General features: G+C 36.8%; 1 long non-coding RNA gene across 1 annotated transcript; it reads left to right on the forward strand.

Annotated features, from left to right (window-relative positions):
• Positions 1-18787: 18787 nt before the first annotated feature.
• LOC131737467 (uncharacterized) lies at positions 18788-28000 on the forward strand. The gene is made up of 3 exons (XR_009329087.1): positions 18788-22289; positions 25363-25450; positions 27173-28000. It is a non-coding gene; the product is annotated as an uncharacterized LOC131737467 (long non-coding RNA).
• Positions 28001-72089: the final 44089 nt, after the last annotated feature.

Raw genomic sequence — 72089 nt, forward strand, 5'->3', positions numbered from 1 at the left:
TGCCGTTCTGTTATTACTTAATAATGGAACGGCAAATAAAGCACAGCTGAGAATGATGACACTAATTAAAAACACCTGTTGTGTGCTTTCAAAAGGTGAGGCTTGACAGGTTTGTTATAGCATGCCACAGCAATGCTATTACCCCTTAAATAGCCATCAGGAACGGTAGGTTTTGGGCTTACTATTCTAGTTATACACAATTTCAGAGAAATCCAAAAAACAAAAGGGTGCAGTTTCTGAGTGGTCTATTTGTGGAAGCCGTTTTGGAAGTTGTTCCACATTAGTAGTGAATGGTTACTACTTCTGAAAAAGGCTTAGAGCTAGGGTTATATTGTGCAAAAAGATTTACACATTACATACATCGTAACTATGCATATTATTATTATTATTATTATTATTATTATTATTATTATTATTATTATTATTATTATTATTAATTATTTATTTATTTATTTATTTCTTAGCAGACGACCTCATCCAGGACTTACAATTGTTACAAGATATCACATTATTTTTACATACAATTACCCATTTATACAGTTGGGTTTTTACTGGAGCAATCTAGGTAATGTACCTTGCTCAAGGGTAAAACAGCAGTGTCTCCCACCTGGGACTGAACCCACGACCCTCCAGTCAAGAGTCTAGAGCCCTAACCACTACTCCACACTGCTAGCCAATTATTGTATATTGTATTTATGTGGATGTAAACATGTCTTTACTAAGTAACTGTAAATACACAGTGATAAGAGACACTTAATGTAAAGTGTTGCTTTCCACTCTTGGTCCTAATGACAAAACTTCTGATTGCATGATATTGAGTATTTCTGGATATTGATATGTGTAAGATAGGTAGGACGTTTCCAGTCGTATATTCATAGAACCCAGATAAAGGGTATAATATCTATCTCAAGTCATTAATATCCTAATATAATGAGCTTGAAGAGTGTGTAACTCCCTGCTCTTTGTGTTAATGCCAACACTTCTAATGAAGGGGCTTGTAATCCAGATGAATTAACTATATGCATCACAAATGAATACGGCATTATAGTGCATTAATGTTTAAAGAAGGAATCTAAGAAGACGCATTACAGTGAATGCATAGCATAACAGCACCGAGGAGTTCTCTCATCAGAAAAATCACTCAATGGTTTATTACCTTCTGATTATATGCACAGTTGAAAGTTAACCTTTTGTAATGCATTAAAGCTAATACATCTTTATATATTCAGTTTAATGGCCATTTGTGGAGCTTTCGTCTTTTGATTTCATCAAATTTAATTAGGGAAATGGAGCACCTGGCTTTCAAAAACCTGAAGTTAACTTTTCAGAACATATCTCTCATTTGGGAATGGTCTGCGATATTACTGACCATGTTGCTCATATGGAAGTTAAGGTTAGTATCCTTGAATTTGTATTGTTTTCTAGCCCTGTTTTTCTACCCAGTTTGAATTGTCCAATGCAAACGTCACCTCTGCAGCATACTTACCAATCAGAGGGCTGATTATGAACATGTGACTTCCATTTACACTTTCATGCCAATTACACTATTCACCCGTTGACCTATGTGAATCTACCCTGGTGCCTGACCAGTAGGGGTTGCTAGAGAGTGACCAAGTGAACTGCAGGAGTCTGCTTTGAGCTCACCCCTCTCCTGGCTATTGGATCTGCTGCAGGGCAGTTGGGAGTGGCAGAGCCAATGTGAGTATGTATTATGCAAGAGACCAAATATTGCATTATGTTATCAATTCTGTTCCATTGTCCACTGTATTTTTTGTTCATTACAATTTTAAAACTTGTTTCTATACTATAATATCAGTGCATGAACTACATGCTTGTACTAGGTGTAAGTGCAAGGCAAGACAGCAACGGTGGAGCTCAGATGACAGATTACAATGCAGCTGACCTTGATAATTAATATTTATTTATACTATAAATTGAACAGTGTTGCTACATTTTTTTTTTTTTTTTAACCATTGTAAAGTAACACAATGCTTTACAGTCATTTGCAAAGCTTGCTAACTTTTCTAATGGAAACCCATTAACCCAAAGAGGAATGGATTTTTCTACTCTGTCAACTTGTCATGTAATCAATTGATCACCGATGAACTAATTAACACATTCAATTCTTCTATAGGATTATTCAAGCAGAACATGCAAGTCAGGTTACCAATCCATAACATTTTACAAGTTCCCTGTCCAATTCCCATACACGATGACAGGCACCATTACAGAAACACATTGATAATTAGCAATTCAGGTATACCCAATATATTGAACGAGCAATGGCTTACAAAGATCATTCTGCCTTTATTTATATTAATGTAATATATTGATTATTGACATGAATTAGATAATATATAGTTTGAATAACATTATAATCTAGTTACAAAGTTACTTATTTAAGCCTTTAAGGTACAAGGGACATACATGTTCCACAAATAAAATATCCCACACACTAAATTTCTTATTTTTGCAATGGGGTGCACAAAACAGGGTTTAAAATGTATTGGCAAGCTGGAGCTGGTCCTCCAAATTGGCAGTTTCCTCCTCATGATACTACTTGAATCACTCTTAAAACGCATTTTAATTAGAAACTGTTTGAACAACCGCTCAATTCCTTGTGTACCTTAAGGGGTTAAAAAATGTAATATCAAATCATGTTAAAACAAGAAAAAAAAAAAAAAAATATATATATATATATATATATATATATATATATATATATATATATGTAATTCTAATTAATAGCATTGTAATTAGTGCAATTAATAATGAACATTACATGTTATCTGTAATCATTTCTTCTCTGAGTTAATAGAATTAATGTCTTTTTTATGTGAAGTTTGGTGCGGAAACGTCACACGACTAAATTTATTTTTTAATTAAAATCAGTGACCTTAAAAAGGAAAACACTCATTATAAAATAGCTGTAGGCTGTCTCAGATTGTATCCACTCAGAAAGCTGTTATGTCCTTGCAAGCTCAATGTGCCCTGTATCACTCAATGCAACAAGTGGCATCTCTGCATTGACTTTCATTGGAAAATCAGACCCTGCTATCCTGAAATAAAACAATACAGCGGGGTTTAATAATCAAACACAACAAAGCCTGTTGCAGAATGACTGATTTGGTTGAAGTCAGAGCGGAAGCAGCACATAACTGATTTATTTCTATTAATATCCTTGATCTTAACAAAAAAGTAGAACCTCTTTGGGGATGGGGGTTGTTCGTAAGTCTGAAATGTCCGCAACTCTGAAAATGACTTTTCATTGGTTTTAGTAAATGTGGACACCTGCTATCTACACCCTCAATCTGGTGAATACAAGGATACAGCACAGTAATGCAATACTCATACTGTTATGGTTCTTTGAAATGGTACTGTAAATGGAAATAGGTGAAACAAAATGCATTCATACAGCTTGCTCAGTCACTCAGCCTCCTTTGGCTTGAAAAAAAAAACCTGTGAGTTGTTTAAAACTAAAATGTTCCTGGTAAAATTGTCCGTAGCCTACTTGCTTTGAAATCTTCCCCACCTTTGTCTGGATACATTTGTTGGTACAGTAATCTTGCTTTTTTCATGACCAGCACCCCGTTGATAGGATTCACTATCTGCTGCACAGTATGCATGATTGAATGAGTTGCATACTTCTGACTAAAAGTGGGGTGCTGGGTAGACCTGCCAGTTTGTAAATTTGGCAGTCGTGACTGAGTGTTCTACTGTAAGACCAAAAAACGTGTATGATAGCTACAAATACTAACTAACCGCTAGTAAATCTCCCTCGCTTGTAGACTCATGCACTCGATGTGGCCTGTAGTTGTTAATTTATAATAATATTAATAATAATGCAGAATGATACCTGTGAGGCATAGTTTTGGTGGACAGACAGCCTCAATGCTACATCGCTTTTTATGAAGTTGTAGTTTTTCTTCAGCAAGGAGTTGCTGGTCCTGAGATCAAGCAGGGGGTTTCAACTTGGGGTACACGTACCCCTGGGGTTACTTCTAAGTAAAGCCTTGCTACCCGACCCGAGCCCGACGGGACAAGACAATAAGTGTCAGGGTTGGATTTGTATATATTATATATTTCGGGCTTGGGTCAGGTCAGTGTGTTATCAGTGAGTAGATTATGGCATTTTTTTATTTTAAGTGAGGATTTTTTTTCTTCCTCTGTGCACAAGTGCTTCCTAAAACTGACTTCCTGCTTCCTTTTTTGCCTGTCTAAAAATATCTTTCCTGAGTGAAGTGCTGCCGTGAGTGGCGAGCACGACAGTTAACCAAACATTTGTATGAAGGAGAGATTCTCTACATTAAAAATATTGAGACTGATGGAGTAAAAAAAAAAAAAACTATCAGCAGGAGAATGTGTAGCAGTGGAATGTTCCGTTGCTGGAAAGGGTGCGTCTAAATCCACTGTTTGGAAAAATTACAACATTGCTGTATTCAGCGATGATAAAAGTCCATGTGGCTTTGTACAATGCAAATCTTGCAAAATATTACTGATATGACAGCGAAAAGACAATAAATTCATCTCTGCAGTGGCACACTGAAAAGGGATGTATTCATCCTGTAGCTGACTTCTTTTGTCCAAAATGATTATGCCAATTTGAAAGAGCATCTTAATGTGTGGCTATTTATGGTAACACAGTTTTTAAGAAGCCTGTTGTCGTCTTCTTTTAAAGCGTATGTTTGGAATTATGATGTTTGTGGAGAGGTCGGGTATTCAAATATTTCAAATGGCTCGGGTCGGGTTCGGAACTGGTTTTAAATTTAGGCCCGAGCAGACCTCTTCTTATAAGGATCGTAGGGGGTACGCAGGACAACTCATAACAAATAAAAATGAAAGTGCAAGAAAATAATGATCTTGATTTGATTTTTTTTTTTAAAAACTGTATTATATATTATCTCTAAACCACTGTGAATAAATATTGCGTTTTTGTTTTGCAGCTCAAAAGTTAGTATAGTTTCACAATAATCATCCACCTGTACACATGTATGATTTCGATTGAGAGGATTTCCACACTGATATGAGAGTGGGTCAAGCAGGCCTCTGGCGATTCTGCCCATGGAGAGTGTTTTGTACTGCTCATGAACTTTGCAGTTTTCAAATCGTTTTTGTGTTGGCTTTAATAAAAAAAAAATATCAGTGTTAGTTATTGTAGTGTTTATCTTGAGGTTAATGTTTTTGATGTTGTAAACATTTTAAATGGCACACATAATTATGCTAAGATGGGATGTAAATGGTAACGTGATAAACATTTACAGTGCAGACTATTTGAGATTATTTATAATAACTGTGCTAAATAGAAAAATATGTGTGTTTCCGAAGAGATTCCCATATACTGTCTTTTGATTCTGTGTACCCAAAGACTTGTAATTCAAAGTTTTAAAAATGACTGTTTGGTATTGTGTTCTAAACCAGCAGACACTATACTGTAAATTGAATCAAAGAATCCCTGCTCCAGGCTCAGCTAGCTTTTTGGAAACCGAAGAGTGATTAGCTGGAGTAAATGTTGTAAAATTAAAAATGGAAACATTGGATATTTGCTTCAAAACATCGGCTACGTCTTTGAAGAGTAAGTGGAGCCTCTGGCAGACTGAATCTCTTTGAAGTAAATTCATTGCAGAAGGTTTATTGGATCCATCTACATTATTAACATTATTTTAAACTACCTGAGTAGAAAAGTGGAATTTGGCCTCAGAAACTGGTTGTCGACGTGATTGTGACTGTCCTGGTTTGGCTTGGGCTGTGGTGGTTTGACTCATCACTGTTTGATGTATGCTAACATGGATCTTTTACCATTGCAGTTTAGAAGACAGTCTCATTTTGCCTCTTTGGTTTTCAAATGTAGACATGTTGATGGTCGAAGATACTTACAACCCATGTCAGCAAGTGAAGTTAATGAGCGTTGTATTTGAAGGAACACTGAATGCAACCAATATTTGTCTTATGAGAACAAAGATAGGCCAGACGTCTTGTATGTACAGAACTCCTGGATTTTGGAATCAGTTGACTTTCAAAATGCATCTTCATTGGGTAAATGTAAACATTGTATTCATAATTAATTTCATTTCTTACTTAAAGTATATGCAATCACTGATCAAAGTTTTGCATCACCTAGAATTTTAGGATTGAGACATAACATATACATATACATATATATATATTGTAATATGGCACGGGGTAGGATAATTGATGGACGTTATGTTGCTTCACCTTTCTTATCATTTGTATCCAACTTTAACGAGCTTAACAAGGAACAGGTGCCCGAATCAGCGCACTGGTATAAAATACGCTCTGACCATCAATCTGCATCTGTGTGTAGTGGAGGAGAAAAGACATGGAGGACGGCGGGTGTAGAGCGAGGGAGAGAGAAAGAAAAAGATAAACAAAACAAACAAAGGATTACTTGGCAACGACTTTGGAACGGAATTGGACGCTGATTAGTGGACTGGATTATTGGACTGAATGAGAACCCGAACCCGGTAAAGACGACCCTTTTTGTACCTGAACCACCATACTGCCAGCGATTGTTTGTTTTGTTACGTTTACGTATTGAAGAGTTATTACGTTCTGTTTTGATTAAGAAGTGTGAACTGTTGCTTTATTGGAAGATTAAACATACAGACACCGTGCTGTTTGAACTCATACGATCTCTCTGAGTTTGGTGTTTTGCATCTTACCATCTGTCTATTGCAATCATAAGTTTCCCTACCCCGCACCATATTACTCTATCTATCTATCTATCTATCTATACACACATTACTTAGATCTTTTATTTAACATCATGTAATCAAAGTAACTACAAAATTATATTGCAGACGTCTACTGTAAGCCATGATAGTATTTCATGTTAGATTTAGAATTGTCACTTTTTTCCATTTTTGTCAGCAGTATGTAATTTAATATGTTAATGTAATATTATTCAGCAGGTTTTATTTGCCTTTATGAAGCAAAATGAGTTCATTCTATAGGGTGATGCAAAACTTTTGGCTGTAGTTTAGAGTTAGGGTTGGGTGAGGGTTACATTGTGCAAAAAGATTTACACATTAAGTACATTACAAATATAATAACACTAATTATGTGTATGTAACACCTCCTCAGGAGCCGAGGCAGAAAAAAGTACCCACAGTAAATGGCACAGGATAAACATCAGTAGCCCGACTACGCCAGTGAGGGAATTGCGTCCTCAGAATTTGAGTAATTTTGGTTAACAAAGGTCACAGTTCCAGTTCACAGATACATCCATCTCACAGATAAGGCATTGGTACATAACTGGGGTGTAATCAAAGGAGAATAAAATGATAAAATGCCACATTAAATGTAAACTGGCTTAGTTTTGAACAGTACATTTCACTAGTCGCTTTAGGGATATATTCTCAACAGCCAGCTATGGCTGTATCTAACCAATTACTAAAGATATATCCAAATTAGTTTACTCATGCGCTCTCATAATTCCAAGAATACCTTGCCCACTACTCATAGATCTCACAAAGGTGGGGCTACAATCTTTCACTCGCAAAAATATAACAGCCGTAGGATTCTTTTGTGAAGAACGCTAGTGCCGGCGACACATACACACAATGCAGGTGCCGCCGCCCCAACACCCTCTCGTTCCTCTCACTGCATGGGAACCCAGCCTTTAAAAAGATTGAGGTGTGGCGAAACAACATACTTGATTGGAGGGTGGAAAAGGGAGGAAAATCAGGGCTGGGGGGCGTTCTAAAAAACATCAATTACAAAAAAATAAACAACCGTGGTGGCAACCCGTCACAAGTACACCTGTATTTACTATGTGACTACTATGTAAATACACAGCAATTTGATACACTTAATGTAAAGTGTTGCCATGTTTTGTAAATAGCCCCAAACATTTTCTTATTGTGTCCAATGAACTTCACCATGCACATCCCTAGTACCTACACCTTTAATTAGTGTTTCTTTCTCCTGCTTCCCTTGTCATGATTAGATTTAATTCAGTGTTTATTGTGTTATCAACTCAGCATACTACAGGCTTCAACTTAACCAAACTTGAATGCTCCTGACATTTAACCTAATGACTAAATCAGCAAAAATGTTTGCAGATAGCTGCTGGAAAAATATAGGCAGCTGTTGCCAAGCAACTGGATATTATTTTCTAGGCACTGTGTCCCCAAAACACAGACAAATTATTGGATGAATAAAGTAGAAATAAAAAGTGGTGTACTTTTTACTGTTGGGCAACAAGGCAATGAATAACAATAGCTAAAACGAACTGCTGTCGTCTAGACAGTTTGAACACATCGCTGGTTGTATAATGTATTCAAATGTTTATCAAGTACAAAGAGATCCACATTGAAATGCATTGTTCAAGGAAGTGCCCACAACTAGAGTCTGGACTTTCAATGCTTGATATTCATTGTGTTAAAGCTAAGTGGCTTAGAAATTCTTTCCTGAGAAAGGTAGCACTTACATATAATTACAATGTTTTTATACATAGTTACAATGTGCTTATTGCATAAGATTTACACATTAAGTATTTTGTAACTATGCATAATAACATTCTAATTGTGTGAGTACACATGTATTTACTAAGTAACTACCATGTAAATACATAGTAATTAGAGTGACCATGTAAAGTGTTACTCTCAGAAGCTAGGCCTGGTCAAGTTATTGGATCAATGAACAGAAGTGCTAGTGTATGAAGAGGTGGTGGTAGTTTGAGAGCCAAAGCTCATTAGTGCCCCTCCAAGGTGTTACAATGAGGGGCACTGTGCATACAGGACCCATGGCAGCCTCATCCTGCAGTAGCTACCCTTGAGCTTGCATTCCCCAGTACAGAACAATTGCTTTACCTTTGTAATGGTAATGTTTGAATTGCCACTGAAGCTCATTTTGTAAGGTTTACAAACATTCTAAAGCAGTCTTGGCCATGAAGTGGGCACAACCATGGCCTTTTTTTTCTTTTGCTTCAGCCTTTTTGGTTTACAATGGCTCTTGGAAAACATATTTACACATATTAACTCAGCAGTCTGTGAGAGTGCCTGGGCTGATGCCTGTATTAATGAGAGGACTAATCAGACCAATTAACATTTTTTCTTTCTGTTGCACTAGGGGATCTTGAGCTAGCTGCTTTGGCGAACAGAACAAGCGGCACATCTCAATTTGCATCTCAATGATTTACTGCTTTTCATCATTCAAGGCAAAAACAGCCTCTATCTCCTATGACCTCAAGATGAGTATGGCATTTTTATTTTATCCTTTGAGGAGAAGTGTTCAGCTTACGCACATTCCTCTTAATGGAACTGCTATTAACGTTGAAGGAATTGGAAATAGACTAGAATGTTTGTCATTGAATGTATTACATGTATTTTCAGGTATTTTGGCATGACTTGTGACAGGGAAATACTTTGGAGCAACACTAATATTTCTTCTGCTAGAGAATTTCTGACAGGACATATATTTCTGCCTCTAGGTGCTTTGTCACAATGCTGTCCACACACATCCTCCAATTTTAAGCCCAGCGTTTAAACACCATAAACGTATCAACTTCATTTATCTGAGATTGAATTTACAGTGTACATTTTGATTGCTTGTGTGGTAACACATGAGGCTGTGTGGTCCAGTGGTTAAAGAACCGGGCTTGTAACCAGAAGGTCCCCGGTTCAAATCCCACCTAAACCACTGACTCACTGTGTGACCCTGAGCAAGTTTCTGTAAGTCGCCTTGGATAAAGGCGTCTGCTAAATAAACAAATAATAATAAAATAATAATAACACTACGGGCCCTAAGGGCTGAAGAACAGCAACCAGACTGAGTGAGCTACTGAAGGCTACATCTTGGAAACCACTAGTCATGGCTTGATGAAACTGTGTTCTCAATGCATCTAAAACTGAACTAAGGGTCTTGAAATGGTGGCAAACTCTCTGTTAATGATATGGTACCATGGTACTTCAGTGGATTACCAGTCTATGCCATTATGATACCATTAGTATGTATAAAATATGGGTAACACTTTACAGTGTTTCTAATTACTGTATATTTACTTAGTAGTTACTTAGTAAATACATTATTGTTGTTTATTTTCTTAGCAGATGCCCTTATCCAGGGTGACTTACAGTTGTTACAAAGTATCACATTACAAAATATCAAAATACAGATAATAACAGTTATAGAATATAATACAATCGGTACTAAGTAAGAGCAAGTTTAAATGAGAGAATACAAATTACAGTAAATAATTACAATTGAGAGTGATTGCGACTAAGAGCAGCTACACTTAAATATTTGATTATAAGAGTAAATTCCATTAAGAGCAAGTAATAAGTACAATAATTGGATATGAACGATTTCAAATAAGAGCAATTACAAAAAACCTGAATACGGTTACCTTTCAAGAGTACTTGCACATAATTGCAATGTTATTATGCATAGTTACAATGTATAATAACCTTAGCTCTAAACCTAACCCTATCACTAACCCTTTTCTGATACAATTGTGTACTTACATATATCGTGCAAAAAAGATTTGCACATTAAGTACATTGTAATTAAGTGTAAGTGCACATGTATTTACTAAGTAACTACCATGTAAATACACAGTAATTAGAGTCAATGTAAAGTGTTGCTAAAATATGAAATTATTACCACCGACTATTCACCCACATTGTAGCTACCATGGTCCATTTGCCATTGTGTAAAATTGTGTTTCATATGATATAACATTGATTGCAATTCTGATAGTGAAAAGGGATACGTCACTATGAAAACCTGGTAACAGTTTCATAGAAGAGGTTTCATTTTGGTGTGTACATTTCATCCTACTTGATCAGCACAGCTGTTTCCCTGTGTTTAATAAAAAAAAAAACACTGTTTCTCAGTAAACAGATGTTCATAATTCACAATTCTTGGACAAGTCTAGCACTTTAAATATATTTGTTTTACCTCCTATTTAAGAAAAACTCCAAACCCCATAAATCTGTTGCCTTTTTTATTTTTTACCATATACTGTGCATAAATAATGCTGGTCTAAAGTATGTGCTTAGCTTAACCCTATCTCTCCATAATCCAAATATAAAATTATTGTTGCCTGGTTATTCAGACTCAACAAGTTGTTCATGTGATTATGATACATGTCTCAAATGTTTCTCTAAAACCTCTATTGGGAGGTGGGGAACTACTTTTTTTTCCAAACAAGATTTTTCTTATAAGAGTTTACCACGGTAAATGTACAGTGTTCCCATTCAGTTTCAATGGTTATATTACACTATGTAACACCATTTTTGTTCCTGGGTAGTAAGTGTTATTTCCTAATTGCTTATGCCTCAAAAGTATAGAAAATGGCTATTATTCCCCACAAACTTTGCTTTTGTGACCAGGACAGTGATATTTTGAAATTTGCCTATTTCCAATGAGAAAACGGGCGAATTTGTGTCTTTTCGTTCACATAAAGTCAGAAAAAAACAACATATGAATCCAAATTAACATGTATTTATACTAAAGTAATACAAAAATGACTACAAAAGATTTAGAAGTGAGTAGTTTTTCGAGATTTACGATTATACTGTAAATCACTTTCATGAATCAGCCCCCAAATGTAGTCTCCCATCATGTTCTCGTTATACTGTCCTTGGTAGCGGCGTTCAAAGTCCAGTATATCCTGGTGGAAGCGCTTGCCTTGCTCCTCCGAGTAGGCTTCCATGTTCTCCTTGAATTTAACAAGATGAGCATCAAGGATATGGACTTTGAGGGACATCCTACAGCCCATTGTGCCGTAGTTCTTCACCAGAGTCTCAACCAGCTCCACATAGTTTTCGGCCTTGTGATTGCCCAGGAAGCCCTGAACCACTGCGACAAAGCTGTTCCAAGCTGCTTTCTCCTTACTAGTGAGCTTCTTGGGGAATTCATTGCACTCCAGGATCTTCTTTATCTGTGGTCCGACGAAGACACCGGCTTTGACCTTTGCCTCAGACAGCTTAGGGAGGAGTCTTGAAGGTACTTGAAGGCTGCCGACTCCTTATCTAGAACTCTGACAAATTGTTTCATAAGGCCCAATTTGATGTGCAGTGGTGGCATCAGCACCTTCCAGGGGTCCACCAGTGGCTCCCACTTGACGTTGTTCCTCCCCACAGAGAACTCGGTCCGCTGTGGCCAGTCCCGCCTGTGGTAGTGCGCCTTGGTGTCCCTGCTGTCCCAAAGGCAAAGATAGCAGGGAAACTTGGTAAAACTGCCTTGGAGACCCATCAAGAATGCCACCATTTTGAAGTCTCCTATGACCTTGATGCCATCTCAGAAAAATGCAGATATGTATCCACTTAGGCAGCTGGAACTAAACTGAACTGGTGGGCTTAAGGCCCCTGTATTTATCCTACTATTTATATTACTGGAAAGTTCTAGAAAGTTCTAGAAGTTACTCCAAGTTTACTCAGCACTGAATCTATCTGGAATGTTCTGGAAAATAGGTAAATTTCAAAATATCACTGTCCTGGTCACAAAAGCAAAGTTTGTGGGGAATAATAGCCATTTTCTATACTTTTGAGGCATAAGCAATTAGGAAATAACACTTACTACCCAGGAACAAAAATTGTGTTACATAGTATTATTATTATTATTATTATTATTATTATTATTATTATTATTATTATTATTATACTTTACCATACCTCTCTGGGCTTTACAATGCTTCACCTGTGTTTTATTACACTTTACCATGCTTTTACTATAGAAAACTATAACAAAAAATAAATTGGAGAAGAAACAAACAAGACAACAAAGAGAAACATAAAATTGAGTTTTTAAGGAGTTCTATAATTTCTCCATATAGCAAAAGATGCATTTTACCTTTATTTCAGAAAAATAGCTTTTTTCTTCTGCCGTGCTTTCAAATATGCCTTATGGAAGTTTAAATAATTAACAAGAGAATAACTCTGTTTTTAAACATTTTTTGAAAGAGGCACAGGGACCAAGTAATGAGTTTAGACTATTTGAAATCAAGAATACAAAAATAGACTTTAGGGATGACTGATTAAAGATTTAAAGTATGCCTGTCAGACACTCTGAAACCCATTCTCTCTCCCTGGGAGACCCAGTGTATCCTGCCAGAGTTCAGGCTGACCAGCTGTAGGATGTGGATGGGCAGCAGTGTGGAGTAGTGGTTAGGGCTCTGGACTCTTGAACGGAGGGTCGTGGGTTCAGTCCCAGGTGGGGGACACTGCTGCTGTACCCTTGAGCAAGGTACTTTAGCTAGATTGCTCCAGTAAAAACCCAACTGTATAAATGGGTAATTGTATGTAAAAATAATGTGATATCTTGTAACAATTGTAAGTCGCCCTGGATAAGGGCGTCTGCTAAGAAATAAATAATAATAATGTGAAGAGAAACTCATTCCAGCTCTACTCTACCAAGAACTACTAAGAGTTTTGCTGCTGTGCTCCTCATTTGTGGAAACAACTATAATTCCTTTGTTTTTTTGAGTATTATTTGTAATTAAAACCTAAATCCTGATCAGCATACAAAAAGGGATCATAGTGACTTTTCTGCTTCATTTAGATTTAGAAAGTCAGAAAATCAACATTTTGTTTTACGCTTTGCTTGTTCACATGTGTGACCAGGATGACTGGTGGTGACATCAGACTTGGAAGAGAATGGACACAGACAGTCAGTACTGCAGGGTATGAAAAGCGGTGCCTGTGCATTTAATAATAAATAAAACAAAACAGAACACTTACTCAAAATAAACAGCACATTGGCCAAAACAAACAAACAAAGACACAGAACAAACAAGTATCGTGCTGGTTTAAACTAGCACGCGTAGCAATTGTTATTTTAAGATTTGACTCTCTAGTCTCACGACTCACGTCTCTCGTTCCGCCCTGAACACACCCCGACTCTGCGAAAGCTGCAGGTTCTTATAGTGGTGGCTGAAGGATTTAACTAGCTACATTTTGCATGGGTTTAATAATTCTTCGTGACTGTAAGCTAATTCAATAATTATTAGCCGACAGTCACGCAGTCTCAGGAGAGGTACTAAAACAATAACAAATAATGCCGGATGAGTTTTCTCCCATCCTGTAAAACATAATACATAATAAATCATAATAAGACACTGTGGCAGGCTGGCTTGCAGTGGTGAAGTGTGGTGACGTCACGGACCAGGAAGTAACTGAATCAAAACAATGGATGGGCGGGTGAAGCTGAACGCAACGGCGTTCAGGTGATTTTATTAATAAACAAAACAAAAATAAAAGATTTAAACAAACAACAAAACAGAAACCAAAAGGCACGAGGGTCAACCGAATAAACAGACAAACAAGTAAGTGTCGTGCTGGCTAATCCAGCATGTTTTAGCAATTGTTATATTCTGTTTCCGCTCTATCTCCCCGTACCTCCTCTCTGTACACTCCACCCTGCAGCACGGATAGCTGCAGGTTCTTATACTCTGGCCGAGGGGTTAACTAGCTGTTAATTATCTTATTACCCCTCGGCCACAGTCTGCACGCATTTGGTAAGGATGCATGACTGTCAGCTAGTTAAATAATCAGTAGCTGATCAGTCATGCATCCTCACGGGGCTTTTAAATTATAAATATAAAAAACAATAACAAAAGACGCGGCGCTTTTATCCGTGCCGCAAACAAAAATACAAATAATAATAAATTGGGGCGGGACACTCCGCACAGACACACATGTATATATATATATATAGGGGCGGGACACCCAGCCACAACATCCAATACACTGTTTGTGACGCAGATTATCAATGTGCCCATCTAAACACAACCTGAATGCAACACACACTGCTGAACCACTGAAGCAGGAGTAAGAGGAGGTGGTTCAAGTGCAGGGTTGCACACTTTTATTAAATAAAATCAAAAACCAATGCAAAGGGGCAGAAATGACTGTGTTAAAAATGCACACCCCTTTTAGAAGAGGCTATTTATTTTATTTTGGTTTTTTTTGCATACTTTTTGTTTTTGTTTTTGCGCTTCATAGCCGCCACAAGTAGACAAACGTTTCGGCAAGTGCCTTCTTCAGCGTACTTGATCAGAAAAAAAAAAAATTAGGTCTTTGATGTCTAATTTGAAACACTGCTATGATTGGTTTGCTACAGATAACAAGCAGCTTGGCAGGCCACCACACTAGAGCCCTGAATCTGTGAGGTAGAGCCAGTGATGCAATCAACAACATCTTGAAACTCTTCCTATGACAGTGGTCCTAGGGAAAGATCCTAATCTGCAACCTGTTCTATTGATCTGCAAGTGCAAAACGAGTGCAGTGCCTCTTTATGGAACTAAATGAATATTTCTGAATTTGCCAGCATAAATTGCACTTCTTCCAGCTAGGAAGTGTCAATTAGCCTGTCAGAGGATGCTATGTGAATAATTTAAGTGCTGTTAAATATATAGCTTTAAAATGTTGTTTTGCTTATTACTTTGCCCCCTGAAAATGATAATAACGCAAGAAGAAGAAGAAGAAGAAGAAGAAGACACATGAAATGAGTTCAGATGTTTTTATTTATTTATTTATTTTTTATGAATAGACAAAAGGAATACTTGTATTACCAGAAAAATACAAACACAGAATTATTTTGTGGCCTTAGTTCTCTTTCCCTGGGAGACGTGGCCTATCCTCTTCAGTGCTGAGTTATCAGCTGAGGTACACCTTTACTGGCTAGAGGAGGAGATGGCAGAAAAGTTCTGGCCTTCCCTCCCTGTGGAAGATAATTAGCTGCATAGTGTGTGCGATGATGGTCCCATGACAATGAAAAGACTAGCACGGGTGAGCACAGAATTCATGGTACATATTGAGGGGCAGAGATCAGTAGGCAGTTCTTTGAGACTCAGCTAAGCTTTTGTAAGAAGAGTAAACTTGTGTTTACCTACCCTTAGAATTGGTAATTCATGGCAATTGACCACACTTTAAAACAAGCTTCTGTTTGTGATGGATTAATTGATTAACGGGGGGAATTTAATACAGAAGTACATCACCTATGTTATAATTCCTCTGCTCTATGGCGGCATTTAATAACGCATTCTAGGAGCACAGTCTCTATGTGCTTTAAATTCAGAACTTAATAAACGGTAATAAACCGAAGTACAGTAATGAATCACTGTTTTAGAGGAACATATTTTCTCTGAGACGACTCTGGTCTTCTGCCTTAAACACTGTGTCCAAAGATAAACAATGCTAAGAGCATGCTCATACAATATGTTACAATTTTCTAATAAGGACCTGTAGCAACTGGCTTACAGAATAGCAAACTAGTCCAATAAGTGTGTGATTTACTGTTAAATCCCCAAGGGGCTTATTAGAGAACTGAAAAATCTCGTACTTCAAAAATAAATATAAAGAATCTGAAAATGATTTTCCTAGCTCCAACTTGAAAGTGGCACTTTTATTAACTGCAAGATAACATTGGCCCAAATCACATAACTTTCAATGACACCCTTTTTTTCCTCTCGAAACAACATTGAGTGTCTATTCTTCAGTTTTTTGCCAGTGTTTAATTAATTACACTTACCAAATCATTACTTAATAATTGGTATGAAAAAGGTGCCTAGTAACTGAAAGTCTTAATTTTGTACCCATTTCTTTTATTTTGAAAAGTCTTTGAGACCATGTTAATATTCACCTATTAGAGATCCCCCATACTTGCAGATACAGAGATCTCCTCTACAGTAAGAACTCCATATGCAGTGTCATCGTGCTTTCCAGAAACTGGGACTAGTGCCAGTGAATGTGTCATGAATAAATGCATTCTGTATATGAATCCAAAGGGAAATGGTCTGTAAGTTCATACATTTTTTTACATCAGAATTACTGTCAACCACATGAAAAATAATGGGATTTCAAATGTACTATACAAGGTGCATCTTAGCAAATGAGAAAATCTTCCAGATGACATTTTTATTAACATACGCATTTAAACTGCCCTCGGCTTCAATTCACTTTACAATAGAATGTGCAGAACAGCATCTTGTTTCTGTATTTTGATCTTCCAGTACATGTTACTGAATGGTCTTCAATGGCAAAGCAGTGGCACAATAATGGTTCTGTACTAAAAGCATAATAAAATAAGGAGGCATGGTAAGTCACATAGAGGTATGGTAAAGCATTTTTTTTTTTAAAAAAGCCTTGATAAATTGTGATAAATGGGAAGACTGCTCAAATATTTGTATAGGTGGTAGCACAAGGGCATCTATGGTGGTAGAATGGTAGCCTAGCATAGAGGAAATATTTTCATAATGTACATACTGCTGATAATACATTCACATGGTACTATACTGTAGATCAGTGAAATGACTCTTATTGCTTATTATATTAATATGGATAATAACATATTAACAACCATGATTGAGTATGAAAAGAAATGTTCTGCACATAGTGCACTGTGAGTCTACAACAGTGAGTAATGACAATAAAATAAAAGTCAAATTCTTAACATGTTTGTTTTTTATGGGAAGGTAATTTATTCTGTTTCTGTAATAGAATCACATGGTGTGTTAAACATCACATGATCCTATTAGACCCAGGAAGCACTCATAAGGAATCAGAACAACACGGAATGAATGTAGACATTAGAAAAAGAAAGATAAGTGGAGAGAGGCTGACCGTAGGGAGGTCTCTCCCCCCGTAAGATGAAACCAAAAAGCAGATGGAGGCTGGGGAGGAGGATCATTAGACGTATTGTTTTTTTCGAAAGACAAATAAGAAAATAGCTATTCCACTGACAATTTGTTCTGGTTTTGAAAGCATCTAAAATATGCACGATTTGATCTAAGGTTAAAATGAGTTACCTGCCAGAAAAACACATATGTACAATACCTCGCAACACTGGAAACACTATTAACTATATACTGTGTTTATTATATTAGGTCATTTATTTTAATTAATGCCTAAGCTTGAGGGTGAAAATATTGCCCAAAAACAGATTCAAAAACACAAGACAACAATACCTACTTTCCTTGTTTGTTCCCTCATCTGCTTATGCCTTGGCTCTGCCTCACTTGAGATGAGATTGGGCATTCTTTATAAGCTAGAGACTTGTTAAAGCTAGAGTAAGATCTGCTTTCTAAATGTTAGAGATGTAACAGTTATTGATCGCCATGGGTTCTGCTTTTTAGCAATGACGTTTCTTCGATGCATGCACTGTATTACTAGAATAATAATATTCACATGTAGTTTTTCAGATTCATTTCAAGGCATGTGTGTTAGTATTCTCAATGCATTTATTCTTGCTGATTATTACATGTTCGATAATCAATTTGTTAATTGGTTGCCGATTGCTTCCTTATGAAAGTAAATTTGCACATTTAATTTTGCAGTTCTCCTGTGCTTTTCCCATGGCTTATCATAGTAAGCCGTGTTTTGAATATGCTTTGCCATGCCTCACTGGTATGGTTACCATATGACTCCATGTACACTAGGACAGTGTGAGAAAGTTCAGGCTTTTCAACCTGTACCCCAATGCATTCTGGTAAGTGTAGTCCTGCTGTGAAAGCTACCAGAGACAGGTAAAACCTACCAGAATGCATTGTGGTGTGAGTTGAAAAGCCTGTACTGTCCCAAACTGTCCTAGTGTACATGGAGTCATATAGTAACCCTACACTGGGCATCACAACGCTTACCTATGCTTTTACGATGGGATAAGGGCACCTCTTCCAAATGTTATAGTATGTATTAATGATGTATGCATTTGTCTCTAATGTAAATTCATTTAATCTAATTTACAGCAGCTGTTAGAAGCACAGAGACGCTTGTAAAACACGCCAAAAAAAAATTGGCTTCCACCTCACACACCCTGATTCATTCCAAGCATGTGACTTGAGGCAAAATCCAAAAAAATGCAAGCATCAAGAAGAGCAAGAGAATTCATCACAGGCTGTTTATATACAACGGCATCCAGAATTTTTGCATGATTAAGATAGCACTCCATTTCTCATCAAATCACTGACATTTTAGGGTTATGATAATGTTATTTGGAGCAGATGGTGCTTTCTGATGGCTTGTCTGATTTTGGCAGTGATCAAATGCCATTGCCATTGATTTTAGTTCTACCTGACGCACGTATTGAGGTTGCTGCAGCCCTCAAACTAATTGGCACCTGTGTTGATATCAGACCAAGGGCATTGCTATTGACAGAATTTTACAGTAGGATACTGTTTCATTTGTATTGTCCTTTTTTTTAACTTGCTAAATACTATTGGGATACAGTGAAGAAATCCAAGCAGTACAATCAGTACCAGGCAATGGAGTTAATAGCAATGGCTGCAAAATGGACAAGGAACACACAGATAGTGATCATGATATCAAATATTCTGATACTGATATGGTGCAGAAATACTGTCATTTGTGAAACTGGTTGATACCATTGTGGACTTACTGGTATTTCAAAAAATAAAAATGTTCCCATTCTACCAATGGTAGCTTCATGCCCTTGTAGCTGTCCTTATGCTACCATAGTCCCTTAGGACAGAACTAGAATGAGTGTGAAAGTTTTTTGCATGATATATGCAAGTACACAATTGTATCAGAAATGGGTTAGGGTTCGGGTTATATCATGCAAACAGATGTACACATTAATGGGCCGGTGTAAGGATAAGTGCAAAGTGATTTGCAGCTGCAAAACACCCGTATTGTGGCCAAAATCTGTGTTTTGCACGTGCAGAATGGGTTGGCTGTTGTTGAGTACAGGCAGGAAAACCTTCAGAAAAGACGGAGACGACCCCATATATTCAAACCCAGGGTCAGATTGTTTGGGATGCTGGAGGATATAGTGGTAAGGCGTTACCATCTCACTCCGCAGGTCACCCTAGACCTAAGAGCTGGATTGACTTTCTCCACTATAGAGGACCATATGGCCTCTTTGGTAGCATAACTGATGTTGGCTGAGGCTTTTCCAAATAACTCAGTTTCATGCTGAGTGACCTCAGCCATAAGGACTCTCAGTGCCTCCTCAGAAATCTTTTCCGTGCATCAAGAGGACTTTGCTGCCCTTCCTGTGACATATATGTTTTTTGGTTGGTTAGATTATCATGCTCCACAAATCTCACACAGCGCCTGCTGCTCTCTGTACTCCTAACTCCCCTCACCTCTGGGCTATAAGTGCAGCCGCTAAATAGCCCAATGCACAGGCGGAGCTTATTGCAACCCTCATAATCATGATTGCATTATTTGTGTGTGTTTAGTAATTTGCATTGCTCTTAAGCTTACATAAGCCGCAGTGCAAAATAATTGCCTAGCCACTAGGCAATTTGGATTTTGCTGACGCAATTGTTTGCACTACGCCTATCAATACATCAGGCCCTAAGTACATTGCAACTATGCATAGTAACATTGTAATAGTGGAAATACACCTGTATTTACTAAGTAACTATTAATGAATACACAGTAATTAGAGAGACTTAATGTAACGTGTTAATGTAAAAGAATACTGTAGAAATAACAGTAACAGCAGTTCTTTCTATAGCCACCCTTTCTCCTCCCAACTCTTCACACAGTGAGAATTTTATCTCACACCATGCCTGAGCAGTGACAGGCACTCAGCTGGAGCAATTCAACAGAAGGCAATCACTGCCGTTGCCCTTTAGGGAAGCCAGGTGAATCTAGATAATGTGCGAGACCAGCCAAGAGGGGGCTACAGAACAGCCTTTAAAATTAAGGAAGGAGTCGATATATTTCTATAATCATTTGGGGATTGAATCCCGCCACCCTGTGACAGGAACAAAGGAAGGTAGGCAGTCCAAATGGATTAGAGATGTAATCATCAGCTATCTAAGTACACAGTACTTAGAGACACTTAATGTAAAGTGTTACCCCCCAAAAAAATTATATTCATATTTGTCTTTGTGCACAAGTTCCTTTCCCCACAAGCTCCCTATGAACTGAGCATTGTGGGTAGTTTCTGAAAAAGAAAACATTTGTGTTTTGTTTACTTTTTCAGTCTCGGAGCAACACATTTCACAAATCTATTTTCTTTAAATTGTTATTGGCAGCCGTTACAATTGTAAAACAAATAAGAAACAACTTAAGAGCACTTACAGGCCACTAAACTAAATGTCTGAGGTGTTTATTGCTTGTTTTGTCATTTGTATGTGTGTTTTCACTTCTAACAATGTTAGCGGCTGGTTTCACATACCCTCATTAGCACTAATCTTGGTTTACTCAATGTTAATTGGGTAAAGTAATCCAAGATTAGAGCTAAGTGGTCTAACAATTAAGGTTTTAGTTGAAAGTGCATGGATATAGTTCTATGCAAAGAAACACTGGGATAACCATGGATAGACAGTTGATTCAATCAAGTGTGATGCTCTATTTTATTTTTGCCACTTTTTTAGATGGGTGCACTATCATCTTGAAAGTAACAATGGCCACCACGGTACAACTGCAGCATTGCTGGGTGGACTTCCACAGCAATGCTTAAGTAAACTAAGTCAGATTTATCATATGACAGGCAACTTAATTTGCATCTGTTATTCAGACAGATGCTAATAAACCAGCCAGACAGTGTATGTTGTTTTCATTAACATACTCCATCCTTAGAGTTGGCCCTTCTGTTTGAAGATTGCCTTGCAAGACACCAACATTTCTAATTGTTTTTAATTATGTTTTACAAGGGAAGTATAATATTGATGCATGCAAAAATTAATTCCTATTCCCAAAGATAGCCAAACTACACAAGATGTTCAAACAGCAAACCGTTTAAATCAATGTGCAATTGACATTTTCAATGCACAACACTATAGAATGGCAAGAAATTGTAATGATCACAAAAAAAAAAAAACTTAAGTTTGTCAAAAGTTCTCCAGTCTAGGGGTAAAATCTTCAATTATGCGTTATGTATCTTAATTTATGTTTTTGTGTTTTAGTACTGCATCAAGCCTTACTTAAACAGTCTCAGTGGAATACTCAGAAAGGGCACCATCCAGTATTACACAAGGCTATGAAAGAGAACACAAGCCATTCAATGATATAAAGTACATACACAATCCTTTTATAAAGTCTTACCTCTCTCGTCTTAAAATCTAAAACTGCTAAATCTTAATCCAAGTTCAAACACAATTTCAGGTGTAATTACTATATCTGACATACCTATAGGAAGCTCAAAGCTATGGACTGAGACAATTCTCGAAATTTAACTAATGTAGTGCCAAACGTTTTTCATCTTTACCCCTGTTTTTCTACCTGATTTTAGTGTTCACTCAGCGCAGCAATTGCCCACAACAGCTCAAGAGAACCGAAGGTCGGTGGACGTCCTCCAATCACATGACCAAGCCCATTGCCTCTTAATACCCAGGACATCGGCTACAGATGTTGGTGAGTTATGGGCACATGTTAGACAAAGGCCTGCCCTGCAGTTATACACTTTGAGCTCATGGGAGTGCATGACCAGAAGGGTCCACTACAGTGCTGACGATTTTGCCTCCCTAACCCAAAGACATACCAGTAAGCATGACCATTCAGAGACGTGGTAAAATACAAATAACCTGTGTGCACGATAATATCTTGAGCCTGCATGTCATTTTCTCGTGCACACCAGTTAATTTCCCTTTCAAAGATCTGTACTGTTGCGAGCTGAGAATATATATGTATATATATATATATATATATATATATATATATATATATATATATATATATATCATCTGGAAAATTGCATTTTCTACAACTGGAAACAGGCAAACCGGAAAATAACTTGACTTAATATGCAACGATTAATATTACATAAACCTGTCATTCTGTATTGATATGATTCAGAAACTCTCCACTGTGGAGCGTTCATGTAACCCTCCAGCACAATTTAAACACCCTGCAGACATGTCATGTTGAATCACTATCCTCCGGGTGGCCCGTGGTCACCCTACACCCTATTGACAAAGCTGGTGTGTAAATACCATGCAAGTCCTTTTGTGGTGGCAATGCGGCACATTGTTTGGATTATTTATAATGGCTCATTCCTGCTACATGAATACAGAATGGATTGAAATTAATATATATAATTTATTTCTTAGCAGACGCCCTTATCCAGGGCGACTTACAATTGTTACAAGATATCACATTATACATTATTTCACATTATACAGATATCACATTATTTTACATACAATTACCCATTTATACAGTTGGGTTTTTACTGGAGCAATCTAGGTAAAGTACCTTGCTCAAGGGTACAACAGCAGTGTCCCCACTGGGGATTGAACCCACAACCCTCCGGTCAAGAGTCCAGAGCCCTAACCACTACTCCACACTGCTGCCCATAATACAGAGTACAGAGTTTGCTGAATGATTCAGGATGCACAGGTCTTTCAATAACACAGCATGCATTACTCTAGGTTTGAAATACTTGCACTGTATCATCAATTTGATTTAACATCAGGTTGATTTAATCAGGGGCATAAATAACTTGATCTACGGAGGAAAACTGTTGTTTACACAGAATGTAGCCTTTGAAAAATCAGTTTTAGGTCTTCATCAATAACTTTACTCACTTGCATCTGTGTAAGTGGGATTTCAAACTCCAACTCTGAGGAACTATCTTCATGCATAAGTACACAATTGCATCAGAAAAGAGTTAGGGTTATAGCATGCAAAAAAAGATGTACACGTTATGCTTAAACACATTGTAATTATGTGTAAGTGCATGTGTATTTACTAAGTAACAACTATATAAATACACAGTAATTAGAGACGCGTAATGTAAATGGTTACCATAAATAAAAGGAAAGTCAACTTAATCATTATAACAAACACAAAAACACTTCATATTGTATGTCATGTTTAATATTGTGTGTTATGTTTAATATGTTTGTGAAATGATGGGAAAACTACAGGGCAAATTTTAAGCTGTCTCAAGTATGGGTCTTGGCAGTTGCAATAAGTAAATACAAATTTTAAAACTGCGCCTTTTAATATGACAAGAAATCTATTTATATTTTATATGCATCCCTAAATGGCTTTATCTTGCTTATTACAATTATGTCTGTGCAGCTAAACAAATTCCTTTCAGCTGGTGATTCATGAGCTGGCATACTACCATAGTTCATTCAGTGATGTCTGACAAGCCACACAAAAATTTTTTTTTTATATTCTCCCAGTTGTGGAAATGCTTGTAATTGGAGCCTTCACAATACATACTCAAAGCTTTAGCAAATTACCCTCCAGGCAAGTTAGCTCAGATGCACCCGGACGCTTTGTTAAAATGAATAACCTCTATGTACAGGGATATATTTTAATGGCCTAAAAAGCTGCCATAGATATACCTAATAATGTCACCAGCATAGTTTACCTCTGAGTCGGTGAAAGGTGGCATTTCTGTAATGACTAGGGTTACCAGATTTTCAGAGTTCAATTCACAGACACCGTAGCAACTCTAAAGCTGTTACAATAACAGTATAAAATAACAAAATAATAGTTTAAAAATTAAACATGGGGTGTATTTATTGCAGATCATTAATGCTCATTTATTTCTTTGTGTTGTCATCTGATCAAAACAAGGTAAATAAGCAAAAGCTGTTACCATTTTATCGAATACATTTCTCTGCTGTTAACTTGCTGAGCAGACTGATACAGTTTTGTACTTTAAAAAAGGATGTCTTGTAACCCTAGTAAAGAGGCCAGTGTAAAAAGGGTGAAACAGTGAGTTTGTTAAAGATTTGGGGGAAAAAAAGGAACAATGCAAAGTTTCAGGCAGGAAATTGATCATTTAATTGACAGGAAACTCCATGCAACCATTAAGTCATGTTCAAATTGTATTGAGGAGGTGACTCCTGCATTCATGTCAACCTTCAGTCAATACTAACAGTCTTCAAGGCAGGTTCATTTAAATCCTACTTCTCTGTGTTGTATGTGGTCCGTGTGCTGCCATTGCTGGTAGTGTCACGTGAGCTGTTCAGTGTGTTGATATGTAAATAAATCCTTTTCGCCTGTGGGACGTATCAACTTCAACCTCCGTCTCGATCTCCTGCCTGTCACTCAGCAGCGAATGCACGCACCAACACGACAGATGGCTACCCTGTTACAAGCATTAATACCCTGTGTCTTTCTAAACAAGGGATTTAGGGGAGCTCCCTAATAAAAGCTGAATCTCAAAACAATAATTTTGCGAATATAGTAATTGTCACTGCTGTGTATAATGGTATTTAAAACAGGATTAATTCATCTGACTTTTTACATATCCGCCTTTACTCTGGTCCCACTGCAGGCGGACATGCGACGGATTACTGTATACTAAATGATCATTTGTGGTATACAGTTTTCATTCGCCACAGGAGGATGCCACAGTAAAAGACATCCTCCTAACAATGTGACCTTAAAATAAATTACTGCTTTACTGTTTTTGGTTCTAGTTGAATCAAATTAACTTTTGTTTTTGTCTTGTTTCAAAAAATAGGAATTAATAAAAGAATGCCGTTAATGATTTGAAAATGTGCTCCTAAGGTTGTACAACAGCAAGACCAAGGAAACAGCATTTACAATGGGTACAGTATTTCCATTCTTCCACATTGCATTTTTGATATATTGAAAACTTTATAATATGTGACAATTCACTGAATCCCAAGAGAATAAATAACTAATACTTCATTGAAATTAAATAGGAATTTACACTATATTTGAACTTTATATGTAATTAATAATATTTGAATTTCAGCTGTGTGTTTCTTACCTCTCATTTAAACATGTAGCTCTTGAGAATGTAGTTGTCATGGAAACTGAGGGACCATGGCACTGCCTACAATCAGGCACAGAGCAGACAGTCAGGCAGGCAGGCAAGATTATTGGACTACTTAAACTCATTCCACATGACACCCGATGATTCCAACAGCGAAAAGGTCAAGAGACTAATTGTGCATTAGCCCCCTGTGCCACAAAACCCCTTCTCCCAATTTCAAAATGTTGTAGAAATGTGCAAAAAAAATAATGAAAAATAATGATTACAGAGTTATTAATCAGTCGTGCAGCGTCTGGTAATTGGAGAACTCTTTACTCCAGAAACATATCTAAAGGGGCTGAAGTAAGATTCATCTCCACTGCAATAGATCTTGTAAATCAAGCGCTTCGCTTGCAGATGGGTTTTGGGATCCCTGGGAAAAGTCAGCACTGCAAGGTGTGTAGGATGAGTACGGGTAGCACAGGCTTAGCTGTGGGAAGTTGCTGATCTTTGCTGGGGATTCCACATTGCATTAGCTCTGGCGCTCCCATGGTTTAGGGAGGCAAAATCATCAGAGAATTTCTCCTCACCATGCTACAGCGGACCCCTGTTGACCTGCCTCCTGTTCAAAGCAGACACCTGCAGGGCTGGCCTTGACCTCCTGAACTCAGACCACCCAAGTGACATTAGAAACCTGCAAACCCATAAATTGACATTAGAAACCTGCAGACCCGCGACAGTCATTGTACAATCTGCAATATAAAAAGTATATGTAAGATCACTGTTATTATCAACATATGTACACTCCATTTATTAATGGGTTCTTAATTGAAGTTGCAAACTCTATACTTTTAAATTAACCAATGTTGTTTTTTTTTCTTTTATTAATTGGAAATGTAATTGTAATAATGCAGGTCAGATTAATCATTGTCCAAAATGTTCTCGAGGAAGGGGGATATCCCCAATCCACCCCCCCCTTCCGCCGCACACACACACACACACACACACACACACACACACATCAGGGATGGAAATAAGACTGATATTTCACCTATTCCAGGTTTTACAACAAGTTTTACAACAAGCTTGATTCCCATTGTGAACAATTTCAGGTTTGTCTTATTAAACTTATACTAAAACCAAAGAATGGATGAAACTGCTATGCAATGAGAGTCTTATTTCCATCCCTGATATATATATATATATATATATATATATATATATATATAGATAGATAGATAGATAGATGGATATCATTATTTTTGTTTTACTTACTCAATATGAAACTTGTTGCTGGTGCTGAGCAACAATTCTTTCAAGACGTGGAGGTACTTCACAAGCACACACACATGTCATGGTCAATGTTGATCCTGGCTCGGTACTTTGTTTTCATCAATGTCATGGCTGAAAATCCGGTTTCGCATAAGTAGGTTGTACTGAATGGAACTGTAGCAGGGCAGGAGCCCTGCACATGAAGAGGGGGTTTGTGTGTGAATACATTGTTAATTTAATGTTGTGTAAATGTGTGTAATGGTTATTTAATTTATTGCAGTACCTGACGCTCCTGGGATCACCTGCCTGCTGTGTGTGATTGCCAGCTGTGGATGATCAGCGGGTAGGTGTGTTCCAGCACAGCGTCAGGTATAAAGAGGTCCTGTTTGTTCACCTCGGGGCTGCTGCAAAGCCACGGACAACGGGCTGAAGATCGTCCACGCTACCCGAGCATAGTGAGAGAAATAAGTTGCTGAAATCCTCCGATCGCCGTGATGGTGAACCGGGATCGGAGCCAAAAGAAACTGCCAAAACCACCGACAGCCGGAGTCGGGGTTTGTGTTGATACATAAAGATTAGTTCGGGGATGGTAGATCCCTTTAAAGTATAGCGAGGTGAGCAAGCGGGACCTCCATGCATTAGGGAGTAGCGCACGCCGTTTTTACGGCACCTTTTATTTTATAGTTTTTTGTATTGTGTTTTATTTTGTTTTTCGTACGCTGGCCGTATGCACTCAGTGAGCTACCATGGTTGGTAGTGTCACGTGAGCTGTTGTGTGTATGTGTGTAAATAAATCCTGCGCGCCTGCGGGGCGTGTCAATTTCAACCTGTCTGGTCTCCTGCCTATCACTCAGCAGCGAATGCACGCACCCACAAGCAAGAACCCTTTCACAGGAACCAACACTTTCAGTGCTGCAGAAGAAGCAGTGCTGTATTCATCGGAGCACTCACACCTCAATGTTTCCTGTGGCATTTCACTGAACTTGGTTCTGAGGGAGCTGTCTGATGAAATGTCAATGAGATCTTCTAACAGCTTTGATGGGACAGAGTGTGGCAGTTTAGATTCAATATTCTCACTAATGGGGTTTGTAGCCCGTAGGTGTGTAGCGGCTTGTTCCATCATGAGTTCAGAAAAGTAAGTATTACATTTGTTGAGTAGAACAGACAGATGCGCTGCCAGCTGTGGTTTGATTAAGTCAAAGTCAATGTTCAATGCACTGTGAAAACTATGTCTTCTAACATAAAAGCGATCCGTCGTTTGACAGTGTCATTTGACATTGGTATTTTTGCCAGTTCCTTAGCCTTCTGCTCTCCAAACATTTCCTTTACAATTTCAATGGCACACGGCATTATCAACTCCTCAGCAATCGTATGCAATTTTTATTTTTGCTTTAGCAATTTTCTGCTCCACTATGTACGATGACACTACAAGCTTTTTATCCGCGGTAGTTGTGGATTTCATTACTGCTTTAGTACCAAGCAGTTCCGTAGCCTTTCGATCAAAAAATGAATGCTGCTTGTTTTTATATATTTCATGCTTGGTAATTAAATGTCTCTGTAATTTAGAGGGTTTCAAGCATTCATTGAACAGTAATTGTGCACAAATTACACACTGTGGTTGTGGTATATCTCCACTTCCAGTACAAATAAAACTGCAATTCAAGTAGCTGTCTTTGTATCCCCTTCATTTTGCAGGGTTACTAATGGCTTCATGTTTTTTACTCACAACACCACCTCCTCGCTGTTCTTCAGCCCTTACGGTTGAACTTGTGGAAGGAAGTTCTGTATCATTATTCTGTGGGTTTTGTTGTTTTGATACTGTTGGTCGAATTAAAAAATGTATCCATATCTGGTATTTATTGAGTGTGTTTCCAATGATTCTTCCTCTGCTTTGTAATCTGTTGTGCCCCCCCCCCCCCCCCCCCCGAAATAGCTCTATTACACCATACGTAACCTGAGAATGTGTTAATTTCTACACATGCTTATGACATGCTGAAGCTAATAGCTAATAGGTTTCAGCATGTCATGAAGCTAATAGGTTTCAGCATGTCATAAGCATGTCATAACCCTAGGGGGCTGCGGACTCCCGGTTGAGAACCCCTGGACTAGACAACATTACTACATTATATTTTTACACTACATACTTTGCCCTTCGGCCTCGCCTTTCAGGGTACCACTGCCCATAAATTAGGCCATTAAATGAAGCCAAAAAGCAGATGGAGGCCGGGGAGGAGGAGGAGAAGTCACAGTAGGGAAGTAATGGATTGAGGTAAGATCACTGGATCTATATTGAAAGATAAAAAGATACCAGCTATTTGACTGCCGATATGATCTGGTATTGGAAGCACCTAAAATATGCTTGGTGTTTATGTGATTTTATATTAAGTTAAAGTGAGTTCCGTGCCAGAACCAATGCTTTGCTTGATAAACAACACATATGTACAACACCTCTAAACACTGGAAACACTATTAACTATGTACTGCGTTAAATATTATATTGGGTTCTTTTTTTTTAATTAATGCCTAAGCTTGAGGCGAAAATATTGCCCAAAACAGATTGCTAGAGAACAACAACAACAAAAAATGTTATTTCATAAACTGATATTTCAAATATGTTGATACTTCTCATACAACTCAGTGACAGGCCTGTGATTAGAACAGAGATGCTGGGCAGCTATGAAAAGTAACTCCACAACCTTATAAAAACATTGGCAGCTTATGAAATAGCTCATTACCCAGTGCTATTGGTAGATAAATATTCCTTTGCAGCTCTTGAAGCAAACCCATGGGTATTTCCATATTTCCATTCAGAGAGGGTTTGTATTCACACCTCACTAATGGGGTTTAGCTTGCTTTAGCTTAACCCATCAACAACAGTATGTCAAACATCATTTATGCTGCTTGATTCAACTGTCTAACTCTGCCTCTCAACCATTCCTGCATCTGATCTTCTCTAATGGTAAGAAATGTTACATGGATTGGAGCATGGATTCTTCTTTATAGAACGCAAAACTGGGTTTCTTTTTTAAGAAGTAGGGGAAGGATTTTCAAAAGAGATGTGAGGTTTGCAAGGACCAGTTGCACAGATTTTCTCCCCTCAATTCTGCCTTGAATAAAAAAGTTGGGTAACACTTTACATGAAGTGTCTGTAATGACTGTATTTATACAGTAGTTACTTAGTAAATACATGTGTACTTACATGTAATTACAATGTTATCATGCTTAGTTACAATGTACTTAATGTATAAATATTTTTGTACACTATATGTAAGTACACAATTATATGAGAAAGGGGTTAGGGTTAGAGCGGGTAGGGCAGTGGTACTCAAATATGGCCCTCGAGATCAAATCCAGTCCAGGTTTTTATTCCAAGCAGGTCCTAAATTAATCAATTGCCTCTGCGTGGAGTAAAAAAAAAACCTGGACTGGACAACTAGAATTGAGTACCACTCGGTTAGTGTTAGGATTAAGGTTATATCATGCAAAACATGTACATTGTAACTATACTTAACATTCTATGTATGTGTTATAGGAGGCTGTGTGGTCCAGTGGTTAAAGAAAAGGACTTGTAACCAGGAGGTTCCCGGTTCAAATCCCACCTCAGCCACTGATTCATTGTGTGACCCTGAGTAAGTCACTTAACCTCCTTGTGCTCTGTCTTTCAGGTGAGCCGTAATTGTAAGTGACTCTCCAGATGATGCATAGTTCACACACCTTAGTCTCTGTAAGTCGCCTTAGATAAAGGCGTCTGCTAAATAAGCAAATAATAATAATAATAATAAGTACACATGTATTTACTAAGTAACTACTGTGCAGTTTGTTATATATGTGTAGTTCAGTATCTATGCCCAAATAATCCTTATCCTATCCTGCTGAGACTGCCTTCATGCAAAGGTCATGCTTACTGTTTTGAATTAAGTTTGTCATGCGGTTTACCCTAACCACCTTGAGTTGCTTTCAGCCAATTTCGTTTTATTGCTGCTGCAGATTTCAGATGGAATCCAGTGAAGAGATAACACTACATCACTCCAGGATATAGCAAGAGAACCTTATAATTGGAGCCTGAATAATGGAGCATGGTAATATACTGTACAGAGGGAGCAGTGTGATGACAAGATACTGTGTTTGGCTCTATTTTTTGTATTATTTAACATATCTTAATAACTGTACTAGCCCTTTTCAAGAACTGGGGCAGCTTATGTGTCTCTAATTACTGTGTATTTACATAGTAGTTAGTAAATACATGTATTGTTACACATAGTTACAATGTTATTATTGCATAGTTACAATGTACTGAACGTGCAAATCTTTTGCACGATATATGTCAGTATACAATTATATCAGAAAATGCTTTAGAGTTAGGAATTAGGGCTATATCATGCAAAAATTGTACTCATTAAGTATATTATAACTGTGCATAATAACATTGTAATTATGTGTAAGTCCACATGTATTTACATAAGTAACTATTATGTAAATGCACAGTAGATACACAATTTCTGTGCCTTCTCTGTAGCTGTATTTCAACAAACATGCAACTGCAAATTGTGCTTTGTTGCTGCCTGTGTTAACATTACAACAAGGGTATCAGTAACATACACCCCTGCCACCGCTGTGAAATCAAAATCAGAGCTATCATATTACTGAAGTTAGACTCTCTCCACCTCCTTCAGGGATATCACATTAACATATTACCACACTTGACTGTTTTTAAGCCATTCTTCATGATGTAGTTGTCTGAGTGATTATAATAAACAGCCTTTTCTCTTAAGCAAAGCAGCTTTTCTGTGATGATCCAAGTCCTGCTAATAGTGTATGCAACACGTATCTTCAATAACATAACCAACCATACACTTGATTGAGTTTAAACTACAGTAGCCACTTCACTGTATGACATTCCGGGAAGAGCTTAGTTTGTGTCCACAGTCGTAGTCGATGCACTGTTGCTGTAGTCTTCGTCAGCCTTTTTTAGCCTTCTTAAAGAAGTAGATTGGAATAGAAGAAAGAAGTTCATAATGCTATCATTGCATCAAGAGGATTGATTGAATCAGACAGTTGTGCAGGAGATGTGAGGCATGTGACCTATGTAAGTTCTGGCTCAACTGCACCACTGCTGCCTATAGAAAATAGTACCGAAACAGGGTTCTGGCACATTCCAGCTCAACGACTGTCCTGTCATTAACCAATCAACTGCTTCCCCTTATGACAGACATGCTTTGTAGCCAGTGATGTTGATCTCTGAGACACTGCAAGTGTAACAGACAACTGACTGAGCAGTAGTTTGGTACCACATAATTTTTTTTTTATTATAATGAAAATATGTATTTACTATAACATGCTTCTTTCTGCCCATATTCTGTAATGCAAAAAAACTGTAATAAAAACACCCTGTAAGTCCAACTTATTTGCAGCTTAATGCTTGTTTGTATTGCTTTTGACATTGATATAGTTCCAGTTTTTATTAATTTAGAGAAATGTACATTATTTTTGTTTTTTAGCTTCGAAGTTGAAACACGCTGTGAATCTCGCCCTTTTATTTAATTATGGCAAAAGCAGTAAGACTTAAATGCTGCATTCAGAGTGAATCTTCTCAAAGTTTCCTAGATTTTAAATTGCCCCTAATAAAGATATATGGGCCACAGAATTATGCATTACTAAAATTCCTAAATTATTTCCCCGGAGAACCTCTAAGCTGTAATGTATCATCCCTAATTAGCATGAAAGATACTTCAGCATTAATGTTTTAAAAGGTGCTGCGGATGGAAAATATAAAAGGTGTCTATGTGACTGTTTAAGTACTGAAGACTGATATCAGATAGCATCCTATGGTTTTTAGCTGTCTGTATTTCAGCTAATGATTTCAAAATGGCCTTGCTGAAATGCATCTTGCTACCTTTCATTAGCTTTAGTGCCGTCGTCACTGCTTCACTTAACCCATTTATATTTCAATGTGTTTTTCTAGGAATTTTCATTGGGTTAGTTTTTTTTTTAAAGACGATCCTTTCGCTGGTTATAACTTGAAAATGGAAACTTAATTTTAAGCATTGCTGTCTGACACAGCGGCCATAACTTTTGAGATAATTGACAGTGACAATAGTTAGGGGGGGTTAACAAAATAAATCCCTATTCTAAACAGGGCATTCACAAACATCAGCCCTGTTTTAAAATATATTTTGTTGCATTGGGCTTTAAAGTCCCATGCAGAGGTCATTACCTGCTAGATAATTGACCACCAAGCCTAAGGTGTGGAAATTTACAGAAATACAAGGCCAGTTACCTAGCAAAGTCCACCATGGAGGATACTGAAGAGTAAGCAGCGGGTTTATGAAAAATATAGCCTTACATATCCCCAGGTGTTGCTTACACACAAAATGGCTGCTCTAGTGCACTGATAGTGTTGGCCACATTGTCAAACACGTAACAAAGCAATAATGATCCATGGTGTTATGGAACAGAAAAGCCAGAGCACTTGTTTTTTTTTTCAATTGCTCTTCCTGATTTAGAGGACAGATCTCAAACTCCAGTGCACTAGAGCGGCCATTTTGAAAAGAGCTTTGAAACAGGCTTTAAAGTTCTAAGTGTAAAAGGTTGTCAGGCTGTTAACAATGAAAAGAGAAATTACAGGTACATTGTTTAAACAGTTGTAGCAACACCTGGGGATGTGTAACGCTATATTTTTCAGAACCCAGCTACTTATACCTAACAAAATAAGGTAACACTTTGCATTAAGTGTCTTTGCATAGCAGTTACTTACACATAATTATGTTATTATGCATAGTTACAATGTACTTAATAAGTATAGCACAAGCAAACATACAGTGCCATGGCTCCACAGGACTGCAATCAAACTTGAGCTTGTGAATGCCCTGTTTAACTTTTTTTTTTTTTTTGGGGGGGGGGGGGCATATTACATTTTGGAAACCTGTTGGGATTTCAAACACATTGATTGATTGAAATTCAGCATTACTGAAACATTATTTCTTCTTCTTCTTCTTCTTCTTCTTCTTCTTCTTCTTCTTCTTCTTCTTCTTCTTCTTCTTCTTCTTCTTCTTCTTCAAATAAAAAAAAACTTCACAGCAGTCCTTTCAAGTTTGTCCCTGCGGTACAGCAATAATATATGAGAGTAACCAGGGTGGGATAATCATATGAAGACCTGTCTCACCTACCTGTACTATACAAGCTACACTGATACTAAACCATTTAAAATCTTTATGTTTACCCTGGTTTTACTCCCAGTTCCAAATATCCAATTATGGTCACCCACAGCAGCAATGCCAACAACAGCTCAGGAGAACTGATCCGATGCCCAAAGCCTATTGCCTTTTAAATCCAGGAGCTGGGTAGATGTGGACAATCTCACAGACCATGCAGGACAAAGGTAGTCCCTGTCCACTTTGAGCTCACTGGCCACCTGGCTAGTAGAGTCTGCTGTAGCATGGTGATCCTTGCCAATTTTGTCAACCTTGCAGTGTGCCCTAAGGAATCTCCAGCAAAGATCAACTTGAACCTGTGTCCCCTAATTGTCTGATGTCCCCTGCACACAGCACACCACAAAGATGCCTTTACCAAGTGACCTTGAGACTAATATTTAAAATGTTTTATAACATATTTGGTCATGCTTTATTTTAACGGTACACTTTTCTAGTTGATTAACTTTTAACAGCTGGCCTACTTTGAGACAATTAAATTATGGTCACTAATGGTGAGTTAATATAAAGCGACTTATTTGAAAATTAATAAAAGATTCAGTTAAATATCCTCAGCAAATATTCTTACTTTGGAATTACCAACCACAAGTCAATTATTTAACTGTAATAAAAGGGAAGATGTTACTGTCATCATGGCTTGAGAATGAGATCAGGTTTTATAATATTAAACCTTTTATTAGTTTATAAATTGGTTAGTCCATGCAGGGATGCTGGCATTCCATTAACTGTACTATATGCTGCTTTATTGTTAATATTGTTTCCATTCATAACCAACCTGTATTTAGTCCATTGTGATCCCTCATTGGAAAGAGGGAAAATGTTGACTGTTAACCAGCTTGGATGTCACTGTTTTGAACTGACTTTGCAGTTGAAGGGAATTTCTAGAGATGCCTCAGGTATCATTTCTTAACTGGTGATGCCAACCTTACCAATACTAGTGATTAAGCACGACAGAAACTCAAGGTACGGTTGATGTCATACAGCAAATGGCTCTCTAATTGGCTCTTCTGCTGTCTACAGTATGTATGCACAGTGGTGTGCAGTGCTTTACCATATGTTACCTCTATGATTTGATGTGTTTGCCTGTTCCATTACTATGCAGTTGCATTGATATTTTACACATTGCTATGCTTTACCATGCTATACTGCAGTTAGCTTTTTAAAAGAGAAATTCAGACCGTAAATCATAAAAATGACTAACTTAAACTTTTGACGGCATAATAAAGCAATCTAAGAAAACAGTTTCTGACTAGGGACAAAAAAAAAGTCAGCCTTGCTTTAGAGCAATGCTATAAAGTGTTGGTAAAAGCCTAAGGCAGAACAAATCTCAGCAAAATGTACTTTGCTGGAGAGGGAAAAAATGCTGCAACTTTGTAATGGAAGTGCTGTTACAAATTGCTTACAAACAACAGTAAAGCTTGGTTAGAGTGGGATAAAGCTTTACTGGCACTGTAAATGAATATAAAATCATGCCCCTGAATGAATGAATCCATGCATATGAATTATTCTTCTAATTTTGTCACACTGGAAATGACTGAAATGTTTATCATTCTCTGTTAAAAAGAAGTCGGAAGCAGGCTCTAATAAATTAATGGAAGGTAAAATGTATTTTATTCTTGCATTCTTGTATTCCTTTATTCCTGCCCTGTATCACATCATTTTGATTTGCTTGGTTTTGGTTGTCTCGGAGTTTGTTTTCATTGGCAAAAACATTTAGTCAATGCAAGTCTAGGGAATCTACGGCAGTGTCTTAGATAGATCAACACTGTGTCCAGATTTGGTCACCTCAAAAGGACATTATTGCATTTGAGAAGGTACAGAGGCTACAACTAGGCTGATCCCATTATGTAATGACATGATCTGCTGTTATTGATACCAACTAAAGTTAAACCAAGATCAGGAAATTGTTTACCTTGGATAAATGAATTTATATGAGATCTTATGAAGAAAAGAGTTTTAGCATTAAAATCTAAATTAAAAAGTGAGAGAGATACTGGTCTTAGGATTTTTAAAGGATTAAGAAATAAAATAGTTAGGGAAATACGTAAAGCAATGGCTGAATATCTTATTAATATAATAAATAGGGGAAACAATAAAATGATATGGATACATTTAGATTGTCTAACTAAAAGAAAAGGACGACATGTACATGTGGGATATCAACAAAAAATTAAAGATAAAGTAGGGACTGATAGTTTAATGTGAGCTGAAACTTTTAATGATTTTTTCATGGATTCAGTGGAGGAGTTGACCTTGAATTTTGAAGTCGATATAACACAAAATGCTGAACTAATTACTGATGGGAAGCCCATATTTGATCTAAGAAAGGTATCTCAGGTTGAGGTGATAAAAATCTTGTGTTCTTTAAATGGATCAAGATCTAGAGACTTGTATGGTCTAGATGCTGTCTTTGTAAAGAAGAATAGGGATGTACTGGCTAGACCTTTGACTTATTTGATTAATCTCTTCATTTCGAAAAGTTTGTTTCCTGAAGATTGGAAACCTGCTGCAATCATTCCAATATATAAATCTGGGGTCTCTCAACAGGTGATGAATTGTAGAGTGATCAGTATTCTTTAAACATTATCTAAAGTCTTAGAAAAGGTAGTCAGCTGAAAGATCATTGGGAGTCTTGGAATTTTTTGCACTTGTTACAGGTTGGATTTAGACCCAAGTACTCAACTGAATCTGCAAATTGCTTTCTCCTAGAGAAGATAAAAACAGATTTGGATAAAGGAGATCTGGTTGGGGCTGTGTTTTTGACTTAAAGAAGGCATTTGACACAGTTAACCACCATGTTCTTCTCTCTAAATTATATAGATTACATTTTTCAGAACTGGCATTGAGATGGGTTGAATCCTATTTAAAGGACAGGACCCAGCGTGCTTTAGTGTTAAATCCCCTTTTAGTAAATGTGTTACTGGAATCCCACAGGGATTGGTGTTGGGACCCTTACTTTTTAGCATGTATATTAATGACCTCCCTGAGGTGTGGGTGTGCAGATGTATGCTGATCACACAGTTATATATGTATCTGCACCCTTAAAGGAATTTTAAAAAGCTCTCTGAAGATACTAATAGGCTAACAAGGGATTTGTAAAGTGGAAAGGCATCATAAGGACCACATTTTAAATAAAGATTCTCCAAGAGTTGATACGAAGCAAAAAATATCTTGTAATAAACTTAAGGTTTGGTTGAAATATAATCAATAAGCCGTTGATTGTTATGTACTTTTAATAGGTAATTTATGATTTTAATGTTGTATGTATTTTTAATCAAATATTCAATAGGAGGTTATTGCTATAGTTTAGAATAGAAGTAATATGGAGATTTATTACAGCTGTCATCAATGTCTGCCTGGAGACTGTCAATGGAAATTAGCCTGCTGGCCAAATTGAAAATGCAATGCATCTTGTGTCAGGCAACTGACACTTATGCTATAATTGTATGTGTCCCTGATAAATAAACAAAATAAATAAATCAAATAAATAAAAATACAAGGACAGGTTTAAATATTTAAATCTCTTCTGGATAGAAAGAGGGTGCTTAGTTGAAGTTCATAGAATCCTAAATGGTATTGATAAAGGTAAACCAGATCACAGTGCTCAATTTGCAGCGTGCATGCTTGACTCTCATTGGCTGCAGATGATCACTGAGGTTAACAGGCAATGGTGTGTTATTGCACCGTAGAATCTGAACACACAGACAGACGTGCCTGGCTCTTATGCATAGCGGTTAAGACACTCGCTTGTGGTGTGTGTTGTCGCAGGTTCGAGTCCAGCCTCTGCCCTGTTACATAGACAAAACAAAAACTTTCCAGAACTGTGGTGAACTACAAACCCATGCAGTGTATTTCCAGTACAGTCTTTGTTCCCAGCCCATGCTGAGGCTATTTGTGTAGTCTGAGCTCAACAAATCAATATTGTTGTCAATAGCCACTGCAGACAGAATAGCAGAAATTGAAACTGTACCGCTGGGAATTCAATTTAAAATAATTCCATTTGGGCAATTCTCGCCACCATCAATGAGTTCCAGCAATGTATTGCACATTTGTTATAGATGTTCCTTTAGGAATAGTATTGTCAATAGTAGGAATAGATGGTGGTGTGTGATGCATTGTTGTTGCAGATTCTGACTCGTGCAGGGAGATGAGTAATAAAACTCTATAACTCCCTGGCTCTTTTGTGTGGTGGTTAAAATGCTATGGTGTGTGTGGTAGCTGTTAGTTAGTTTGATGGCTCTGCTGTTGATTAGTTTGATAGCTCTGCTGTTTAGTTTGATGGCTCTGCTGTTGATTGTTTGATGGTTCTCCATATTGAATGACATATCACTTTGTAGTTTTACATATACTCAATGAAAAACTGACAAAAATTAAAAAATGTTTCATTTCTAAATTTTACAAGAAATACTGTACTACTATTATGGTTTCACTAAATTATGTGCATATAGTTATTATTATTATTATTATTATTATTATTATTATTATTATTATTATTATTATTATTATGTTTCAATCCAAAAATGCAACGTGATACATAACGTTTGGCCATAGCTGTATACTTACATGAAATAATTGATAATCGTACTAACCTTAGTAACGTTGTCACTGTTCCCTGTTTTACACAGAATACAAAGCTTTGTAAAGTTTCAGGCAGGTAATTCTACACTGCAGGTGAGACAACTAATAAGAAAATCAAGGGGAGTTTGGATTAGAATCTTACACCCAAGTCTCTTTCAATTACCAATCAACTGGTAGCCAACAACAGGCAGCTAAATGTAACCCTTTCAGTCCTGTTAACATATGCTGTCAGAAATCACGTTGAAACCTCATGGGACTCCAAGGCATCAGTATGCGGTAGTGTATAAATATATGTAAAAAAAAACCAAAACAAACAAAAAAAAAACATTTATTGTCCTGTTTTTATGTATACTCAATAAAGGAGCTCCTGTTCTTCAGCTTGACAAAAGTAATTCACGACTAAAAGGGTTAAACCTCTCCATGTTTTTGAGATTTCCTTCTGCTCCCTGGTGAAGAGAAGCCTTTTTTTAATTTAGTAGTCGCCAATTGTTTTTTTATCGTTTTCTCCCAGTTTAGAAAAGCTAATTATTTTTAGGCTCAGCTCACCGCTACCACCCCCGCACTGACTCTGGAGCAGTGAAGACCAACACACGCTGTCTTCCGAACCGTGTGCCGTCAGCCGACAGCTTCTTTTCACACTGCATACCTACCATGCAGCCACCTCAGAGCTACAGCGTCAGAGGACAACGCAGCTTTGGGCAGCTTACAGGTGTGTATACACCTGTATACACTTTGCAACCATTTAAAAGGTCCTACGGAAAACTATTCATTCTGTTTTATCATTACTGTAAGAAGAAACTGCATAATGCAGACCAGATGTATTTTATTCTCAAGTAGCCATGAGCAATAAATTAATTCCAAGGCTACACAGAGAACACTTCAATTGAATTGTTGACCATAAAGCAATTCAGAAACGATGTGACTTATGCCAGAATACCCTCTATTCAAGCATCGCTGTTCAATTCATAACTTGTTGATCCATTGAATTTCCAAGTTGTACACTCTGTTAATGGATTTTGTTTCCTTTTAAAAAAATGATCAAGGTGCATTCGTGGAAGGCTATTCTCTTGTATTGGAAAGCAATGATAATTACATTTAAGAACTACCAGAGCTTTCAACAAAGGGGACAGGAATGCAACATAAATTTGACCCTACAGAAAAATACTTTTTGTATGATCGTTACAATAAGAAAAAACTTCATGATGGAGGCCACATGTCTTTCAATCACAAGTAGCCTTGAACAACTAAATAAATACTACGGTTACAAAGAGAGACTTAAATTGGAGCATTGACTGAAAATTGCTCTGGTAAAATTTTAAATATGCTCAAATACCTTTTATTTAAGTTCATAACTGGATGATCAATTGAATTTCCAGTTGCACGCTCTGATAATGGTTTTGTTTACACTCAAAATAAGGACCAAGGCTATGTTCCGTGCAGGTACATTTTGTGGAAGGCTATTTTCTTGCAAAGAGCAGCTCCAATAATGTAGTAATTACATTTGAGAAACACCAAGGCTTCCAACAAAAGAGGACAGGTGCGCAGCATAAACTTGACACACTGCCTTTGGATGAAAATAACATAGCAAAATAATTGTACGACTTTATAACCACTGAAAAGCTTCATTTTAAAAAGGTATATCAAGGACAGTTGCTGGCTTTACCAAAGAAATGGAAGAATCTCCATTTACAAGAATCTCTATCTTCAGGAATGTGTAATGTATGAGATTCTTGAAATAAACTACTGTACTGGATCTGTTTATCTACACCATAGATACACAGATCTGTAATGAAACAAGTGTAAAGACGAAGCAAAATCGGAGAGCAACAAATTAATTTTAACGGTTTAAAACTAGCATGATACAATTTAGTAAAATTTAAAAATATTTTTTGCACGATATAACCCTCACTCGAACCCTAACCCTTTTCTGCTACAATTGGGTAATTAAATATATTGTGCAAAAAGATGTACACATTAAGTACATTGTAACTTTGCATAATCACATTGTAATTATGTATAAGTACACATGTATTTACCAAGTTACTGCTATGCAAATACACAGTAATTAGAGACACTTAATGTAAAGTGTTACCGAAAATCCTCTATGGGAATTCTGCGGAAATGTATTTGGTCACGTGACATATCATGTGATCCGCTAGAGCTATATAAGCTATTTACACAACAGGTAAGATTTATTTTTCATTCTCCATTTTTTAAAAGTAGTCTCTTGCCAGTTTAATTCTCATTTCTTTCAGAATGTGCCTTTACGCTTTCTTCAAAATGTGACCCAAAGGACTTAAACTTGTATGAACAATAACAACAGCAACAGTTTTCAGTTTTTGGTTGCCTCGGGCTGGCTGTTCCGAGCAATGGAGGTTCTGGAAGACAATTCAACAGAACTTTCCCATTGCTTTTCAAATAAGCTAATCTCTTTAGCTTTATTCCAAATACGACTGTTTCTTTGTGGTTGAGGTATAAGGCTTCTAGCAAATACATCCTGTCAAATCATAAAGGATACCTCTTTTAAAAGAAGAAGCAAAGGCATACAGGCATGTTTTTTTTTTGGTAGAGTTCAAATAAACAGGCTTAGATCGTAATAATCTTTGTCTTCAGGATACAAAGATGCTGTCAGTTTGTTTTACTACATATAAAGTCATAATCTTGACCCCAAGGCTCTATGTTAGCACTTCATTATTTTTATTTTTTTTTTTACAATGAACTGTCCTGTATAAGCCTAAAACCATTGTGCCCAGGTATTCTTTATTGGGATAAATACACTGTTAATTGAAATGTACAGCTAAGGTCAAAAGTTTTGCATCACAAAGAAACTAGAAAATACTATCGCAAAAGTATACCGGTAGTAGAGTATTTCATGGTAGATTTTGAAATGTCAATTTTTTAAATTTGTGTGTGTTTTTCATTAAGTATATGGAAAACTACAAAGCGGTGTGTAATTCAGTATGTTAACATAACCTTATTCAGCAGGTTTCATTTGACTTTATGAAGCAAAATGAGTTCATTCTACAGGGTGATGCGCAGCTATTGGCCATAGCTGTAGTAATAAGTGTTTTCTTTTGGTTAATTCAATATTACATTTCACCTCACAAAACCACCACACAATTTGGTACCATGGAACAAGGTTTGTGCCAGACATCTCAATTTACCATAAACAAGCCAAGCAGAGAGACAGGTCAGTTTAAATCTAATAAACATATAGAAAATGTAAACATAATTTGTACCAGCATTTGAGACTAAAATCAATTATATATGCCAAAAACCAACAAATAACAAAACAGTAATTTAGCTGTGACAGGGGGTTGATACAGTTGAATATGCCATTTGCAGTGGTTTTCCCCGTAAACATAACCCAGCTGTGCATATAATTTGAATTCGCCACCTGCTGCAGTGTGGGATTTTAAAATGCACTGGTCTAATTGCTTTGTATGCTGTGAAAATGAAGCTGGGTGTATTCTACACCAAGACTCACAATTATTAGGACTGACAAATCTGCAGCCCCCTGTAAACTCTACCACATACTGTACCTTCCCCAACAATTGCAAGCAAAATCCTTTTTTGGAGAGGCTAATTCACAAGCCATCTCTGGAGACCCTGTTTGTATCCAGCTCTGGTCCGCCTTGTAAAATCACAAAACAACTTTAGCACTATTGTCAGTCTCTCCTTGCGGGAGGCTCAAGGACTGACAGGCACAGGTTATTCAAGTCAAGATTGAGGTTCATTTTGCTGCAACCCTTGCCGTTGTCCTGCACCTATGATGAGCTCTAACTTCACACAGCCTTAATTCATATCGCACTGGTAATTCATTTAGCCACCCAGACCCTGGTAAGAATTCTTCTTACATGAAGGTGACCTTGATCAAACAGATTCATAGATTAAACAGCAATGGTTATATATTATCCCCTTAATCCGGGATGAACATTATTATTATTATTATTATTATTATTATTATTATTATTATTATTATTATTATTTTTATTATTATTATTATTATTATTATTATTATTATTATTATTATTATTATTATTATTATTATTATTATTATTATTTATGTGATATAGAAACAATTGACACTGTATGCTTTAATCTTAAATGACTTCTAGAATGTTTTGTGGCTACGTGTTCATTTTCCTTACCATTTTTAATTAATCGTTTGTGTGGCCATCAATTAAATTAGACAATCACCTACGTGGACTATTTTCCAAGATTTTTAGTTGCAGTGGTTTGATTTCATATGAACAACAAATCAAAACAACAGAAGCAATGGGATGTTCTAATATAATTATAACTATATATATATATATATATATATATATATATATATATATATATATATATATATATATATATAATCATCATGGATTAATTAATCATGGATTTGAATGTAAACAATAACAAATAGTTGTCATGCCGTCAAAAACCTATAAATACCTCCAATGTTTTGATTCAAACACAGGCTCCGTTGGGCAGCTGGCTCTTTGAGCTAATATATATATATATATATATATATATATATATATATATATATATATATCCTCTGAATGTTATTTTTGTACTGTAAGACTGCACTGTGCTAGTTATAACAGTGCATATTACAGTGCATATAACAGTGCATAAAGTTTATAAGTGGAAACACGTGTATTGTTGCTATACAGTAGGTAGCAGAAGAATGCACCTTTATGCTGATTTATTTATACTAAAGGATGCAATTGTTGATTTTCTTCCAACGTGTGCCACTGACAATACTTTTAGAATGATCCTTTCATTTTCTCATTTACTCTCTGTGTTTGTTTGCCCCGTCCAAATTAGCGCTGGTGAAATAACCTGATTTCCCTGGAGATTCGCAATGTGCACTGAGCAATTCATCTGCAGATTCTGGACCAGACCCAAGGCTAATGATAGTCTATTGATATGACTGCAGTGCCAGATGAAGAAAAAGAAAGGCCGGTTCATAAAGTGATTGAAATGAATTGGTGATACCTGAGGTGAATGAAAAATGCTACACTATGTAAAGTGCAAATTTCTTATAGAATGAATGCTTTCCTAAATGATTTACGGTAACACTTTACATTATGTATTTACATAGTAGTTACATAGTAAATACATGTGTACTTACACCATAATTGCAATGTTATTGTGCACAGTTTCAATGTACTTAATGTGTAGATCTTTTCGTATGATATATATATATATATATATATATATATATATATATATATATATATATAAGTACACAATTGTATCAGAAAATAGTTAGGTTTAGAGTCAGGGTTAGAGTTCTATCATGCATAAAGATTTACACATTAAGTATTATGCATAATGACGTTGCAATTATGTGTAAGAACACGTGTTTTTACAGAGTAATTAATATGTAAAAACACAGTAATTAGACATGTAATGTAAAGTGCTACCAAGTTTCTTTAGTGTATGTCAAATAGTAGGTAAGTTCAAATGTCCTTTTAATTGATTACTAAGCTACTGAAACATAGATTTAAGGGCCCAGCCTTTGAAATATCTATCTGGACTTGTTAGACTCTTTATCAATAAAGTAGACTCTGCCAACTGCGGGAGTGTAAAATCTAATGCAGTGCCATTAAAACAGAGTGAATCACACTGATGAAGGCACTAGTTGAAGCATTTGTCAACTTTACATGAGCAAAAAGGAAGTAACATCGTTATATATTTCAATTGTATCTAACCCACCACTGCGAGACTACGTCTTAAACAGGTCTCTGGAGAAAGAAACATCAAAACAATATAACATTTCCTTAAACAGCACATCAAAAATCATGTCCAATGGAACTGACAAACACTTATTTAAATGCTTTGAATCTCTTCACAGGCCCAGTGTAGACAGGAGCTTGACTCTTGTCTTTTGTAAGACATGCTTTGGCAGAAGATGCAATTTCATTATTTAAATTCTTCAAGATGGTACAATAACGTCTTTAAGAGTTTAAAAATTTAAACCTGCAAGAAATAAAGTAAAACTTTTCAAGTCATTCATCAATATTACAGGTCATTTCTATTGCTGTTCTCTCACCCTCTAAGAGAAAGTGTGCTCCCTCCAGTCCAGAGCAGGTTTAAGGCATAGAGACTGAACTGCTAACTTTTTTCTGTATCCTGTGCTATCCGTATCATAATTATAATCCTGATTGTTTTGATGTTTTTATCCACTAGCTTCTTGGCTCATAAATCAGTTGTAAATACATACTGGGTGCATTCGTCAACAGAAAGAGAATTTCTCATACAGTGCTTTCTTTCTCTTCACAGTAGTCATTCCAGCACTGGCATTGTTGCAGATGGGACACACATTACAATTCTTATAAGAGAAATTCATCTTTCTCCTGGTGAACGCTCCACAGTAAAAGTTGATTAATATATTTCTAGCTGATTTATGACAGTCAGCATTATGTTGAAGAATAAATTACTGTGATAAGGACAATGAAGTTTTTTTTTATTTTTTTTTAAAAAAATTTTGTAAACACTGCAGGGTGTGTGGTAACATTTTAAAATGCTCTTTATTTTAGCAAAATGCAAAACATTGTGTAATTAGCTAATAGCATATAAAGGTGTATAGACGGGAATTCTTTTTTATAATAATAACATATGGAAGTTGATACACCTTTAATAGAACTACCATAGGATATATTTACATAATATACTCTTTGTGGAAATCAACTTTCTTTTTTTTCATTGTGTATCAAATCCTATGCTTGCCCACTTGTGCAATTTTGCTAATTTTAAGATTTGTTTTCCTGCTTTGCATCAATTTGTGGCTGCCATCTTTAACCCATTCAGTGCCATTGTCCTGAGCACAGGCTACGTTGTAATTTTTTACATCGTTTTTAACTGGGAATCTCCCTGGTATTTAACTTTCACTTTAACTGTATAGTCAAGATAACTTTCTCTAATTTTGTAAAGAGTTACGTCTAAATGTAGCTATTCTGCAAATATAGCCCTTCGGATGCTTTTATGATGTCTTAATATAAAATAAAAAACAAAGTTTTGTTTTTTTTCCTACACACAGTGATGATAAAGCTCCCTTTTCTGTGTGTTTTTCATGCATAGCTGGTGTGAAATTTTACTGGTCTGATTAAAGTACATTTCTAACGCCTCCACGACTTGTAATTATAATGTAATTCATTTAAAAAATAAAATAAAATAAAAATCATAATAAATGACCCCCATTCAGTACCTACAGTAGTTTGCCAATTAGCAAGGTATTGAACAAACAAAAGGAGAAATCCATTCTGCTGTTTGCAATATAACCACCCACGGAATGCGGTCAATATGTTCCAGCAGGCTTGAGCTCCCTTCACAAGCACTTTATGACCCCTGTTTTAGCTCTGGTTGTAGGCCAAACACCTGCTATGACCTGACTGCTCCAATAAGATTTAATAACTGCAGCGTCAGTGTTTGGAAAGGGTTGGAGACAGTATGCATGCGGACTGCAAATCGTGTGGAATTCAGTGGCAAGTATAATATCTATTGTTGTTATTCTAATTGCTGGTTAAACGTTTGCATCTTCATTATCTTACCACTCTCAAGCATCGACTGCAATATAATAAGATCGACTTCCCTACAGAACAGCTGCGTAAACCAACCAGGAAACGCATCACTTCACAATGACATCCTGATTCTAAATTTTGACTGATGAAGAAAGCGAAAAATATATTCAATGACTAATAAACGCAGGAACAATGATAACAGATCTTCAAGAAAGTCCATTATAATAGCTAATTAAAACATAAACTATTCACAATTGTCCATATCAAGGTTGTCATTTTAGCTTGTGGTTCTGGCGATAGACATAAGCCACTTGAGCTGTGCTCCTGTGGGTTTATAGTGTCACCAAAGCCTCTTTAAAATGATAGCCTTGCTATGTACTGTGGGCTGTACGTCATTACAGTGGATTATGTGTCAAAGGTTAAGCTGCTATTTTCTATATTTTATTATTAGTATCTTGCTAGGAAAGTGAGGGAGAATGTAAAGCTAAGCGACATTTCAGGCAGGGTCTCCTAATACTCCTGCAAATATGATCATTCGATTATCCTCCCATCACCAAATGTCAAGCAGACATTGGACTAAGGAGGTGACTCACACATGTATGTCAACCTTTATTCAGTGGCACCCGCCAGTAGCAATCAAATGCATTTAAATCTTTAAAGTCCATACTGTGCCTTGACTACCTCATTTACAGACTTCCATCAATCTTTTCTGGACTAAATAGGTTTCCTCAGCCCTTTAGTCCTGGTATTAGTCTAGCTGCTCATCACTTTACTTGAACTGCCACCCTAAAACCCACAAACCTGCTAAAACTAATTGACCTGCTCTATTCATCTTCCCAGCATATTATTATTGGATTTTACAGTATACGTTCCCATGCAGTCAAGTATTAATATTATTAATAATAATAATAATAATAATAATAATAATATTTATTTTTATGTAGCACCTTTCATAGTGGACCACCATCACATAGCGCTTTACAAGGTACGAGACTAGGGTCTGTGAACTATGCATCAGTTGCAGAGTCACTTACAACAATGTCTCACCTGGAAAGACGGAGTACAAGGAGGTTAAGTGACTTGCTCAGGTTCACACAATGAGTAAGTGGCTGAGCTGGGGTTTGAACCGGGGACCTCCTGGTTACAAGCCTGTTTCTTTAACCACTGGACCACACAGCCTCCTATTAACTTATTAGGCATAACAGTGGTTCAGGCAGGGTACTCACTCAAGCTAATTTTAGGTGCTTCCAATACTCAGAACTAATCGTTAAGTCTTATAGCTAGTATCTGCCCCCCCCCGCCCTCTGCGCATAGCTTCCCTACAGTCAGCCTCTCCACTTATCTGCAAGCAAATGCAAATATCAAAAGGCGAGGCCAAAGGTTAAAGAATGGTAGCTTTAATAAAGAATCGATCGCATGAGTTTCTTGACTGAACTGTGGTTATTGTCTAATGTACTTCAATGGAAAGATTCCACGCATTCTAAATACGGTTGAACTAGAGGGATGTAATCCCTGATATATGCCTTTAGAATCTTTGTAACCGCATCACAAAAGCAAATCAAACAAGATCACTCCGTCAGCTATTAATAAAATGTCGGTTAAAGTAAATTTCAACCTTTTTAACCCCTTGCCACCCCACATGGCATTCACCCCCAAAGTAGCAGCTGCCTTATTTAAACACTCTGAACAATTACCTTCTGAGCTAGAACTGTCAGGCGCCACCAGAGAAAAAATTAAATCGCAGGAGGGAGTGGTATTACAAAGGAGGACTGAATATCTTCCTATAGCTTTAACACTCTCTGAACTTGTTGTCCCCTCACAATATACTGTATTTCCATTGGTTTCCATTGGCTTCCATGGATTGCATTTTTCACCCAATGTAATAAAACATTCTTTCCAAGCTGCTGCATTGAATCTCATGCCTGAGAAGTCGTCTGGTGCACACAGGCTCTTCTGGGAGTCGAGTTCCTAAATAATTCAGAGGTGGAGCTTACCCTTCAATACTGCACAGTGCAGATCAAATAAATATGAATCCTCGGCTGTACAACTCGCTGCATATTATTCTTGGAGGAAAGGATTCAAGTAGAGGGAGCAAGGCAGGGAAAGATGCTGGCTCATTTGAAATATAAGAGATGCCTGTCTGTTTGTACATCTGCCCATCCACATGTCTGTCTGTCTGACCTGTTCTTTTAACCAATAATTCTCAAATTATTCTTCTAGCATTACCAAACATATAACAGAACTTTTTTCTATGCTTTTACTTTCCCGTTGGAATCACATGAGAATCCTAAAAAAATGTTTTTGTCCTGTTCTTATTATTTATAACTTGGCCTACTTAGTAGCCTAGACAATTAACACAAAATAGATCATGGTGCCGCATTGACAAGCTATGATACTTACAGGAGAACAGTCAATTCTCGTTAATGCAAATTTCAAGGGACCAGAAACAAATTTAGCATTATACCACTAATTCGTATTATCATGAGTAGCCTATAAGCCAAATGTATACTGTCAGTTTTTATTTAAGTTAGTCAGGGGTGCAGTGCTAAATTGTGCACAATTAGAAACCACCTGCACATTAACAGAATAGGTGTGTTTCCTATTCCTATACAGATGCTCAGAATGAGCTGGAGGGGTTAGCAGCACATGTGTGCAGTCTATCGCTCCCAACATGTTGGAGAAACCAGAAATGTCATAGAAATTTGTTTTCAAGGCTTTTAAGTACATGCTGCTTTTAGGGAAAAATAGGTATTTGACTGGTCGTCTTACAAATTGACCACAACTGGCAACAAACGAGAAAAAGCAGACTGGGAAATGCCAGCAACAGCTGCCAAAGTCCCCTGAAATGTCACCCAGAGGCAAGATAATGCAGGGTGGACAATAGTTTGACCACTGCATAGTGTGACAGGTTCCAGATCATCATTTAAATCAGACAGCAGTTCAAGAATTATGTGGCTGTTGAGTCTGTACCTGTGTTTAATTGGGTCTTCATTTAAATCACAGAAGATAATACGGTTATGATACCCTTTCTCTTCTCATCCTACAAATCGCTTGTTCTTGCTGCAGACAATGTCTCCTTCTTGCTGCAATCACAGCGACCATGGTTAGGGGATAATGTTTTTCATATTGCCTTTTAAAGGTTTGCCAATTGCAAATGTTTAAAACATCTCATTAGAATATTTGAGAACCCTCATGTGCACTATCTCCACCCTATTTTTGTGAATTTATGCAGGAACGCCCATCATGACATATTCATCTAAGGCTGAGCCACAAAAGAAAAACTGCTGCCGCAAAGCATTCCCTAAAACAGCATTGCGCTTGTTTAGTACATTTCACCCTAGACTTCCGACTCGTTTGCGACTGGTTTGCGACTATTGTGAAGCCTCAACACTTCAGTACATCTACCCTTGAAAGGTTTAAAGAATAAACAACTTCATAAGCTTACTTATCAGCTTACAGTCCCATGTATTTGTATGAGGTTTGTAATTGCTTATTGCAAATTACTGCAAAGTACTTTATTGCTTTTTTTCTGTGTTAGGATGCTTTCGGGAGGTGCTCTTCAGTTCAAGTTGCCTGTCAGAGATTTTTGTAACAGCCAAAGACTCTTTACAGAAAGAAGTATGAGCCAGCGCCATGTAGTGACCTGCAAATTTGGATCAAGTTTTTGTTTTGCTGCCAATACACTGCTGTGCACTAGAGGGTGCTGGCACTTACTAATATGAAGATACATTACAGAAGTCTATGAAAGGCATTACTGTCAGGAATATATCTAACCTCCAGGTACCTCTGGTACATTAGAGTGGGGTTCATTAATAACGAGAAATGAAAGTACTTTTATTAATTTCGGTAACACTCAGCAACACATACTAACTTAGACTCTGGAAGCCATCTTGAAGTTGCTTTCTGACCTCCTAGCTAGGGATCCTCTATAAACTATTCAAATACATTCAACATGTCAACAAGGGACTGTCTATAAATGATCATATCATTACAGTGTTTTTTTTACTGTTGTGCTGCAGGGGAAGAGATTAATGGTTACACTGGTTTGCCAGCTGTACTTGGAGTTTTGTTTTGTGTTTGAGAGCTCTAGTGAAGCTAGATAGGTGCTGTAACAGGGACAGTGTTCCGTCACTGGCTTCTCAGACATGTGTATGTTTGCAGGAGAGAGTCAGGTCTGCCATCTGTGTGTTGTTTGCAGCGACCGAATGTCGGCTGCAGTTCTCTGACCGGCTGGTGGGTGTGTCCTGGCGCGGTGTCTCACTATAAAATGGAGCCCTTGACACTGCCGTATTGAGAACCAGGGCCAAATAACTCTGTGTTATCGATTTGGGAAAGATGCCTCATTGGAGTGTGCTGTGAGGAAATAAAGAAAAGTAATTTTTAAAACCGCTGATCACTGATTGTGAAACAGGGATCCGGGTTTGTTATTTACTTCACCTGAAAAGAACAGGGATTTGTTTAGGGACTTTAGAAGTGTAGTTAGGATTCTTTGTAGAAGGAGCAATGGACTGCTGTGCTCCCGGCACCTTTCTTTTTTAAGTTTATTTTTTGCCTCTTTTGTATTTCTGTTTCCGTACACTGTTGCATATTGCAATTTATGGCCAGCACCAGTGTTGGTAGCAGTCCGTGGCTTTTGCAGTGTGCTGGAAATTCAAACCTGAGTGGCACTTCAAAGTCACCTTTCATATGTCTCTCCCTTCTGTGAGCAAACTTTTTAAAAATCACCAGGATGTGATAGCTAGAAGACAAAAGGGATAATACATTAGGCAAGATAACTGCGATTTTATAGCTGTACCATGTTGCTTTTTAAGCTAATCTGACATTGAAACTGACCCATTTTCTTTTGGCAATATGTAACATACCACCTGGTGGAATCAGACAAATATGACTGCTTCCTGACTCATAGTAAACACTGATGCTGAGTATATTTTTAGCAGCGGTTCAGTACAGTACATTCTGTGTATTGATCCCAAGCCACAGCTGTCAACTTCAGCGATGAATTGTGATTAAGAAGCACAGGTGGCATGCAAACTGATTGCCCACCACACTGCGCATAGATTTTCTGTGTGAGAGATGTAATATTTAATTCGCTTTAAAATATAACCTGAGGCCATCACCACTCTTAATGCCCATTCCATGCAAAAAGATTAAAACGTTAGTTTTAACAAGAAGATATAACCGTTTGTGCTGTTTTATGCATATAGTATCATGTTATGATATTAGTAGCAGTTAACATAAAAAGGAATAGGGCTGAATTAATTATATTTATTATATAAAAAATAAGTCTGTAGGCCAATGTTGGGGGTATATTTCTGAAAGCTCAAGTTGATTAAATAAATGATCCAGTCTGGTCAAATTAAGGCAGGGGTGATGTTGTCTCTGGGTCTGTGCTTCCTTTGAACTTACCGGGACAATCCTAACTGCCTGAATGGACTTCTTTATTCCAATAAAGACATGTGGTAATAGAAACTTACAGTGCCTAACCCACTGACCAACTAACATGTTATTAAGAATATTAGCTAAGAAAGTCTTTCTGAATCTTGTTTTAGGAAATTAGGAACCCATCCTTTCATATTTTTTTTATAAGTTAGGGAGAGTTCGTATTCAGACTGAGAGGACGAATTTCAGCATACAAGATTTGAGAAAATAGCCAACGTGGACTGGACGCCATCCAGCAATGTCATTACAGTGCTGCCTTCCCATAATTCATAAACACAAACAAGAAAACATTTTCAACTTCCAAGTCATACCATCTAAATAAAGTAAGTGCAACTTATTTCTATACATTTTTATAACAGTTAGTGATATGTTTGGTATATCTGTTTTTTTGGTTTTTTTAAATACATTTGTTTTTACATTTTTCGATGTGTAGACTGTGTAACGCTTATCAGTTCAATTTTTAGAAAGTTTCCTGAAATTGAAAAAATTCAAAAATGGTCTTGTATTTTTTATTTTTTTTTGGTGTAACTTAAAACATACTTGCTGTTTTTGTAATGAAAACGTCATAATCAGCCTGTACCATAACAGAGGGGGAGAACACTGCAGATCAAATCAAATTGTGTTTATATAGAGCTTTTCACAGACCTCCGGCAAATGAAAAACGATTACAATACATCTACAAATAGGTTTTATTTATCTATTATTATTATTATTATTATTATTATTATTATTATTATTATTATTACACTTGCACTGAAGGTATTTTCAAATGATAGCACGCAATGATGTCGTCATTACAGCACAGCGTCAGCAGATCTTTAGTTTACAAAGTATGCATGCTCAGACTCTTGTCATGAAAGAAGCACCCCTGCTGTTTTGGAACAGATTGTTCCAGAATCCTATCGGAAGGATTCCGGAATGCAAGTAAATGCATGTAATGGTATCAGAAAAGGGTTAGGTTTAGAGTTAGGGCTAGAGTTAGGACTAGAGTTATATCATGCAGAAACATGACACATTAAGTACATTGTAACAATGCATAATAACATTTTAATTATGTGTAAGTGCACATGTATTTTTACTAAGTAACTATTATGTAAATACATAGTAATTGGAGGCACTTATTGTAAAGTGTTACCAACAGATCTTAGTTGCGCTGCACTTTACTGTATTTTTATTGTACTGTATGTTCTTTAACATTATTAAACTCAGATTATTTCTGCTTCGAAAATCATGTAGCATGTTTATTAACTATTCCAGAAAAAATGCTCATTTTAAATCCCTTCTAAAAGCTGCATTTCTGAACTTGGTTTGGAAAATTTAATAAATGCAAAACCTGATTAAATTGCAAACTATAAATCAGAACAACCCCATTGTCTGTCACTTGTGTTAGATCTAATTATTGATTTGGTTTAATGGTGTTTAATGAATGCCAGCCCCATGTTTAATACATCACAATAATCTTTAAAAATGCTTAACTAAACATTGAGTTTAGACCCATATATTATAAAGCCTTGAAATCAAGCTGAAACACATTCTGTAGGAAAGGGTCTGTGGTAGAAGGAGAAACGACAAATTATTAAAGTTTAAACCTACCCAGTACCTCATCTCTTAACACAAAGATAATCTTCTTTGATCTCCAGCGAATGTACCCAAATCCTCCACAGCTTTGTTTTACTCCTGTCTTTGAACTTGGCAAAAAAAAAAAAAAGAGAATAGTATTTTCAGTTCTGGGGTGAAAAGGCATTCCCAAAAATAAGTTTCTTGGTAAGTAAAAAAAAAAAAAAAACTTGAACTTCATGAACTTCCATTTGCTATGTAGAGCTTACATATGCAGAACATTTATTCTCCTCACTGAGGAACACCACCCACAGCTCAGCAATCTACTTAACTGAGGCCCAGGCCTGATTAACAGTCTGCTAGAGAGAAGCCCAGGTCTGAACAGCAGGCAGGGACTATTCAAGACAGGATTAGGCTGAGAGGGGAAAATAAAATCGTGTCGAGTCATGTTCTTCACCTTCAACTAAATGTTGAAGGTCTCTGTTGTTGGACCCAGATTGAAGTCACTTTTTACAAGTGTATCGGGGAGTGTTGTGTGATACACTGTTGTTATGGATTCTGTCCTGTCCTCTGTTGGTGCGATGAAATGGGGTAAAAAGCTCAAAGCCACGAATGCAGAAAAGCACGGCTCTTTTGCATTGTGGTTAAGACGCTCGCTTGCAGTGCGCTGGGTTTGCCGGTTCGCTCCCAGCCTCCATCCTGTTACACAAGAATCTAGAAGTGTCTCATGTTTTTATAACCAGATGAAGTCTCTCAAAAGTCTTACACAAATAGTTCACAGAAAAGTGTATATTGTGATGTAATACCAGAGTTGTTCTTCATACCACAGCATTACCAGTAATGGCAGCAAAATGGATTGAGAAGAAACATTGCACAACGGTCCTGTGGAAGGTTGGTCCAGGTGGCCACGGTCACAGTTAAGGACAATAATTAGCTTTTATAGAAAAGCCATAAAGTATCCTTCCATCTATACTTTCACTCCTGAGTTCACCTGAACCAACTGCTAGGCTGGCTACAGCCTTTTTATAATCACCTGCCTTTTGAAGGTCGATTGAATAATCCTTAAAAGATTAATTGCATTGCCAATAAAGGCCTCCGTTTCCTCCAATATAGGCGCAATCTTATATGGCTGGAATGGAGGGAACTAGTGATCAATTATCCCACAAGGACAGGGAATTTTAACCCTGTCCCATACGATTTACACCAAATCTACTAATAAGATCCTGAAAAGGTAGCAGACTGGTACTGTGACAGACCGCCAGTGTGTATTGGTTTGTGTATTGGTTTACATCATTGTAATGTCAAAATATCAAATTGTTAATCTAGCAATGACTCATGATACTATTGCATTGTGCTACTGCATTTAAGTTAGTTTAGTTTAATGGGACAAAACCAAGCTGCTTGGCAACAAAAACACATTCGTTCATGCATAAGTAATTAAATAGCCCTTATCATCTATACAGAATAACAAAACAATGACACAAGTAATAAAGACGTCTCAAATCAAACCCAAAGGTAATGTTTCAATGCAGACCGAGACGCTCTGCTGCAAACAAAACAATCAAATTAAAACACGGTACTTACAAAGGAATAGCTGAAACTGTAAAGTAAATCACTAGTGTCAAAGCAATCCCGCAGCTTAATATAATGAAATGCTAGACATAAAAAACTAACAATCCAACAGAATATTGTTATTTAATATGATGCCATAAAAAAGAAAATTATGAAGGCAGTTCTTCTAATAAAAAATAAATCAAAGGCAACATTTTAATAACAGTTGTGACACGTGTGCAAACACAGCAACATTTTTATGGTTTCATTTCATTCATATCGGTCAGTAATGTGCAAACAAAATCAACTGCTCTTCATAGATATGGATGAGTGCCACATTAAAACAGAGCAGAGACTTTTAATCTGAACACCACTGTCTATTTACTAGCAGAACTACAAGATGTTTAAAAAAATACGTACACATAAAGTCTAAAAGTCAGTGCCTTTACCTGCATTATAAGAGCAGTTCCAGATTTCATTTTAGTCCATAATATTTATTCTCCACAGCGTTACTCTGGAAGAAACCTTACACAATCACAGACTTCCATTCGCTAACATTCCATTCCAACATTTTCATTTTGCAAGTTATATCTATGTTAGGTAATGAAATCACTCAGTTTGCAGTCTGTAACACTTCCTAGGTCATTTCACCTCTGCTGTGGGGTCAAATCATGTTAAGCATTAGGGGAAGCAGCTGTTGAAGCGGTAGAGAGAATTTCAATCCACAGTTGAATTAACCTAGCTACCTTAAGAGAAAGGGTGGTCCCTCCAGACCAGGTTAGGTTTGAAGCATGGAGATTGACCTGCTCCCTCACCCCCCTAAGAGAAAGAGTGCTTCCTCCAGTCCAGGGCAGGCTTGAGGCATGGAGACTTTTCCCTCACCCTTTTTTGAGAAAGGGTGGTTTCTACAGTCTAGGACAAGCTTGAAGTACTGGAAACTGAACTGCTCCATCACACCCTCAGAGAAAGGGTGGTCAACTTCTAAGCTCTTGTTGCCTTAGATTGTGGTTCTGTGGATAAATAGGGCAGACTAATTTATCCAAGGCGATTTACAAAGACTAGGGTGTGTGAACTATGCTTCAGCTGCAGAGTCACTTACAACAACGTCCCATCCCAAAGATAGAGCACAAGGAGATTAAGTGACTTGCTCAGGGTCACACAATGAATCAGTGGCTGAGTTGGGATTTGAACCGGGGACTTTCTGGTTACAAGTACTTTTCTTTAATCACTGGACCACACACACACAGCCCACAATCCCCAGTGACCTTTACCACATGGCAAGAATTTCCGAGATTGGCCAGGTTTTGAAAAATACAGTACAGAGGTGCTAATCTGGATGCAAGGTAATACATTTCCCAATATCCTTTGCACTCAGTGCTTCGAACTAGGGGGCTCCAAAATAATTTATGCAAACAGGAAAGTTGTGAATTTGTATAAGAAGAAGTAATTTACAATAAGCAACTGCTAAATTTGTCCGGGACCATGTAGAAAATCCGTAGTATCAGGAAATTCGTCTAATCTGAGTTCATCTGAATTTATTAAGAGCTGAATGTGACTTCCATTCTGGGTTTTTTGGGGGGATCTTTTTAGGGGTATGGCATGGCCTGGATACTGTATTTTTGTCAGGGTGGTTGCAGCATTAAACTTTAATTTCTGAAATATGTCACAAATAAATACTGAAAGAGAAGCAGCCACAGCACATGGGATTACAGTGATTATGTGTTTTTCTTCAAGTGTAAGCTTTAATGCAAACAGACACTGGACCCAGATAGCTTTATCTACATAACAATTATGAAAAATCACATTGTGACAACATTAATTCATTTGCTTTTTGTGTTGGTTGCTTTAGATAACAATGTTATTAAAACTCTATACTGCAGTTAAAGGTTTATTGATTTCACTGTTATCTGGAGATAAGGCTCTTGTTTTTGTCCCCCGAGGCTTTGTCGTCATTTTAAACATTTTAAATCTCCAATTTGTCGGTTTATTTACCTTTTACATGTTTTGCTTTCCTTCTGTTTAGCGACTGGTGGATGAAAATTCGGTCTCTTGACTACACAGCTAGCTTAGTTGAGTGGTAATACGTTTGTCTTTAATCATATGGTTTGTGGTTCGCATAATTACAATTTTAGTATGCATAGTTAATGTATACATCTTTTTGCACGACATATGTAAGTACACAATTCTTCCAGAAAAGGGTTAGGGTTAAAAAAAAAAAGATTTAAGTAGATGAACATTTGGGTTAGTGACTTCATTGGAGTTCATGTTTTGACATTTCTTTGTCAGTATGGTATCACAATTGTTATGAACTGACCACTCTCTGTGCAGTCTCTGTTCCAAATCCATTGTGTTGCCATTGCTGATAATGCTGAGGTCTGCTAATTGGTTCTGCTAAGGTTTCCTTACATTGATATACTGATAGTAGAAAGGTTCTTTCTGAAGAATCAGTTAATTTCACACCAAGGTTGCATTTGTTATATAATGCGATTGTTTTAAATCTATGTTTCTGTGTCTATTGCTGGCAATTTTCCACTGGGGATATTGTTAACTGGATTGTAAGGACAACCACAAATGGTCCATTAAGCAGTTCTGACAGAGTACATTGATTTAAAATCATACCTAATAGACATTGCCTACCTTTTTTTAAATACTTATATTCACTTACTTGTATATCTTTTGATGAAAACTAATTCTGGACAGGGTGGTGATCTAGAAAAGATGTAGAACAGTGGAGTAAAAGAGGCAAAAAAAAAAAATCTTCCTCACACATGCCCCCTAAAAAGTTGGACAAAATGGTATCCCTCTCTATTGTTTTTCTGAAGTACAATTTTTTACTGAACCCACTTTTTTTTCTAGATCAGTACATTTGTTGACAATCCCTTAATCCCTTCTGTTTTTCAATACTTTAAATTTGTTGACATCCCCTTGACGGGTTGGTAAAAGTACACCAATCTTCTTATATTAAGATAATTAATTTTGGTGCAAAAATAACTGAAATTAAAAGTGGAAGAAAGACAGATATGAAAGTATTTAGTTTTTTGCTCAGGAAAAGTAATTTGATGAAATAATTACGATATTTTTGGCACCTTGCACTGCCAGAACTGTAACTATATTATCACGTGCACCAAGGTTATAATCACCATTGTAATTTTTACTTTGTGCCATTACAGGAGCTGTCACTCAAAGTCTTAATATATAGGTCATAAAAGATTAGAAGGCTACATGTATAAGAATGAATGAAAATGTAGAGTGAGTTTATAGTTTTCACAGGAACTATATCTAAATTGAAAATGGAGTCTGCAAGTAACCGAATTCCAAGTCCACTGATATACAGTATATATATATATATATATATATATATATATATATATATATATATATATATACAGACGTGCTCAAATTTGTTGGTACCCCTCCACAAAAAACGAAGAATGCACAATTTTCTCTGAAATAACTTGAAACTGACAAAAGTAATTGGCATCCACCATTGTTTATTTCATATTTAATAGAAATCAGACTTTGCTTTTGATTTTTTATTCAACATAATATTGTAAATAATAAAACAAATGAAAATGGCATGGACAAAAATGATGGGACCGCTAAACTAATATTTTGTTGCACAACCTTTAGAGGCAATCACTGCAATGAAACATTTTCTGTAGCTCTCAATGAGACTTCTGCACCTGTTAACGGGTAGTTTGGCCCACTCTTCCTGAGCAAACTGCTCCAGCTGTCTCAGGTTTGATGGGTGCCTTCTCCAGACTGCAAGTTTCAGCTCTTTCCATAGATGTTCGATAGAATTCAGATCAGGACTCATAGAAGGCCACTTCAGAATAGTCCAATGTTTTGTTCTTATCCATTCTTGGGTGCTTTTAGCTGTGTGTTTTGGGTCATTATCCTGTTGGAGGACCCATGACCTGTGACTGAGATAGAGCTTTCTGACACTGGGCAGTACGTTTCGCTCCAGAATGCCTTGATAGTCTTGAGATTTCATTGTGCCCTGCACAGATTCAAGGCACCCTGTGCCAGACGCAGCAAAGTAACCCCAAAACATAACCGAGCCTCCTCCATGTTTCACTGTAGGTATGGTGTTCTTTTCTTTGAAAGCTTCATTTTTTCGTCTGTGAACATAGAGCTGATGTGACTTGCCAAAAAGCTCCAGTTTTGACTCATCTGTCCAAAGGACATTCTCCCAGAAGGATTGTGGCTTGTCAATATGCATTTTAGCAAATTCCAGTCTGGCTTTTTTATGTTTTTCTTTCAAAAGTGGAGTCCTCCTGGGTCTTCTTCCATGGAGCCCACTTTTGCTCAAAAAGCGACGGATGGTGAGTTCAGAAACTGACGTACCTTCACCTTGGAGTTCAGCTTGTATCTCTTTGGCAGTTATCCTTGGTTCTTTTTCTACCATTGCACTATCCTTCTGTTCAATCTGGGGTCGATTTTCCTCTTGCGGCCGCGCCCAGGGAGATTGGCTACAGTTCCATGGACCTTAAACTTCTTAATAATATTTGCAACTGTTGTCACAGGAACATCAAGCTGCTTGGAGATGGTCTTGTAGCCTTTACCTTTACCATGCTTGTCTATTATTTTCTTTCTGATCTCCTCAGACAACACTCTCCTTTGCTTTCTCTGGTCCATGTTCAGTGTGGTGCACACAATGATACCAAACACCACAGTGACTACTTTTCTCCATTTAAATAGGCTGAATGACTGATTATAAGATTGGAGACATTTGTGATACTAATTAAAGAAACTAATTAGTTTGAAATATCACTATAATCCAATTATTTATTCTCTTTTCTAAGGGGTACCAACAAATGTGTCCAGGCCATTTTAGAATATCTTTGTAGAATAAGCAATAATTCATCTCTTTTCACAGATTCTTTGCTTTATTCTATGACATACCAAAGGCATGCAAGTATACATGATAAAATAGCTTTTAATTTCATCACTTTTCAGGAGGAATGAAGCATTATTTCAATGAGCTGTAAGGGTACCAACAAATTTGAGCATGTCTGTATATATATATATATATATATATATATATATATATATATATATATATCTTAACTCAGATCCTCAGTACGAGTAAAGCAATATAATAGTGCCCCACTCTAGTCAAAAATTACCTGCTTTTTAATATAAAATAATTTGTTCAACAAGACAGTTTGTCAGTCAGACCAGCAATAGAGGACAGTCTGAAATACAGTTTGAAGTCCCAAGGCTACCTCTTATTTCAAGTCTGTAAAGATATGATATATGTTAGTACGTATGTTGCACCCATTGAAGAAGCAAAGGGGATCATTTTCCATATATCCTTCGCTTTGACCAGCAGCTCACCAAATATCTGAGCTAGGGAAAATGATAGCGAATGACACTGGTGTCAATCATACCTGACGCTTTCCTATAGCATCAGTATCTGGTCAGAAACGACTCATAAACTGAAAGCGTTGAAACCAGTTGTATAATTAATGTTATTACAAAGTGTTCCTATGTGTTCCTTTTCTCTTACTATTTTAAATTAATTGCATGGGTGGCCTAGCAATTAAATTAGACAATCACTAATTGCGTATGTTGACAGTTTTCAGTTGTAGTGGTTTGATTTCACATGCACAACAAAACAAAACAACAGAAGCAATGGAATGTTCTAATAAATTTGCACACTACTGTACTTAAGTATTGTTGCAGATCAAGTCCACCCAATCATTTTTACTTGTGTGATGATGGATAGTTTCAAGATGAAAAAGCACCCATTTACCAGAATTTTGCTGAATGTTTTGAGGATCATGACAGAGACTTGATGAATTTTCCATAGATGCCAATTAAGCAAAGCAGTGGTTCTGGGAGGAAACTCACTTGCCCTTATATCAAATCACCGGAAACATCAAGCATATTTTAAGCACATTTTAAATAGTTTCATCACAAATATAATCAGACGTTTTCACTATGATTTGATTTAAATGCCAAAGCAATCCCTTTTCTCCCTGTGATGAACGTTTAATGTCACATTAAGCTATCGTAAACTCCACAACCGACAATTGACCCTTCTACTTGTGATGGAGAAACAGCCTCACATAGCTTAGGGGTGGCATGCAGCCTTGTGGAGGAGGCTGTGTGGTCCAGTGGTTAAAGAAAAGGGCCTGTAACCAGGAGGTCCCCGGTTCAAATCCCGGCTCACTCACTGACTCGTTGTGTGACCCTGAGCAAGTCACCTAACCTCCTTGTGCGCCATCTTTCGGGTGAGAAGTTGTTATAAGTAACTCTGCAGCTGATGCATAGTTCACACACCCTAGTCTCTGTAAGTCGCCTTGGATAAAGGCACCTGCTAAATAAACAAATAATAATAAATGCTTTTAGGAGGTCTCCAGGAGTGACTAAGTTATTGTGTTGCATGAGTGTATGCCCTTGAAGGTGTTTGTCTACAAATATCATCATCAGCTACTATTATCACATCACATTAATATTTCTTACCAGTTTAAGGCCACAATATGGTAAACACCCAAGGATACTGTCTTATGCTATAAATGCAATTACATGTCTATATCAATGTTGTTTTTTTTCTACAAAGAGTGGACTTTCATTAACGGTACCTGATGAAAAAAGGAAGAGGCACTGAATCTTTTATTATTTATATTTTGTCAGGGAATTTTCAGGCTTCAAACAAAAGGTTAAAATAATTTATATATATATATATATATATATATAATAGAGAGAGAGAGCAAGAGTGCAATATATATATATATATATATATATATATATATATATATATATATATATATATAAAACTTTAATAGTAAAGGTGCTCAAAGTAAAACATAAATACAAAAGTCGTAGAGAGAGTTGAATGTCATATTGCCACGTAGTTGTAATGGATTGAGGATGGTTCTTCAGTCAATTCTCCAGACAAGTTAAAATCCAGGCAATAACTTCTTTTCAACTTGTAACTGTTCATATAAAGTGAGACAGTTGTTGAGTGAAATTGAACATGATTGTGGGCTGCAGCTTTAATTATTGTGTTTGTGTGTATGTGTGCCAAGCCCACTTATTGGATAAACAGACAGTTTCAGACAGTTCTCCTGACAATCTGGCAACTGTGGCGGGTACCCGCTACACAGCAAATTAAACGAGTAGCACTGACAGCAGTGAAAGAGCAGACAGCATGGTGATGAACAGATGACCTTTCTCTCTCACTTAGATTGAGACATCTCTGACTGCAGGCATTCTCAAGCTTCTACCCTTCTGCTTTCTTTCCTCATTCTCCAACTGTACAGCATCCAGAAGTTTGATATCTGCAGGCGTTAAGCTACTTAGAAGGAGATCAAATAAAAGTGCGCTTTAAATCAAATGTGTTTTTCAAAGGCTTGCTCACCCATTTTTTTTTTTTTTTAACTCGTCGATAAATAATTACGCTTGAAAAATGGATCGGGGGCTTTCTACAAAAAGAGATTTTCCAATTGATCATAGTAATTTGTTATTGATTTGGTGATGAATTATTATCTTCATTTCACAATACATCCCGCAGGCACCACTGTAACTAAGTCTTTTCCTGTATTACTTCAATAAAGCATGCAGTTGGAGGCCGTTCTCAGTCTCCTAAACTACGGATGAATGGAGACACCGTGACAATAATTTAAGCCAATTGAGGTGATTTTCGCTTAGTAGCTTCACAGATGATCAAACTTTACATTGCCTAACTCACTCAGACAGCACTAGCCTAATGCATTTTAGCAAATTTAAGCTTACTTACCAACCTTTTGCAAGTACCAATCACACAGAAACAGCACGCAGCACTACCCCACTTGAAAAGCCCTATTTTGCTCCATAATAGAAAGAAAGTGCAGTACAATGGTCCTTTTACATTGTGAGAAAATGAACTTCATATGGTGAAATGACATCTTGTCCTATTGAAATTGAACGGAGAGGCAAGGGCTGGCTGTGCCTTTACCGGGTCAGCTGTTCTGGAATTCTGGACTTTTATTTTCATTTAAGTATTTCATATGGACTATAATATTTTAACAAGAGTCATTTTGAACTACAGAATTGGACCTGGAGGGATTTCAAGTATTGCTGGATGCAAAAAAAAGAGAATGGACACGTTGGTTTGAGAACAAGATTCTTTAGTTCTGTAACCCATTTTGAAGTTTTTCTCCCTACAATTAAACACTTTACATTGAGTGTCTCTAATTACTGTGCATTTACTTATTAATTTTTTTATTATTATTTATTTCTTAGCAGACGCCCTTATCCAGGGCGACTTACAATCGTAAGCAATCGTACTTAGTAGTTACTTAGAAAATACATGTGTACTTACACACAATTGCAGTGTTATGATGCATGTGTGACCTTTACATGCACTGGCACCACACACTCTATATACATGTTGAGCAGATAGGACTGGCTGAGTTGAAAGGTCTCCTTGTTACATGGTTTGAAGGGAGTGAGGAAGGCTGTTCAGTCCTGGCACTTAGAAATCTCTAGGCAAGCTCAAATCAAGTTCAACACAGCAACAGAAGCCATAATCCCTTATTGCACATGGTTTGCTTTGTAGCTACAATTACTGGTGGTAATGGTTGTCTGGGTTAATATAAAGCATATTATTGGGATACTGGGAGGCAAGGGATGGATGTGAACCAAAGATGAACGTCTCAGCATTCAACTAAAGAGCAGAGTCTTTAGTTGAGAGGTCAGTATGTGTTTTATGCTGATGAAGGCATTATTAGCTCATTAGTCTCCAGGATGAGATCCATAACAGTGGTGTATTCAATGCCAATATGAATCCTTCAAAGAAATAAACCACTTTTGTGTATTGATGTCAGTTTCCATTTTACTGTGGAGTATCCATTTTACATTGGGGTTCTTTGGACTGTACTTTACATTTAAATGGAAACAAAAATCACAAAGCATTTATTTATAATAAGATTCCCACTGTAACATCTGAGTGCACACAATACCAATGGATATGTTGGTAAGTTTCCATTTATTGATTCCAATATCCGAGTGCCTGTCTTATAAATCCTATCTAACTGCCTGTGTGTGAAGCTGAACCTTGTGAACTCTGCTTCCATCTGTTTTCCTAACGATATCTAAACACTATCAATTCATTGGTGTGAGTTATAATTAGGGCTTGAAGTTTTTGGGTTTTATTTTTGATCACGTGACATCCCTTAAAATGTATTTTTGAGCAGATTATGTTTCCTCAGAACCTCAGAAAAAGCTGTTAATTACAAAACAATGTCACTTGTTTTTACCATCACATTTTGACAGAGTCTGATTCTGTTTAGCTTAATTTTGATTTCAGACAGATATGACCAATTACGTTGATTGCTCTTCGCTGATCCTAACTGCATTTCATTCTTGCACTTGTCTAGTTTATCGTTGTGCTTTTGTTATTTGCACTCATTTAACAGTTCCTGTATCATACTAACAGCTTATCTACTAAACAACATGGTTAATGGTGCATTCACAGAGATCATTCTGTGCAGATTCTGAGCAGAATCTAACCAATTTAGCCAATGGTCTTCTAAGAATTGGTCAGATTCTGCACAGAATCTGTGCAGAATGATCTCTGTGAACGCAGGATTAACCATGTTGTTTGAGTAGATAAGCTGTAAGTACCATACAGGAACTCTAATAAGCACATATACTGCCCTCACTTGTGAGTAAATCCTTTACCAGCTTTGGAAAACCGGAAGTGTGCGATCACATTTGTCCATGCATAATGTTTATGCTGTTGTATAAAATGTTGTTAAATTAAATAAATGCTGTTTGTTTTAAAACATATTTTTGGTTGTAACATTAATTTACTAAGAGCATACAAACAACAGGAAACTAGTATCATGTGACACACTTGCAGAAATTGAATGTTAAGCAAAGATATTCTGTTTAACAAGATACTGGATTAATCTGTAGACAGGTGAGTTTCGTGTGGCCGCAAGTCCATCATTTAAAATCTCCTTGATTCGTAGCAAAGAAAAAAAGAATCTCAAATGCAGTCTTTAATTAGTAGTTTTATCTTTATTAGGGAGTAGAGACATCTAAACTACTAATTAACATTTACAGTACAAGGAGGTACTGTAGTTCAAGCCTTATTGTAATGTTGTTCCGGACACAGAACATATGCAAGGTCAAATGTAACCCAGTTTATCAGTTCCTTGACCCTGTGTCATCCAGGCTGGTTGAGCAGATAAACATCATCCCACAACTGCAGCTGGGCTCCAGTGTTATTTGTTTAACCTTCGTTAAGACCTACAAAACAGTTATTAAAGGGACTGTATCTTTCATTGACAGCACTGATAATAATAGTTAAAATGTTTTAACACAAAGTTGTTTTTAGTGTCCTGATAACGATCTTCATACTGGCTAAAAGTAATTACGAAAGAGAAATCAACCAATGATGTTTAGTAATTTGTCGCCTGTGTATAGATGTCATCCCATGCATAGAAAGTAAAAAAAAAAAAAAAATAACTGTTTGAGCTCAGCTGGTGGTCCTCTTACCCAAACTGCACAGATGACAGCTCTCATAAGATCTTGCTGAATGTTCGCCACAACTGACAAGAGCCAAAAGGCACTGTTACAGTCATATTAAGATAGCAAGTAAATGGATACATTATGGAGCACCCTGGATATGAAAATTGATTTTGTACACTAGTCGTGAAACTTAAGGATGTCCAGTAAAATAAAACTTGCAGGGTAAGTCATGCAATCAGGGGGTTGCTGTTTAGATTCCTGGTTGTGCTGAGTTGGAAATCTGCAGCTATGGCCAAAAGTTTTGCATCACCCTATATATTGAACTAATTTTGCCTCATAAAAACTAATGAAACATGCTGAAAAATGTTACGTTAACATATTTAATTACATATTTACTGTGATATTTCAACATCTAACATGAGATACTGTAGATTCAAATCAATCTATATATTTATATTTTAAGTACGCAATTTATACAGTGGTATAACATTAATTCAAAGAGGGAGTTAGCCTTTGTGTGCTTATATGGAACAGTTGATATTTTCCATTAATATTCTGTATTAACCGTGAGCATGCATTCCAACTGTGCCAAAGAGATTAGCTTCATCCCTATATGGTTTTGCATATCAAGTGGGTCTTAGAAAGTATTTGTTTTTTGTTTTTTTTCAGTCCAGAGATTTGATCTATTGGCCCTTTAAAAAACAGATGGTTATCATTATGAAGCAAGCATGCATTTTTCCATAAAACCGGACTGATTCCGGACACACAACCTGAATAATGTTAAGAATATAAATCACAAATTAAAAAGTAGGTCACAGTCCTACATGAGGATTATCTGGGTTATCAGTGCCTGTAAAAAGTGTCCTTATCATTTAGTAATGTCAGAAACCACAACATACCTTATATTGCAAAAAAAGAAAAAGTCTGTGCAACAATAGACTCAATCAAAGAAAACAATCGTTCTTTATTCATTGTAATTATTGGGTATAGGTTGATATTTTCACATGCAAATGAGTTAATGGCTAATTTAAAAAACAACTTCTGTCATGTACGTGCCAGTGACTTTGATATCTTTGCTGCATGTGTAAATACAAAATGATAGCTAGCAGTACCATGAAAAAGTAGATGCATATGGGTATTTGGTGCATGGAGTATGCAGAAAAGTTTGACATACAGACATGTTTGACACTCTCTCAAACTCAGTTAAGAGCTTCTCTAGATATATGTAAATGTAACGGGCATACACTGCTTTTATGGATTCTGCGCCGTCGGTGAGATGAGATGAGGTTAAAAGCTCTATAACCACGAATGCAGATGAGCCTGACACAGAGACACACACACACAGACAATAATTCATTTATTTGAGTAAGGAAATTTACAAGCATAACTGAGAATGACTTGAGTCATTTATAGCATAGGATATTTTTGATGATACCTTTCATAGGATTGTGCCATCACATTTTCTGTAATTTTGTTATAATTAAAGAAATCATAATATTTTTTCCCCCTCTCGCTAAATTGTCAGTTAAGTAGCAGATCATAATATTAATTAAGATTGTAATTAAGCAAACATTTAAGTAAACAGTTTATTTTTGACGTCTCACACTGACTGAACCAGAGCTTCCTGTGTACACAAGCTTTAGGGTATAAAGAATCTAATAATGTAGCAGTGGCTGCTTCAATTAGTTTTTCTCAGTGGGTATGAATAATAACCTGAAAAAATAGTGGATTTGCATCTAATGAACAATTACTGGATTTGCATGGTACCGTTTGAACATCAAGTTGCATTAGGCATGAATATTGGATTGAAATAACTAAACTATCAGACTAAACCAATTCCACACTCCAGGGGGGAACTTTACTAGTTTGTCACTTGTTAAATACTAACTTACCTATACAAAAATGTTACTGTAGCAATGTTTTGCAAATTGTAATGGCTTGGCATCTCAGCCCATTGACTTGAAAGAAACAAGGACCAGGGGTCACAAATGGAGATTTGATAAAGGGGCATTCAGAACAGAAATTAGGAGGCACTTTTTTACACAGAGAATTGTGAGGGTCTGGAACCAACTCCCCAGTAATGCTGTTGAAGCTGAAACCCTGGGATCCTTCAAGAAGCTGCTTGATGAGATTCTGGGATCAATAAGCTACTAACAACCAAACGAGCAAGATGGGCTGAATGGCCTCCTCTCGTTTGTAAACTTTCTTATGTTCTTATGTTCTTATGAATGAAGAGGGAAAGGACAAGACTTTGGGCATTTTAAGCTGAGGGAATACGAAGCCACTTTTTCAGGAACAGTGGCTTGAAATCTGGATCCAGGAGACCTGCTTTGCAAGTTTGCTGTATCAAACCCCAAGTCTCCCCTGGTGTGCTATGCAACTGCCTGAAGCCTAGACTCCTGAAATCAAGTTCCAAGCCTCAAAGAGGCTACGTGTTCTTTAGAGTGGAGCACTGGCATCAGTATTATTACCTCATCGGCCACTAGGGAGAGATCCATTGCAAAATGAGACCAGGTTTTATATCATTATACTTGTATTCATTTTTAACTAGTTAATTATATATTGAATTTGTTAACATATATATATATATATATATATATATATATATATATATATATATATATATATATATATATATATATATGTGTGTAAATATATATATGTAAATATCTTGGTAGCTTTTAAAGATCAGTGTAACCTATGGTCAAAATAAAGGCGTTCCCTTAGTATATTAAAATGTAGATGTTTTATTTTTAGAAAATATATATTTAATTTATTCTGTGTGTGGGAAATATTTACACCTTCTTAATTTAAATTATTATTATTATTATTATTATTATTATTATTATTATTATTATTATTATTATTATTATTATAATGATCCAAAATACAAAGGCAGAAAATCAAACCCCCTAGTCGTAAGCCCACAGGTATTAACAGGGTCATATCTCCTAATGGCACAAAGATTTCAGACAGCTTGTGTTATAAGGACATGTAAACAAACTGGACATCCATCAAAGCGTGCACAAAAGCCTGCAGTAAACAATCACCCAGCAATTCTATTTTAGTATAGGAATTAAACTTGATTGTCTGCAGCTTTTCATATTACTTTCAGATTGAAGGTCATATATTCTCATTCATCACAACAAACCCTTGCAGTCAGGCTTCTGAAAAGAACACAGGAATGTCATTAACAGACGAACACCAACACTAGAGCTAAGGGAACAGAGACCTTCAAGGCAGATGGCTGCCCTAACTCAGAGCAGGTAAAGCAATTAAAATAAAATTAGCTGGGCTTAAAAAAAATAATGGAAAGATCCACTGTTGGCTGGCAGTTTGTAGACCTACATTATGAGTCTCTAATGAAGTACGAAGGCTGGGAGGGTACTGTTGGAGGCAGATTGGAAAATCAATTAGAACTGGAGAACCAGGTTTCAAAGGCTTTGAGGGTGACAGAGAGGAAATACTCACAGAGCAGTAAGACAAAGCTGTTTTAAAGTGCAAATGAACATTAGGTAAAGGTGTAGTCCCCTAAGTTTTCAAATCCATTATCTTACTTTTTGTAACATTTTCATATCACCTCAGAATATTTCTGATATCTTCCTTTTGAAGTTACAACAACAGTAGAACAGAACAGAATTGTGGATCAAGTCCGTCCAAACATGCTGCACTTGTTCCCTAATTGTCAATGGCTGCTTCAATGTCCTGATCTCAGTCCGATTGGGCATGTTTGAGTTGACCTTGAACAACGTTTTCATATCCAGTCCTCTGTCTACATCTCTGCACCAATTGTGTCAAATATTAATGATTGACTGGAGACACCTTCCAGCACCTTGTAGAGTCACGTCGTGTCAAATCTGACGAAAGGTCAATAAAACCAGGAGGATGAAATTGCTGTCCCTGACTGGAGCTTTTTTATATTAATTACACTGCTATACAGGAAATTGTGGTCAACCTTTGCTGGTTTGCATTTTTGATTAAGAATGAATGAACTTCTGCTCCAGTTGTAGGATTCATGTTTAGTACTTTTCATATAAAGAAGTACCGGTACAGTATCTTCACTTTTCCTGGGATGCAAACTTGGTCATTAAAGGTCTTCAAGCATTAAATAGAAAGTGCCCTGTTGCATTTATTAGCCATCTGTTCAAAGTATATGCAAGATTGCTATAAAGCATAGTACTACATTATAAGCCAGTGATTCAGTTGCTAAATGTAGTGAAGATATTCAATAAAAAAAGTTAATAGGCTTCATGGATTCAAATATTAAAATGCATTCTCATTGCATATCTTCCCACTGCAAATATGTTGATAATAAGAGGAACCTGCCACACCACTGTCAATAGGGAGATTTTGTATTTGAAGGAGCAATATAAAAACAAAACTGGGTGCAATATTGGTAGGGTCTTTTTTTAACCCCTGATTTTCAACCCCAATTTAGAATGTCCAATCATGTTTCCTCACCGCATCAATCCTACAACAGCTTAGGAGAACTAAAGGTCAGTGGGCATCTACCAATCCCAATCCCAAGTCAATTGCCTCTTAAACAAAAACTCCTCAAGATCTGGCGTCAGCCTCCATCGCAGCTTGTGCTCAGTCCTCTAGTTTTGAGATGCCACTTTCGATGCAGAAATTCACAATAAACAGATATGTGCAATTTATTTGTAATAAGGGAACAATTAATTAAATTAAATTAAATTTGGGACTATATTACACTGTCGATGTCTACATAAAAGTTTCTGGTTTTGTCTTAATTTTAATATGTGTTTTAATGTAATTATTTTTATACCCCAAATGACAGGTAGCCGTGTAAACCACTGTGTTTCAGGTAGAATAATCTTTATGCATGCATCAGCTACAGAAACCGTCCCCCCTACTTTTGAAACTAAATTTACGCCGTTGCGTTAAGGCAGGAGAAAGGCAAAAAAATAAATAAAAATGAAACACATCCTATCGACTTAATTAGCTAAACTTAAATAAATGACCAAGAACATAATGATATACCATACAGGCGAAAAGAGAGTGAACAAATTCTGATGGGGAAGGTCTAAAATAATACAAATACGACTTCCAACAAACACTAACAAAGAAAAAAAACAAAACCAACAACTAGATTTGTTCCTAGAGAAAGGAAGTGGTATCATAATATGAAACTTTGAAAATATTTCTCACTTTACTGGCGCTACCATTTTCACAAAGAGCATATGGGGGTGCAGTGTCTTCTGGGAATAGTAGTTTATCTGGTACACGCTGAAAAGCGTTTCCAATCAGCAGAAATGCAGAGGAAAACTACAACTCCCCTAATCCATGCATGTCAACAACACTATCGAGCAGTAACCGTTATAACGGATTTCTTCTTCTGGTCAAAATCTCCTTCCAACACTAGGAGTTTACTGTATAACGGAGACTTGCCTCTTTATAACTATCATTAAAAATATCCCAGCTAAGACAAGGGAATCTAAAAAAATCTCTTTGAATAGTCATACTCTCAGAATTCTGTGCTGGTTTTTAAAATAATGAATTATGCATCTAAGGCTATGATGTGCATAAACATTTAATCTGGAAATTAGCACCAGCTAAATCTATACAAGACATTTATATAGCTTCTCAGCAATACGCTTCCAACATATTCTCATTTTGTAATATCTGATTGAACGTGAAAGGAATTTTTGATGGATACTGTAATCTTCAGGTTCAGATTTATTATTACGTTGTAAGAAGGCTAATAAAGCCAATTTCCTTACCTCTTTTTCCTCCATGTTATTATTATTATTATTATTATTATTATTATTATTATTATTATTATTATTATTAATGTAGAGTTGGTGAGGGTGGTTGAAAACCAACTCTGGACTCTTAGTTGTTCCAAAAAATCATCTTAAATGAACTGGAGCCAGAGCTTTCTGCTGTTGTGCTCCTCGTTTCTGGAACTCTATTCCGGTTGACATTAGGCAGGTTGAAACATTGGATTCTTTTAAGTCCAAATTGATTTTTTTTTAAATGTGTTTTTATATAATTGGTTGTAGCTGGGGTGTATTGTACATATGAGCTCTCTTGTTTTGTGTTGAACTTTGTACAGCACTCTGGGACACCATGGCAAGAAGGGCGCTATTTAAAAATTAATTTGTATTGTATCAATCCCACAGATTTGACAAGCAACAGGAGTGTTAGAGTTGTCCAAATTACAGGAACCTCATGCCTGGGTGGTGATTCGGGTGAAAGCTCTGCACCGGACAACTGGGGTCTCATTGTTAAAAAAAAAAACTAGACACTGAATACTGGTCACCAGTTGAATTTCTTGCACTGGCATAAAGTTCCCTCAGAATGTTCTTGGGGTTTTCTGGACTTATTTCCTTAAAAATGAATGATTTTGTAGACTGAGCGTGAAAAGCTTTTGATGTCGGTTGCCAAGCAGACAGAGCAAACACATTGTGTGAGATCCTTATTGCAGAAGAAGTGAATTTTGTGGCACTTGATTACACAGTGATTGATGGAAAATATTTGATTGAAAACATGTTGTACATATTGTGCTATTCCTCACAAATCTGATATCTTCCTTAATTATCTACATTATAGTGAAATGCACTACTTTGAATAGTGTTTAAACGGATCACATTTACTAATTACATTCCAAACACATGATGGCTCTGCAGATAAGTACTCCAATCAGCTGTTACAAAGGGATTGCTTGAAGTGAGATTTGTTTCACGCTTGGTGTTTTTACCAGTAATTGCACTCACAAGGCCAGCAGGTTCTCAAGGAACATTATGGCTGTTTTATAAATTCATGCAAAATATTCCAACATGGGTGTTAGATATGCCTTCAGTCCCTGATACACCCAAGTTATTCTAGCACACCCAAGGAGTGAAGATATATA

The sequence above is a fragment of the Acipenser ruthenus genome, chromosome 7 (genome assembly GCF_902713425.1).
Source record: "Acipenser ruthenus chromosome 7, fAciRut3.2 maternal haplotype, whole genome shotgun sequence".
Taxonomy (NCBI): domain Eukaryota; kingdom Metazoa; phylum Chordata; class Actinopteri; order Acipenseriformes; family Acipenseridae; genus Acipenser; species Acipenser ruthenus.